The sequence below is a fragment of the Penicillium subrubescens genome (genome assembly GCF_028828155.1).
Source record: "Penicillium subrubescens strain IBT 31985 chromosome Unknown utg000003l_segment0_segment0, whole genome shotgun sequence".
NCBI classification, from domain to species: domain Eukaryota; kingdom Fungi; phylum Ascomycota; class Eurotiomycetes; order Eurotiales; family Aspergillaceae; genus Penicillium; species Penicillium subrubescens.
This window is the reverse complement of record NW_026643153.1, coordinates 58752-130251: the sequence shown is the minus strand read 5'-3', so window position 1 is coordinate 130251 and position 71500 is coordinate 58752. Positions and strand designations below refer to the sequence as shown.

The 71500-nt window shown below is 47.2% G+C and overlaps 7 protein-coding genes across 7 annotated transcripts; 5 read left to right on the top strand and 2 right to left on the bottom strand.

The window, feature by feature from the left end:
* Nucleotides 1–2743: 2743 nt before the first annotated feature.
* On the top strand, nt 2744–3205 carry N7473_004251 (uncharacterized protein; the record flags this gene model as incomplete). The annotated part of the gene is made up of 1 exon (XM_057150191.1): nt 2744–3205. One exon carries the CDS (start codon nt 2744–2746, stop codon nt 3203–3205), a length of 462 nt encoding a protein of 153 aa, XP_057010301.1.
* A 2358-nt stretch (nt 3206–5563) lies between these two features.
* Nucleotides 5564–6648, top strand: N7473_004250 (uncharacterized protein; the record flags this gene model as incomplete). Its single annotated transcript, XM_057150190.1, has 6 exons — nt 5564–5593; nt 5629–5691; nt 5725–5889; nt 5992–6255; nt 6348–6383; nt 6472–6648. 6 exons carry the CDS (start codon nt 5564–5566, stop codon nt 6646–6648), a joined length of 735 nt encoding a protein of 244 aa, XP_057010300.1.
* A 5946-nt stretch (nt 6649–12594) lies between these two features.
* Nucleotides 12595–12720, top strand: N7473_004249 (uncharacterized protein; the record flags this gene model as incomplete). The annotated part of the gene is made up of 1 exon (XM_057150189.1): nt 12595–12720. The coding sequence occupies one exon, from the start codon at nt 12595–12597 to the stop codon at nt 12718–12720; it is 126 nt and encodes a 41-aa protein (XP_057010299.1).
* Nucleotides 12721–17536: 4816 nt separating this feature from the next.
* Nucleotides 17537–17977, top strand: N7473_004248 (uncharacterized protein; the record flags this gene model as incomplete). The annotated part of the gene is made up of 2 exons (XM_057150188.1): nt 17537–17677; nt 17726–17977. The coding sequence occupies 2 exons, from the start codon at nt 17537–17539 to the stop codon at nt 17975–17977; spliced, it is 393 nt and encodes a 130-aa protein (XP_057010298.1).
* An 18887-nt stretch (nt 17978–36864) lies between these two features.
* Nucleotides 36865–40421, bottom strand: N7473_004247 (uncharacterized protein; the record flags this gene model as incomplete). Its single annotated transcript, XM_057150187.1, has 3 exons — nt 36865–38687; nt 38739–39374; nt 39440–40421. The coding sequence occupies 3 exons, from the start codon at nt 40419–40421 to the stop codon at nt 36865–36867; spliced, it is 3441 nt and encodes a 1146-aa protein (XP_057010297.1).
* Nucleotides 40422–58004: 17583 nt separating this feature from the next.
* N7473_004246 (uncharacterized protein) lies at nt 58005–58712 on the top strand (the record flags this gene model as incomplete). Its single annotated transcript, XM_057150186.1, has 4 exons — nt 58005–58086; nt 58145–58295; nt 58354–58625; nt 58696–58712. 4 exons carry the CDS (start codon nt 58005–58007, stop codon nt 58710–58712), a joined length of 522 nt encoding a protein of 173 aa, XP_057010296.1.
* Nucleotides 58713–59740: 1028 nt separating this feature from the next.
* Nucleotides 59741–60658, bottom strand: N7473_004245 (uncharacterized protein; the record flags this gene model as incomplete). The annotated part of the gene is made up of 1 exon (XM_057150185.1): nt 59741–60658. The coding sequence occupies one exon, from the start codon at nt 60656–60658 to the stop codon at nt 59741–59743; it is 918 nt and encodes a 305-aa protein (XP_057010295.1).
* Between the last annotated feature and the right edge of the window lie 10842 nt (nt 60659–71500).

Below are 71500 nucleotides of genomic sequence, written 5' to 3'. Positions count from 1 at the left end.
CCTTGAAGACGTATAGAGAAAGGTGATCGCAAGGTATGCCGCTCTGCGAACGGTTTTTATCCTATATCAAAACTAAATACTCTAAGTGGTGCTGAAGGGCTGGAAAGACAGAATAGAATTCATAGATATACAGGAAGAAATTCCTCCTGTTATTGAGGGTTTGATTCGCGAAAAGTGCAGGCAGTTTCCGCCTTCTAGGACGTTCTACTTTTATCTCACATTTTTATCTAGCCCGACGTCTCGGGTCCTCTTGGTCAGGATCAACTATGCCCAGTACGATAGAATCTCACTAGGAATTTTGTACAACGACTTTATGTCTGCATACTCCGGTCGAGAGCTTGCAGTGTCAGAGGACTTTTCGGATTATATACGCGTTCGATATACCCAAAGTACGCTAGAAGCGTTCGACTACTGGAGAAAAGCCCTCGACAATGCCACTATAACGGTTTTGAGCCAGTCTCAACCAACATTGCAACGAGATATTGTTATCTACGCGGAGGACTTAGCCCGGCTATTACCTCCTAAAGGAATCACGCTCGCCACTTTGCTCACATCTGCATAGGCTTAGACACTCGCAGCATCCACTAGCTAGTCAGACATCGTATTCGGCTACGTGTCCAGTGGCCGCGACGTCCCTATGGATAACGCGGCCCATTTTGTCGGGTTAGCCGTCACCACGGTACCTATGCGCCTTACTTTGCAGCGATCCTGGACAATTTCGGATTTATTAGGGGAAGTGCAGAATAAGCGGATTCTTACCGCTCCATATAAAGTGATCGACTTTAAGGACATTGTCTCGCAAAGTATATCTTGGCCCGCTGGCACACAAATCGGCAGCGTCTTTTCTTATAAAGACTTCGGGGAGGTTCCCGAAATCTCATTAGATGGGGTCCATTGCTTAACAAAATTCCACTTCTAAAAGACTCCGACCGTGCCTTACGCGTTAGTCTCGCCTAAAGACGGGATAATCGGAGTGAGGGTTGCGGGCCGCACCGATTTCCTTTCTCGGGCACAAGCTATACGGCTTTGCGGAATGATCTGCACTACTGCGAAATATTTCTCCCTGTTCCACGAGCGCCACCTCCTATAGGAGCAGTTTTCTAAATCTTGTACCTAGAGAATTCTAGTTGCGGAACGAGTATGTCAAGGTGCTCCTACTTAATCGATCGTGTAGTTTTTCCCCTAACTCCACTCTTTGGACTTTGAAAATTGCCCTAAAACCTTACTTCGCGGTGAAGAATGATAGATCAGTCACACGTGTCCTAGTCATATTTGAAAATTCCTGGGTCCTATTACATACAATGCCTGTCCCTTACAGGAACATTATCCCTTCACTAAGCAATAGTGTCTTCTAGAATACGCCACCTTAATAATTATATCTAATAGGAGGTTTCCAGGCTTGCATAATAGAACTTCATTCACAAGCGTGCATAAGCTATAAGTGTCCTTCTAAGGTAGCTAAAGATATGTGAACACTAAGCGATTTGATAGATCTGGTCGCAGGGACTATCGACGCAGAGAAATCCACTCCCTTACTTAGAAACTTGGAAAAAGCAAAAAAAAAGAAAAGAAAAAAGAAGAAGAAGAAGAAGACACGCACAATGCAATAGGAAGAGCAAAAATGAAGTGCTGAACAATATGCAAGGGCAACGGCCAGCTCAGCCAGCTAAGTGAATAAGCCTGTAGCAAGTATCCATGCAAATAGATCTCTACATCGGTGTATACAGTTCATGCTTTGCGATCAGTCAACCTGTGGCTAAGCCAACCATTAGGTTTGTGCACAGTGACTCCAAGTCCTATCGACTCTACCCCTTTAGCTGCCAAGATATAGTAGTTGCAGAGAACCTTATATATAAAAATTTTCATAGATTGCATTAGGAGGCCTAGCTAAATATGTAAAGCAATTCGACGGAATACTAAACATACTAGACCATCATTTAACCTTGCGCCTAGTGCTTAAAGCTAACGGTTGCGATCTTCTCTCACTTTCAATTGTGTTAACACTCTGTCACACAAAGCAAACTCCAAAGCCGTTACTTCAACTATATTCGACGTAAAGTTACCTCTTAAACAAGAAACTACATCGCCTTACTTAGAGCAAGCATTACAGTCATAGGATAAGGTCAATAAGCTCCAAGCTGGAGGAAAGGTCCTCTTGGATAGCGAGAATCTCGATATTGCGAGCGTGATTGCTGTTGCTAGGTATGTATCTGACCGCCGGATCTTCAGAAAAGTGCTAACAAGGAAAAAAAAAAAAAAGGCACCATTCCCAGGCCACTGTTAGTCCCAATAGTAATATTGCCCGGCGCGTTGAGTCTAGGGTAAATTAGCTACAGGAGTATCTCGCCAATAGCTATCAGGTCTACGGTATGTTAGCATAAAGTTACCTTCAATGTATAGTGAATTGATAGAATTCTTAACAGGAGTTACTACGGGATTTAGTGGTAGCGCCGATTCCCGCACTTTGGACTTTCATAGACTGCAAGCTGCTTTGTTGCAGTTAACTCAGACTAGGGTCTTGTCAGAATCTGACTTAGACCCAGCGAAAGCAAACTATGACATCGGTTTCCACAGTATACCTGTATCGTAGGTACGCGCCATAATCGTGGTACGATGTAATCATCTCCTTCGTGGTCATTCCGGTGTTCGGTTCGAGATCATTGCCTACCTGCTTAGACTACTCGACCTCGGGATAACCCCTGTAGTCCCGTTGCGAGGCTTAATCTCTGCCTCGGGAGATTTGATGCCGTTGGCATACATCGCTGGAATCCTGGAAGGTAACCCCGATATCAAGGTTCACTGGGAAAGAGAAAAGAACGGAAAGACAGTTGTCATTAGCGCTGCGGAAGCTCTGGATGTTGCTAGACTTAAGCCGATTGTTTTGGGACCCAAGGAAGGGTTAGGTCTTCTCAATGGTGCTGCTGCGTCCGCAGCAGTAGCAAGCATAGCCATATATAACACCAACCAGCTGGCTATCCTCTGCCAGTCCATTGTAGGTATATCATACGAGGCGCTCCTAAGGAATACAGAGAACTACTATCACTTTGTTGCCGCCATTCGCCCCCACAGCGGCCAGCTCGAAATTACTCGGAACATTCGTCATTTCGTGCGTGGTTCGTCCCTACTAGAGACGTCCGAGACCAAGAATCGCACCTGTACCGGTTTGTTTCAGGACCGTTACGCGCTCCGAGGTGCATCGCAATAGATAGGCCCGGGGCTAGAGGACCTCCTTCTTAGCATTAAGCAGCTAAGCACGGAATTGAACTCTACCCAGGACAATCCAGTGATTGACACACAATCTGGCGAAGTCTATTCGGGATACAACTTCTAAGCTGCTTTAGTGACAACCGCGATAGAAAAGACACGCCTAGCTCTGCAAATGATAGGAAAGATGCTCTTTAGCGTCTTATCCGAGCTAATTAATCCTGATTTAAATCGCGGGCTGCCTTCCAACTTATTAGCAGACAACCCCAATCTTTCATTCACTATAAAGGGTGTCGACATCAACATAGCTGCCTATATATCCGAACTCGCGTTTCTGGCCAATCCAGTCTCATCGCATATGCAATTAGCAGAGATGAATAACTAGCCTATCAATTCACTTGTATTCATTTCGGCAAGATATACTATACAAGCGGTAGAGGTGCTGTCTCTCATAAGTACAGCTCACCTCTATATTGCCTGCCAAGCGCTGGATCTCCGTATTTTGAACGTCACTTTCTAAGATGCCTTAGACAAAGAGATTCGAATTGCTACTCGGGAAGTTCTCAACAAGCTAGCCGAGGAGCCTCTTGTATCCCTCCAAGCTAAGCTGATCAAGACAGCTCGGGATATATAGGTAAACTCCGTAAGAGAAACCCTTCACTTGCGTGCGCAGCTTATCGCGAACGCCATAGCACCTCCCGCAATAGACATACTTAGCCAGTATAGGCCTTCATCGACGCATCATACGGATTCACTTTCAGCAATCAGTGATATGATGGCGCGTGTTAGGTCTAGTTGTATATCTCTATTCGAGAGCATACGCGAAAACGCCTTTTCTGAACCACAGACCGAGAGATACCTTAGGGATAGGGCCAAACTGCTGTATCAATTTGTCCGAAACGAACTCAAAGTACCCTTCTATAGAGGCCTGGTTGAACATCCTACTGTGAAATCTAGATCCGGACTTAATCGTAAGCGCAAAACTATCGGATCCTGGATTTCTATTATCTACGCGGCAATTCGCAGCGGGCAGATTACGGGTTTATTAATAGAAATAGCGAACTGCTTCGAGTGTCGCAATTATAACAGGCAGAAGAACGGGTTGAACGGAAACTATATCACGTGTGACGTGGATACGGTTATCTAGAATAGAGTAAACCTGATTATATCCCTTAAATTGTCTACAATTTATTCTTTGTTCAGCATAAACTCAATTTTCTATTCCTGCCTCTTTTGCTCTTCTATCCGTCTTACTTCGTATTAGTAGGGCCGACAATTCTGTAATCCTCCCACCTATTAGTTTCTTCCTCCTTTCTAATCAGTACCCACGTTAGCGATGCAACCTTTCCAGTGAGAAGAGAAGTTTGGACACCTCACATTATCCCCTTGCCTTTATATCTTCCCTTCAGTATCCTTGTTCGCTAGGTTTGTGTCAGATATATATCTAGGACAGATGGTGACATTAAGCGGCAACGAATCTCCACTACTATTACTACTAGTTGCATAATAGAACGTATCTAATAGATCTGTAGAAAGTATGTCCATCGCAGCTGTCTGCCCTATCAGATCCATAGAACTACTAGCTAGCTATTCATAAATATAACATGATGCGGCCTAACGGAAAATGTGACAAACCATAGTGTGATCAAGGAGAATGTATACCTCTCTCCCCCTTACTTTGTGGTGCAATAATGCGAACAATACGTATTCTCGAATTTGATTTAGAAAGACTCCGGTGTTTACCGATGCTACCAAAGATATATAACAGACGCCCTCAGTATTCTTTTAACTTTGGAAACGCTCTGAGGAGCACACTGCAAATCTCTCTGTTATCCCAAAAATAGACATACCAGACAACAGAGTCTTCACACTAGCGAGCAGTTTCCCGGAACGTGTGGCAGTTCAGGTATTCTTGATTGCAATCGCCTTCTTGGTTCTCTAGAAACATATCTAGCTTCGCAAACTTCTGAATTCCGTTATCTCAACGCCTATCAATGTACTTCACCCAAACAGATTGTATTGGAAACAAGACTAACGGAGCTAGAAGTAGGTCTACCTTTGCTGGAAATACCCGATCCAGTCATCGGACCGATCGGTGGATATACCTACCTGCCCATTTCGGTTCCCGAATAGGCAAGGCAATATAAAGTTTTCTGAGGGTCGGGCGAGGTCTCGAGAATAGGGGAGTGAATTTGGCTATATCTATCGTATCTGGGCAGGGAGTACTCCTGAGGTATACGTGAATATTCTGATAGTGTATAAAGGAAGGTGCTAACAGATTTCAGGGTACTTACTAAGCATGATCAGATACCCGCTGTCTTCAAAGACTCTTATTTGCACATAAAGTCAACGAATTTTGATGCGGGATAGCTATTCGGCGAACTCGTTGGTAAAGCGTTGGGTCTACTTAATAGCGGGGATTAGAATCGTGTGCGAAATATCTTTGCGCTGCTGTTCTATCAGGCCAAGGTAGTCAACTTCCTGCTAGTAATAGAGCGACGGGTGCAGCAATGCCTTTAGGAGCTACACGAGAATCCTAAGATTCACCGCAACGGTACTCTTATCCTAAAGCCTGCGGAGGACCTTCGCCTCGTGTCATTTTGGGTTCTCTGCGATATCCTATACGGAGCTATAAGTCCGGAGATAGAAGCTCAGTTGCTCGAAATTGTTGAAATCCGGGAGAAGGTGTGGGCGGGTATTACCGCTGGGGGTTTAGCCCGCCTATCAATCGGACGTTTCCTGCTAACTCCAACGAAATATACCCTGAGAACTTTTCGGGCTATATAGGCTGGTTTCAATCGTCAGGCCGCCGACCGAGCTCGTAGCTTGTTCGACGGGCTCCTACCAATCTGCGACTTCTTCTCAGCCGTAGACTCTGGCAAGCTCTCTAAGCATAAGATACTGGATACTATAGATGAGATACTCTTCGCAAACCTTGACGTCACTATCGGCAGTCTGTCGTGGGTGCTCGTTTTTTTAGCTACTTACACTAACGTGCAAACGGATTTGCGACGAGAAATTGTGGAGAATAAGTCTCGAGCTTCTCCGGCTGTCTAGGACGAGTATATCTCTCAATCCTCTACACTACTAATGGCTTGTCTTCTGGAATCTGCTCGGCTATAGCCTATCGCATCTTTCTCTAGGGCACAAAGTCCCCCGTCGGACTGTCAGGTGGACTAGTATATTATTCTAGCCGGAACTAATGTCACAGTTAACATTCATGCTTTGAACAACGACGACCAAGCCTAGGGAGATAATCGCTACTAGTTTAATCCACGACGTTTTTTACAAGCAAAGAATCCGTCCGAGTTCCGTTATCGACTTTGGCGCTTTGGATTTGGCCCCCGGCAATGTCTAGGGAAATATCTCGCCGACCTGTTTCTGAAAACCTTGCTTTCGTATATCCTTGAGAATTACTCGATTCAGATGAAGGACTCGTCCTAGCGGTCGATAGACGATTTTAAGGGTAACTCGAATGCGTGGATCAATCTTGCTGCGGAGGACGTTGTGTAGGTAAAGATCACTAACTCGGAGTAAAGATCGATAACAAATCATTCTGGAGTCGACGATTCTTCTGTAACTAATATCCTAAAACTATGCTTCTTATGGGAATTTTCTATGAAATCAGGAAACAAAAAGAGGATCGAGAACAATAACTCTAGGAAAGATGATGATGAGGTATAAAATAAATAGTACTGAAGAGGAAATCTTACTTCTATTCGATTTTTGTTCTCAAATATTTGATAGCAAAAAAAAAGACAAGTATTATTCTATATCTCTAGTTCTATGATTTGGTGATTCCTAAGGCTTGTTTTAGGCCTGTGAAATCATTTGCTCGATATAATCCTTCCTCAGGAATATTTTGGGGGACGTAGTCCTTCCCTAATAAGAATGCCTCTCTCACTTTGGGAAACTCCTCATATGTTGAAGATTGGCAGTTATGTCCGAGGATCTAGGTGGGTCGAGGAGTTTTGATCAAGTTTGGATTTTTCTTGATTGCTTCCTAGTCAGGACGATGCCACGAATCGTGGTTCTCCTTTCCTCCAGATTAGATGATAGTAGCCCGTTGATATCTGCGCTTGATTATTAGCTATCGAGATCATACAGGAGGAAATGTGCTTGATCAAAGGCAACCCTGAGAGCTAAGTCCCTTACCTTATTTTTTCTGCAATTTTGAGCCCGAGAGGCACGTTGTCCTTTATAGCTAACTCCAAAGTGATAGCTAGTACAGCAGTATCTTCTATGGCCTGGCTGGCCCCCTAACCAGCTATAGGGAGATAAGGATGGGCAGTATCACCGGTCAGAATGATGCGACCTAGCGGCGACAGCCAGGTATCTAAGGGGGGTCTTGTGAGAATGGGAAAATTAATCGCCTTCCTAGCTGGCGTATGCTGTATGATAGGGGCAATCTTGTCCCGGCAAGGCCAATCCTGGATTTTGTCTACCACGTGCTGCACGTTGGCCGGAACTGTCTAGGACTCACGAGCGTCGCCGTCGGGATCAGGGTAAGTGAAGATCCATATAATAGCCTTTCCCCGTTTGACGGTACATATAGTGATCTCGCTGTCTTTGCCTACAAAAGCCGATGCCTAATCACTTTTACTAGCGCCTTTAAGGAGCTAATATACTGCAGGGTCTGAGAGGATCTCGCTAACGTTAAAGTAAGCCCGAAAAGCTGCGTAGCCTAAGGACACAGGTACCGGATCGCCGCCTGTCACAAAACCTCTGGCCTTGCTATAGAGGCCGTCGCTAGCAATAACACAGTCTGCGGCCACTTTACTACCATCGACAATTATACCAGCATTAGAATCCGTCTCCCAATAGTCGGTGACTTTAGCATTAAATCGCACCTCGACTCCAATGTCTCTTGCATACTCGTAAAGTATATTCGCCAGGTCGCACCTGTTCAAAAAGTAGCTATCGCCGCGGCGGAATCTAGTTATTTTATTCGTGACAATAAATTTCCTAGCTTAGTCATAGATATCCATAGCTCGAATATAGCTGATTTGAGCTTCAAGTAGCTTATAGACGCGTCCGTTTCCCCACTTAGCCAAAATCCGAGCGGCATTACTTCCAATACCTATACAGTCTCCTGATATAACATAAGCCTAATATTCTTAGACTAATTATAAGTCGGCTCACCTTAAAGGCGTAGTGCTGAAGCCTTTTCGAATACTGTGACTGAATATCCTTTGCGATGACACTCGATAGCGGCGGCTAATCCTCTAATCCTAAGTCCGATAATAATGATATTGATTCCACTTGATCGCGGCTCCGCAATAGCGGCTGGCCCCTGGTTCGATGGAATTGATGGAATTGTTATAATGAATGGTAGTGAAGAGGTTGAGTTAGCAACGAGGGCGCAATAAAAGGAGTAGAAAGAACCCTAGTATAGTGCGTATGATGTATTCCCTTCATTCCATCGGAACGGAAATTGACAAATTAATACAAGGGTTAACGCTAGAAGCCAAATTTTTATGTTCCAATGTATATAATGAGTAGAGACCTACTCCTTGGCCCTTACTTCAAACAGTACAGAGATACAGACATTTCTTCTAAAAGGTCCTGCGGCGGAGCCAGGTCAACGCGTTATCTTTTTCTCTTATCTTACAGCCGGTGCCTCGTTATCAAAACCCGGATGACATTCTTACAGTCACTAGCGAACTCAAAATTTATAGCTAAGGGTACCTGAGATTACCTATCTTGCGCAATGCGCCGTAGTATTAAACAAATATAACCGTAGACATCAGTGAATCCACGTAGTTAGTCCTTTGAAAGTCACGAATCTCGGGTTTAATATTAAGCTATAGTTTAGAAGCCTGCTAACCCTCTGAGGACTTTGTGCTGATTATACATCTGTCACAGTCTATACCTGTTCTCGTTAACTTAGACTTATTTACAGGGTGCGTAGAATTGCAACATTGAACTGGATTGATCGATAGTATAATCTTACGGATCAACGTATATTCTTCAAACTGATTTTCAGTCGCAATTTTTGAAGGACAAAGGTAGATTTGACAAAAGAATAAGAGTCACCGTCTTGCATATACTATACTGTATAAGCCACGTTTTGGCGTAACTATTACAATACCAACAAAGGCCCTTTTAGCAGCCAACCGAGTCTATTATTCTGAACTCTGAACGCTAAAGTTCCCGAAATATATTTAATAACTCCAATCACACACTTCGTTTACCTATCTAGTCCTGACTACGGTCGGAGTCGAAAACAGATTCCCCTTTGTGCATCTGCGAAATTGTTTCTCGGATCCTACTTTGAAATACCCTAATCCTTATTAGGCTAGCGGTAGAACACTTCTTAATATTAAGAATACTATAGAACCCTTGTTTTTACAGGACGAAGGTACCGCGTAAAATATAGTATTCGTACACAGTACATATTTACTAGCGACCTCCCTCTCCCTCCTACGAAGTTGTGGATCTCCTTAGGCTATATACTTTTCTTCTCGCTGTGATTGAGAATCGCGAAAAGGACCCTCGCGATATAGCACCCAGACTTCCTATTCCAAAGCTACACTTTATTCGTGATACGATACAGAGCTAGTCACTAACCACGTCTTAAATAGCTAATACAGCGGAATACAGCGACTGTACAATCAAGAATATTCGCAGGAACTTACGGCTCTTTGGAAGCGTGCAGGCCCCCTCAAATCGAATTAGCCGGAGACGAAGTATAACGCCGATGCTTGAATCGCTTTGCGAATATCTACTCGAAAAGCCCGGTCTTTACCTTAATAAGATAGTCGTGTTTCTATGGGATGAGTTTCATACCTTAGCAACCACTTCTAGTATCAGGAGGGCCCTCGCTTCTAAAGGTTGGTCCAAAAAGACCGCTCGAGAGAGGGCTAAAGAACAAAGTGCCGATCTGCGAGAGTTATATCTTCACAATTTGTCGGACTTTCAGTTATACCACCTAGTTTACGTCGATGAATCTGGATATAATAAATGAATCAGGTTCAGACGGACAGGCTAGTCACCCCTTAGCGTGGCTCCTGTGTAAGTCTCACAATGTCACCGTAACGAGCGGTATCAGATATTGCCTGTATATACCTAAGATGGAATTGTTCTTTCTCGTGTCTTTCGTAGCGCTACGGACGCCACTTTGTTTGAGGACTTTGTCGATGAGCTTCTTCATCATTGTGGAAGATAGCCAGAGCCGAAATCTGTACTAGTCATGGATAATGCGTCGTTCCACTACACTAAGCGGATCGGGCAGCTATGTGCAGCCGCGGGAGTAAAACTGGTTTATCTGCTACCCTATTCGCCTAACCTAAACCCTATTAACGAGTTCTTCGCCGAACTTAAGGGCTTTATCAGACGCAACTAGAGCTACTTCGAAGAAGATCCCGATCGAGGCTTTGACTCTTTTCTCGAATAGTGTATTGATAAGGTTGGTGCAAAAGAAGCAAGTGCTAGAGGCTATTTTCGCCACGCCGGTGTAACGGTAGAAGAAGGGCTGTAATTTCCGTTATTCCAGGTCAAAAATGAACTTCACTAGGCTTAGTTACTTAGTGAATTTAGGGGATTTCTACTAAAAGAACTAGAAATAGAATAGCTCTTGGCCTGTACAGATTTACCGTCGATGAACGTTCGAGCGGTGGGAGAGAAAAGGCTAAGGGATAAATTCTGTGTTCTGCTGTCTTTGACAAGTTCCAAGATGCTTGCTACTGAACGGTTATCTAATATCTGGTTACAGTCGATTGCAAACTCGGCGTCACTAATCTATATCCGTCACTTAATTGTGGGTCTTACTGCTAAGACTTTAGTCTCAAAAAGAGTGCTGTTTAGTTAGGTATGGTGTGTACTGTTTTTCTCCGCTGGCATAGAACCTCCCTGTTGTGATATAAGGCAGTTGCTGCTCAGGAACGAAGCCGCAACATCGGAAATAATTCCTGTCTATCTATACGAAGACCAAGTTGATTTCCAATCAACTTGGACGTTATATTGTATATATAGCCTCTTATATCCCCTCAGAAATAAGGAGAAGTAAGCTTCCTTTTGCATTACAACAAAAAGTAAATTAAATCGTTAGGCGAACTTATTTCACCCGGTCCTGAGGAAAGTACAAATAGATATTTATAAATAAATTCTTAGGCAAATTAATATTATCGCACCAAGGATATTGATTTAGTGGTATAACATTAACATAAAGATAAGGTTGTTAACCTCCCGTTAAGCCGTAGACCCGCAAGATATCCCAAATACGTTAACCCGTCTTCTCTAACATCCAATTCCTCCATATCCCGAAGGACCTTCTCAATATAATCGCCTGCGCCGCTTAGTTTCATAATAAGCGTAATAGCACGATAGACATCGAGTAGCCGGCGGATAGCGGGTCTATTGTCCGATAAGGGCTAAGGAGCAGCGCGAGAGCGACGGGGAATATATACTATAGTTCATCATACCTCACAGGCAATATCACATCTCGCGAAGAATACATTTAGCACGCAATTAATTTGTAATACCCGTGTAGTCCCTCAGAAGCCTATTTGCCTGGTCTCCGCTCCAGCCTCTCGAGAGACCATATATAACGTGATTATGCTGTGTAACTGCATCTGTGGAGTAGCTATACATTTCGATCCATTAGCTACCACACTGCCAAGGTTGCGAAGCCGTGAAGACCAATCCACTCCACATAATACAGGACGTTGCACAAATTATTTGTGAGCTATCTTCGATTGACTTGTAAGTGCAGGGGATCCATTCTGGGTTAACCAAGATCTTGCGTCCCGTCCCCTACTTAGATAATAGTGGAAGTTCAAGCCCGAGGCAAATTATATCTATGTCTATAAATGCCTAGTGAAGATAAAATGAATTTCAGTGTGGCTGGCTAGAGAACCATAGACACCCGCCCCCCACTCTATACACCGCTAGACTACTGGTTAGCTTCTTTACCAACCTTTTCTTCTATTGGTATTTGTTCTAACTTCTAGCATAAACCGATTCCCTCAGTAAATTGGGATATCATAGTAAGTTCAGTGACACACTAGTCCCAATGTTGAAAAGCCAGCACTATTGTAACCATTAAAGAGTTATAGGAGCTCAATCCTAGTATAGTATCGTGTTAGTAGCGGTATAATCTGTAGTACATATCACGCTTCTATCCTTAAGAGGTTTTGCTTATTGTGGAGCATCACTTCGTATATATTGCGTCCTGCATTCGGCTATAGAACTCGTTATGCAGACATTTACGTATGCTTTTTGAGTGGCAACTGTTCGATTAGTTGTTGCTCGCTACTAGTCTTGTCTAGACTCCGTCAGGAGATATAAATGTTTTTGAGGGAAAGACTATATAAACCCCTTCATCTCCCGACTGTCTCTAGTTCATCATTTTCAATCAATCATCAATTCTAAACAAACATCTTATTCATCATGTCAGGAGCTTCCATCGACGCTGGATACATAGAGTCTTCCAACGGTCAAGGCTATGTCTTCAAAGGAGATCGCTATGTCAGCATTAAGGTCATTCCCGGCACAACCATCGACCAGATCATCTAGGGCCCGAAGGCATACGCGGAGTCTTAGAAGTCGCTAGTCCAAGCCGGATTCACTATAGTTGACGCGGTTATCCCAATTCCCGACAACACAGGCTTAATCTGGGTCTTCAGTAGCGTTAAATACGCTCGTATCAATTTCAAAGATAACAAGGTTACCTTCGGCCCTGTACCTCTCACCGGCAATTAGCCCTCGCTTGATAAGGCTGGATTCCCTACTATCGATGCGATCTTACCCACCCCGGGAGAGCCCAACTATACGTACGTCTTCTACAAGGATCAGTATACGCGCGTCACCCTGACTCCCGGCAAGGCTGAAAGCTCTATTGTTTTTAGCCCTACCCCTATTGCTAAGGGTTAGCCGGCCCTTGTCAGCGCAGGAATTCACCGCCTTAATACGGTGATTCCTGCTCCGGGCTTCCTAAATAATGCGTACTTCTTCCTAGGAGATAAGTACGCTCGTCTTACTATTAAGCCGGGTACGGTCCAGGACAAGGTTGTATTTAGACCTACTTCGGTTGTGAGGCACTAGCCTGCTCTTAAGGGTCTCTAATTACGGTAGTATAGACTACTATATTTGAAGGGGCTGAATATTTGAAGGATAACCGCTGTAACATTCGCTGAGTGGTCTTTCCAAGTTGCAAGGCGGGTTTCGGGGACTTTGAAGCCTGATGTTAAGACGCGGTCAGACGAAGAGTTTAGTGTTAATCCAACTTTGACGCTAGCTATAAGCAAAGAAGTATATAAAAGATTGGAATGAATCATAACGTTTCTATAAAAACAAAGTTCAACAGTTGACCTTGGAAAGGTCTTCGCAGTTATAATGTTCCTGTTATAAGGCTATTCACATATTAATGCCTTAGTCTGCAATTAGTGAGTCGGATCACCATGTCTCGTTCAAGCTAGTTAGATAAGTTAACTAGGCCCTATTACATAACTAATTCTGGCGGATATACAGTATTTCCTTTCTCCGGTATCCACCTACACACTCCTAGTTCTGGTGTTTACCTGTTTTGCATCACTATGGAAAAATTGGAAAAATCTAGTTCTTCGGATCCCCAATACAGTTACCAGACAAAGTATCGTAGTTTAATCAGAGCCAGTTTTAGTATTAAGTTTGATACAGGAATATTGATATTCTAGACTTACTCCTAATATAGACCAGTGTATCCTAGCGGTGGGGTTAGAGAATCATTGAAGAGTATAGGATATTGCACTAGTTTCGGGACGCACTGTACATAGCAACGTACTGTACTATTTGGAGTCGAAGCCATAGTGAGCCCTTAGCCTCCAGACCCTAGGGCAGGCAGGAAGCCTTTCCTACCTCTCCGCCGACCGTCCTCTATCTCTAAATCCGCGCTCCCCCCACACCACCCGAGCCACCTACCCCACAACGCACCACTCAAGAGAAATTTTTTATCTCGACCACCTATTCCACCATCGCGGCCAGAGCTCTATCATTCCAAGGACAAGTGCTTAGCGGCGTCACCCTGCTACAGCTAGCCAAGAATAGCTTTCACTACCAGCCTTTCTCAAGTAGCGGCCTGGCTAGCTGCTTTGCGTATTAGTCAGCCAGACGCCTAGTTAGCCTCCAGCGCGTACCTTCCCAAGAGTTACAGCAACTACACAGAGCAGATTGCATATAGAAAGTCATTTCCAGTGACCTAAAATATCATCTCGACTCCGCCGACTCGCTCTCCTCTTCCACCGACATAACCCCTCTGCCCTACCAGCCAGCCCCTAGCCCCTTTCTTTCCTTGCAGAGCGAACAACCCAAGAAGACGACGACCGACGCTAGTACCCAAACACAATCCAAACCAGCACAAATCGTCCTTTCCACCGCCGAGGAATTATCTAATAGCTCCCGTGCTCGCTCGCTATCTACACCGACCAACCCAGAATCACGTTTACCTCTACCAACCCTCTCGCCTCAGCCTCCCTATCCGTTACCCCCCACAACTACTCTACCCCTAAGCTATCCACCAACCTATATATCGGTCCTCCAGCAGCCCACCACGAATTCACCACAGCCGATTCTTAAGACCCAAGAACCTGTTCCTTCCACTAGACCCATACTCACAATAGAAGATTTTCACCGCCGGTTTCACAACAAACCATCACCGTTCCAGCTTAAGCCCAAGACAAGGAAACGCTCAGCTAGCTATAATCGCAACAAACCCGTGTCTGCAACAAAGTCATTATCCAGATTTCTGACGTCAGCATTGCCCGCATTCTCGCGCTTCCTTGCAGAGATACAATCAAATTCGAACAATACCACAAGGTTATAGCAGGCCCCAACAAGGCTCCAAGATCGTTTAAGAAGTGGTACACGATATATATACGTATATTGATATATAGTTGTTGTATACTGAATATAGCTTAGCGAGGGGTTAGCGTAAATAAAATACACACACACATTAGTGCGGGTCTCTAGGTCGACTGAAGCGCCTCTAGTATCGCCCGGAGTATCCCTTAGATCGATGTCAGGGATATACAAGAGCTTACATTGCACTTCCATCAGCTCCAGGAACATATAAGCCAGTCCTAGGAGCTTTTTTGCTCCTAGAACCTCTAGGACAGTTCCTAGAGGCAGGCGCAGGTCCCTCGGGGATCGAGCGTGAGTGTCTCTAAGATCGGACGATTTCCTTGTCTCCTTTTCTTGCGGTCTCTAGAGCCCTTATTTTAACAGAAGCAACTGCTATAAGGCAAAGACAGTTAGGATATACTGTCAATTCGGAGCAATACTAATTTGAGATTCACTTTCCTGTCTGACCTATCTCTAAAACACGAGGAAATATCAATGCATATCGGGGATAGAGATAGGAGGAATGACATCACTAAACCTTATTAGTGGTGATCAGTGGGGCATAGTGGCGATTCGGGACTCCTAACCAAAAATAGACTAGATACCCTCAAAATGCAAGGGTATAATACTGAACAAAGCGACTGCGCGGTATACTATGTCGGCCAATTCTACAGGACTGCTCCGGTAGAGATCATATCAGGCTAACGCAGGCCTCCTCAAAAACCGCTAGTTCGGAAAACAACCGGCTCGACAGAGCTGAGCGTTGAAGTCGGCATATCAAAAGATAAGGCACATGATCTGCTATAGCTAAGATACTGCCTGTAGCTTAAATTATGTATTAGTGAGAACGATACTGTAGTTAACAGTAGCATGATTGACTTTAGTTAACTCAATTTTTTTGTGGGCGACAGGACGTGGGAAAGATGAGGAGATACGCTGATCTACTAGATAAGATATACCGCCGATCAGAAAACTATATAGCTTCGCTAGAATTTCCACAATGCCGAAAACTGCGATCTAAATAACAGGCAATCACGAGCTATACGCGTACATTAGTTAATGTTCTCAGTTGATGTAGGACAGTGACTCCCACAAGAATAACGACTGGCACAAATATACTGCACTCACTGCCGCTACGTATACACGAGAGCTACTCCTAGTATTGCGGTCGCAACGTGTAGGCGCCTTGCCTCTATGCGTCGAGAGAGTAGCTAAAGAGCTTCAACAAGGCTAGTACCCTGCATTCTGAATTTGTAACTTCATATGATGTTGTCGTGACTTAGTATAATGATTATATCTATAGTATAATATGTCTTTCGGCGCTTATTTTTATGTATTCGGGACCTCTGCTAACAATGTGTAGTTAGTCAGGTGTTGACTAGACTTACTAACACACAAAGGTAGTATACAGCCCGGTCTATTATCAAAAACACCATTACTAACCTTGAATAGGAGTGCATTACTAACACCGAATAGGAGTGCATTACTAACCTTGAATAGGAGTGTTTTAACGACGGCGGAATATTTAGACCAGAAATCGATCTCGGGAAGCTGGAAGGCGTAATAGAGGCAGGGTTTAAGTCATTTCTGACCGAGACGAAGTTCAATGTCTCCAAGGAACGAGAACCGAGCTCCTCTAGCAGATAGTGGAATAGACTGTCTCGCTGTGTCAGAAAAGTATTTTCTGGTTGAACGGAATAGCTAGGACCGGAAAATCCACAATATCTCGGACCGTAGCGAAATTGCTCCAGGACACTGACTAGCTAGATACAAGTTTCTTTTTTAAAAGGGGCGAGGGCCAGGCTGAAATCGAGATAGAGTCTCGGTCTATCTCAAACGGCAAATCAACAAGAAGGACATTTTGCAATAATCAGTATGATACTCTAAGTACTAGTGCGGCCTTCTGTTGTGTATAGCATATAGTGACTATAGAACTTAACGGGTGCCTTAAATTACCAGGACCCGACCCTTCTACAAGATTCCATGAAAAGTACTGTCATCCATACATAGGGTTAAATTGTCAGGAACATGTCGTCAGTGGCTAGCAATTGCCATATATACTTCATTTGACACCCATATACGTAGGTTATTTTGACTGAATCTCTGCTTCAGCAACTTATTCCGCTAAGGATAGTATAGTTGTTTCTTTTATTACTCCGTAAACTCGTCTACGACATATAGCATAATAACTAGAACAAAGCATATCAGAGCCGGGATAGATATAAACACACTGCAACTCTTTTCGTACTAGGATATCTCGCACGCACATTAACTAGGCAACCCTGTTGCTTGTTATAATTTCCAGAGCTCTCTCTTCCTCCCACATAAACCCTACAGCATTATCACTAGATCTGCATCAAGCTAGAGCACGCAGAGCAATAATACTAAACATACCCACCTTATTCTAAGCGACCGTCTTAGTCCCATTACAGGCCAACTAATACAGCTCCTGGATAGGTCCAGTAGCACCGTAAGGAAAATTCTGCTCGATATTGAGCCGCACGATCTAAAACCAATGCGCAACCTGCGCGGCAGAGGGCAACTAGCGAAAGTCCTGCAGGATAAGCCCGTTCCGCAGCAGAACGCGGAGATAGTAGTCGATAGTCTTCCTGTTGCCGCAGGCGAGCCGGTCGACCTTGTCGGGGATATAAGACTGGTACGTGGCGAGGTTGTTCGTTTTGTATAGTTGGTCGGAGATGAGCAGGATACTACTAGGGGCGAGGCGCTGGACGACCTGGGCTACGGATTGTTCGAACACTTCTGGGAGGAAATAAGTATAGACACCGCGGACGACGACGAGATCGTAGGGGACTTCCGGGTCAGGAAGCAGATCAATATCCTAGCCGTTGCAGAGGTAGAGGTGGACGCAGGCGGCCAGATCGGCGGGGATAGTGTCGGCGAAGTAGTCCAGCTGGCGCTGGCTGATGTTGATGGCGTCGATACGCGGGCAGTCTAGGAATGTCCTCGCCAGATGCTCGGTGATCGAGCCCCAGCCACAGCCCAGATCCAGGATACGCTTGAATTAGGTCTGTCGATCCGCCGCTGATTGCGACAGTCCCGCTAGCTCCAGCTACCGGTTAAAATGTCGGATCTCAGAAGGCCTAATCGGTCCGGGACTGGCGCTAGCGGTCAGTTCTGTTGCATTAAACAGGCCGAATTAGAAGCCGAAGCCCTTGCTTCCTAGCGCTTTCTCCCACAACTCCGGCGGGTCGTCGTAAGTCCTCACCACCTTGTCCTGATATAGGTCTGAGCGGTGGCTTCTGATCACCTGAATTTTGCGGGCAGTCATAGTGGATGGATATAGGGATTTCGGCTTTAGGGCTAGAGAAATTGTCAATTCGTATTGCTCCTTGTTAGTAATAAAAGAAGATAATGAGGAGGATAGTCATATCGCTTTCCGTAGAGAGACCACTGCATAAAATGTCCTTCGATAAATAGATAAAATAGCTCTAAGTGACAAACCTCCTCTCTACACCGCTAGTTACCCTTTTCTGATCTATAACATTCAAGTCAATCCCGATCTGCGGAAGAAAAGGGCGGATTTATGTATGTCCAGCTGCGCCGGGCGTGGTGATATCCTCCGCGTGATTCCGATGAAGATCGGGGATAATCTGAAATGCTCGCGAGAGATAGCTATTGCAGATGGAGAGTGGAGACCTGACCTTCACGAAGCAATGGATGATCATTCTGCCAGCTAGCTAGCGACGCATCTTGGGTTGTCCCCGACTCTCTTGAGAAATCGGAGCGCCGGCCTTGCATTTTTCTATTTTATGCACTTTTTCTTTCTTGGTTTGGATTAATGACTGGATATCTTAAAAGAAACTTTAAAGTCTCTATAGTCGAATTATGTTGTGGTTTTGTCTTGTCTGCGTGGTATATCCCTATTACTCTACTGTAAGACTAAAGGATATCGGGAGATTTCTGGAGAAATCAGCTTGGAATCTATATCAAAACTCGTCCTACTCAACATCCAATTGTCTCCTTAATAAAGAATCCAGAAGACAGCTGTAAACGGACGTACAAGCGAAGATACTCCGGTTAGTGTATATTCAATAGCGTTACGGCCGTTAGTTCTTCAAACACCTACGCTTAAAATAGAAATCCATTCCTAGCACTCTTATATTACAATATCTACCTTAAACCCTAACCGGTTGATCTAATCCTTCTAAGGAATATAGGGAAGAAGTATACGAATCCCCGATCTAACCTAACCGTCTATAGACTTCAACCCGATTATATCCTCTATACTCTCGTCTCTAGCCCTTAGAAGCGGGATCCTATGATAAGTCTCTAACGACCGCTAGCCGACTATTTTCTGCGCTAGGGGTGTTATACCCTCAATAATCTCTCGGGGCATATAATGATGCGACTCTATAGGGGTCATCGCCGCGGGATGTATAGAGATAAATAAGCCGCGCCGATACTCCGTGGAGCGATTCTCGCCCGCGCTATAATAAAGCCCGCCTACAAACACTATCGCCTCGCCGGGCCGGAGCAGCATAGGGACCGCCTAGTCAGGCTCGGGACGCTGCGCAGCCTTATCCCAGAGATAACTGCGCGGCACGACGCGGGTGGCGCTGTTATCGTCGCGGAACTCGGTCAGGGCCACAATAATATTCACTATTAACTCGGGGTTAGTCGACAGGTAACGCCGCAGTTTACTGACGTAGTACAGCCGGTCGTCCTTGTGGATACCCTACGCCTGCTCGCCTAGCTCTAGATGCAGCACAGACCCGCGGTTTATCCAGTAGTCACCGAACTCGCCGCGGAATATGCCCTCGAACACACCGTGTATCTAACCGTGGTTAAGGATCTTTTGGCGGAAGGTCGGCGAGGTTAAGACTAGGTTAGCGACTTGTTTAGTCTTGGAGCCTATAAGCCGTTAGTAGATCGAGCTACTGGCGTTAGGGCCAGCGCGGAACTAGTCGATGCTCGGCTCGACTTCTGCCTGGAATCGGCGGACCACGTCCCTATCCAGGAACCCTTACACTTGTATAACGCCGTCTTGTTTGAGGAGGCGGACGGCTTCGTCCGGCGAGGTTATCAAGTCAATTGTCTGCTAAGTGCATTGGTGGATATCGGAGGAATTAGTTATAGTGTTTTTTTTTTTTTGTTTCTAGTTTTGCGGAGACTATAGTAAGAAGAAGAGAGACGCTTTAATTTGAATATCAACCCGGATAGTAGAACGGAAGTTGAGCCTTCTATTTCTTTTTTAGTTTAATCTGTTCTCTACACACCTGATCTACTTTCGTGTCTAGAATCAGAGTGATATCTACTTAGCTTCTCCCGCTCCCGCCCCTAGCCCTATACTCCGGCTAAACTCACCGCTATTTAACGGTCTAATCCTGAATACTAAAGTATGTGAGCTATCTTCTATAGTCGGACCTATCTAATATGTCTAGGAAATACAGATTTTGGACGTGGCTATTCTATTAGCTAGCCTCCTCTATAGATCTGCGACCGGGAATTTCCGGTAGTATAGCAATCTAAAAGGAGAAAAAGAAAGAGTTTATAATATCCTAACACAATTCTAACCGAGAATTAAAAGAGAATTAGATATAAAAGGGGTACGTCTGCTAATATATCTATACTGTTCTGAGCAGATCTCTGTGACTTTTTTTACTAGGAACGCTCTAGAAGAGAACGATCCTACGAGGCAAAACTAGAAGGTCCCACTCTAAGACTAGATCGTTGTTTTTCCGTAGCCAAAAGCCTATCATCAATAAGGTTTACGGTAGGGGTAATCGCAGTAGTTTATGTAGCCGGGGATGCAACCCTTACGGCACCTACGGTGAGTCCCCTACCAATAGTTATTTAAGGCGGATATCTACTAGCCGAAATGACCCCAACACTTTTGTTTGATAAAGCACGAATAACGATATAGAAACGACTCCGGCTTAGGTAGGAGGACTGTTCAACCTCCGTGACCTAGGAGGCTACTAGACAACTAGTGACGCAAGTGTGCGGCGCAAGTTCATCTACCAGTGCGGGAATCTCCACTACATCAACACCACCGGGTAGGAGATACTACAGGAGATAGGAGTGTCGGTGATTATCGACTTCACTAGCGCCGGTGAATCCAGGATATTCTCGGGCGCCGCTGTAGAGCCCGAGGTCCTAGACTAGGTGCAAGTGATTCGTATCCCGTTCAGTAACAGGCCGCTGTATCTTAACAGAGAGACCGAGAAATACAAGAGCTACCGTGATGCAGGCAATCTCGTCTGTTCTCTCTTCCTCTACCTTGCTCGTGTATAGATACGAAAAAAATCCGTGATCTGACTGTCTTCCTTCCAGGCGATTGCGGAACAGTACCTCAAGACCCTGCAAATTAAGCCCGGCGTTATTCGACAAGTGCTACTCTGCATTCTTGCCTATCAGCAGTCGACGATCCTGATCTACTGCGTGCTCGGAAAGGACCGTATAGGGATCATCAGTGCGCTCTTGCTGTCCCTCGCCGGCGTGCCGGATCATGTTGTTGCCACCGAGTATAGTTACAGTGGGCCGTGTTTGGAGCATCTACGGCTAAGAATTATCTAGTTAGCGCTGGCAACCGACCCTGATGTAAGGGATATTGTAGGGCTAGCGACGTTTTCAATTCAGTGCAAGTAAGATGCTCCCTTATAAAGAGGAAGCTTGCGGGATAGAAAACTGACCGGCCTTAAGCGGGGAGATCATAGGATCGACATTGGATTTGGTTAAAGAGCACTTCGGGGGTGTCTATGAATATGTCAGGGACTATTGCTATCTGTCGGCTAAGACCATTGATAAGATCAAGGCAGCGCTTCTGACGTATCCCGAGCGCTGAATGTCCGACTCTAGAAGGTAGTATTAGCTATCGGGGAGTTTCATAAATCGTTTGAGTCTGATTAAAGAGCTTCTAGCGCATCTAATAAATAGAAAAGGGGGGGAAAAGATCTAACATAACTTATACCAATCGTTGAATTGCTCACTACGACACCCTCGAGTCTCAATAATTTCGGTGACTTCCGCCTAATAAGCTTTAGTTCGGCGGAAAACCTAAGACTGTTCGTATTAGATTAGATCTAGAGGTAATCAATGAATCAATCAATCTATCCTAGGATAACTAGTAGTTACTCCGGGTACTTTACCTAGAGTTCCAGGACTAATATAGCACCTAGGAGGGGTGGTATATATTCGTAGAGACAGACTTTGGTACTCCTGGGAAGCTAACCCGCGATCCTGAGAGGTTATAAAGAGGACACGCCTATATATAACCTTCACGTTTACCTTTACCCTATAACTAATCAGCCCTATCTAGCAGAACAGCAGCTTTGTACCTGGAATATAAAATCTTTTGTAGTATTTAAGGTAAGGAGATTAAGTTTAAAATGTGCAACGGCTATTTTCTGCTTGAGTACTGAGTTCACGAAGCTAAACGACTAATAGTTTTCTCAGTTTACCTAACGCTATGTCCGATGCGGTTCTGACTGGCTTAACTGGATCAACTAGAGTTAGTTCTATTGTTGTCGACGTAGATAACGAGCAAAAGCCAGAGGAAGATAACTCGGAAGCCGATACAGTTCGCATAAGTACTCCAGATTACGAAAGATAGGCCAGCGAAAATTGTCGCACTAAATCACAGAATTTGTTCCTTGCGGAATCTACTCCGGCTTCAACATTTCTGAAGTACCGCAGCTGCTAGCAATTTGACTATACTCAAATTGCTCAATCAGGTTCTCCTATAGCGGGAGAAGAGTTAAACGAGACAGGAGATTTCAAGAAGGGTACGTGAACGATTTCTAGGTCATCACTGAGAGGGATCCTTACCAACACAATGTTATTCTAAGTACGCAGAAGATTTAGATTTGAAATTGACTTCAGATGCATTATGTACTGTACAGCGTATATCCAAGCTGGCCGCTTTTCACCGAGTCTATCTGTCAATATGACCAAATCGGCCATAGAGGCCAACATAAAATCCTCGTATTCAAACATCCTAGCTAAGCGCAAAATACGGTGTGAGTAACGTACCAATGTTCGGAAACGACGATCAATGCGTCTAAAGCTAAAAGAGAGAATGGGGTGACGGGAATGGCAGATTCAATCCTCAAACCATTTATCTGTGTGTTGCAACGGATGACTTCATTTTGTTCTTGGGAATACTGTTGTTATATCAGCAAATCCCGGCTCCCGGCAGAGGGGTATTTTTCCGAAAAAAAATGACAGATTTGTAGCGCCTGTTTAAAGTATGTGTGTGCGTGTGTGTGTCTGGATACGTTCATTTTCAGCGTTCGTACCGGGTCACCATATTATCTCACTTATTGTCTCTCGGCTAGACTTTCATGACCTGGGCTCACTGGGCATATTATGTCGAGATCTCTATTGCAGACTGCAGCCCTATATCCTCAAGTGGAACATTCAGCGCCAGAACTGTAGTCTCCTGCACCTCGCAGCTAGAGACAACGACTATGCTCGGGCGGAGCTCATGCTCCTTCATGGCGCCGATGCCAACACATTATTATATGGGAAGACTCCTTTAATAAGAGCTATTCAATATGGGGCGTTAGATGTTCTTGAACTCTTGCTCAGTCATAAGAAGATTGATCTTCGCATGCAAAATCGGGAGAAAGAAAGTGCCTTGACATACGCCATGAAATACAGACGCTGTGGAGACAGAAAGGTGATCCAGCCCGAGAGGCACATTACAGTTCGCGACGAATACCGCTCCGCACGAATCGAATCGAATCGAACTTTTGCCTGATTCGATTCGATTCGAATTATTATTGAACAGATCTGTTGAGATAAGTGTGTTGTCTGATTCTTGTTAATTGACGTATTTACAGAAGAGGGGTAGCCCATCCTTATATATCCGATCGTAATCCCCGCCATAAGCTTCAGCCGCTGTGATATTCAACACTCCCACTCGATAGCAACCGTCACCAAGGGAGCCAATGACCATTCATCACGGTTGCGGCGGGCCCCATTAAAACCTTGAAAACCCCCTTTGAAGGGAAAAGAAGGAAAGGGTACCCTTGCATCTTAGTCTCTGCTCAAGGCCAGTAAGGTGTGGTCATCACTCAATACCAAGTCCTCTCCGAAACCATTCAAATCGTTGTCGTGCAAGAGGCTTGGTGAACCCATCGGCAATTTGCTCGGTAGTTGGAACATACTGCAGTTCTACCGTTCCAGTGTCTTGCACCTCTCCTTGCCACTTGCGTTGGATTTCTATATGTTTTGTGCGAGAGTGGTACTGCGGGTTCGAGGACAGGGCGATAGCTCCTTGATTGTCGCCACAAATAATCGTTGCGGCTTTCCCTTGGCTTATGTTTAATTCATTAAGAAGTCTTCTCAACCAGACTGCTTCTTTAGTCGCTTGTGTCTGCCCTAGAAATTCAGCTTCACAGGTTGAGAGGGCAACAACGCTCTGGCGCTTCGATTGCCAACTAATTGCTCCACTCCCGATATTGAAAAGATATCCAGCCGTTGATCGTCTTGTGTTATGACATCCACCCCAGTCTGCATCCGTGAAGCCCTTTAGCATCTGAAGATGGCCCCTGTATGTAAGTCTGAGGCTTTTTGTGCTTTTGAGGTACCGCAGGATGCGTCGAGCGAGCTTTATGTGTTAGGGTCCAGGATTGGCTAGGTATCTGCTCGCTATAGAGACCGCATACGCGATGTCCCCCCTAGTCCCAAGCATAATGTACATCAGAGATCCGACAATACGCTGGTATTTGGTCCGCTAATCTGGAGGGTATTTGTATCCTGGACTATTCTCTGGAAGTGGCGAGGTTTCTATCGGTGTGCTGACGGGAGCGTAGTTGCTGATTCCGAACTAACGAGAGACCTTGTCGATATACGCTTCTTAGCTTAGGTACAGGACCCTGTTTTGACGGTCTCGCTGGATGGACATCCCGAGATAGTAGCTGCAAGGTCCTAAGTCTGTCATTTGAAAGCGGTTTCTGAGGCTCCGCTTGATCTTCTTTATCTCCGCAATGCTCGGCCCTATAAGCAGGAGGTCATCAACGTACACCGCGATATACATATTGCTCCGGACGAAGATACCTAGATCTGCGTTGATTGGCTCGAAGCCAAGATTGCGTAGGAAGTTTGTAAGAGTCTGGTACTAAATACAAGGAGCTTGCTTTAAGCTATAGAGTGCCTTTCGAAGTTTGCAGACCCTTAATGTGCTGTCGGTCATGTGGTGAGGCTGTTCGACGTAGATCTCGTGATCTATGTCCCCGTATAGGAATGCTGTTTTGATATCTATTTGCTCGATCTCTAGACCTAAGGCCGCTCCGATTGCGAATAGGGCTTTGTAGCTCATTGGCTTGACAACCGAGGCAAAGGTTTCGTCATAGTCGATACCCTCTTCTTGTGTAAAGCCTCTCACTACCCATCGGCTTTTGTGACGGATGACTTCTCCATGCGGTCCTCGTTTGAGTTTGAAGACCTATTTTCCGCTGAGAATCCGACGATCTTTTGGAGGATCAACAAGCTCCTACGTTTTGTTCTGGTTAAGCGAGTTCACTTCGTCAAGCATTGCCTTTTCCCATTCGAGCCAGCTTGCATCGTTCTTCACTTGGTGCAGAGTCTTTGGCTCAAAGGGTTCGGTTTCCTCTGCAGCTAACGTCAAGAATGTTGGGATAACCTTCTCTCTAGGTATACTTATTAACGCAAGGTCTTCTTCGCTATCACTAAAAGTGTCTAGTGTGACCTGTGGAGCGCGAATTTGGAGTTCAGGGTAGTGTGCTAGTGCTTCTTGTCGCACTTTATGAACTAGGCGGTCAAGCTGGAGTTCTGGATATCGTTGCCATTCTCCTAAAACTAGACCTTATTGAGCGTCGTCTTGTTGCTGGCCGCCTCCGGGTGGTGAGTTATTCCTCTGGATGATGTCTTGTAAATCATCTACAAATAATCCAAAGGTATTATCACTCCGTGTAGGCGACAAGGTCCTGTCTCCCTGTATAGCAACAGATAGCTGCGAGTCATCGTTACTCGATTGAAACGACGCTGATATCTGCGAGTCCTCGTTACTCGACTAGGTTAGCACTCGTGAGTCATCGTTACTCGATCGAGGCAGTATATACGAGATATCGTTCCTCGACTTAGGTAGGGCTTGCTCTAGTGGTGCCGTCGACAATTGGCGCCTAGAGGCGGGCACGGATACTTGCTGTATACCTACCGACGGTTGATTTATTAGTCCCACTATCTTACTCCCCCCTGCGGCAGCAGCCGTTGCCTTAGGTAAGCCGTCTCGTCTGGCTCCTATATCTTCTATAGTCTGTGTGGAAGGAGCTATAAGGACTTCGTGAAATTCAGCGTTCGGGGTCCCAATAATTCTTCCGTCTTCCAGCAGAATACGGTAGTTGGTATTTCCCTCATAGCCTAGTAGAATACATAGCCTGGTCCTTGGCTCTGTGAGCTTCTTCCTCTGCTTAGGTGGGATTAAGTATTCCCCTTTAGATCCGATCACTCTGAGTCGTGATAAGTCAGGTTTGTCGCCGTACCAAGCTTGATACGGAGTCATATTGAGCTTTGATGACAGCGACCGGTTAGAGAGGAAGGCTGCGGTTCGAGCAATTTCTGGCCAGAATTTAGGTGGTAGTCTCGCATATGCTAGCGTGGGCCTAACCCGATCATAAATTGTCTTATAGGCTCTCTCGGCAACCCTATTCTGCTAGTGCTAGTCAACGCCTGTGACCTCGGTATAGATTGCCCGTAAGAACAGCATAAACTTCATCTCCTCTCCTACTTGCTCAGGAATCCGGTCGAGGCGTATTCGTCTACATTTTCGTTCAGGGCGTTCGTTGTGGTCAAGAAAGAACCGTAACGATTCCACAACAAATTCTTGTCGTCGTGGTATAGGGATAATCTCGATCTACCCCGTGAAATCGTCGACGATAGTAAGCTAATAGCGACTTCTATCAAGACCCTCGTCAAATAGTCCTGCAGCATCAATATAGAGGAGTTCCATTGAATATTCCCCTCTTCCGCTCCGTCCTAACCGGTTGTAGGGCTTTTCAATCATTCGTCCCTGGAGGCATAGGTTACATAGCTAACGTGGTTCCATATCTCGGATGCCGTTAGCCTGCTTCTTAAGCCGTTGTAGGTTCGCATCGCTCAGGTAAGCCAGCCGGTTATACCACAGAGCTATTTGTGGACTGACATAGTAGGAAGGAAAGGTGAGATTCGTCTATAAATCGAGTGTATAGACCCTATAATACTAGCTAGCAGTGTATAGGTTCTTTCCGTTTGACTTATTGCGAATACTAGCGTTTTGACTTAAGAATTCGACTTTTGCTCCTCGGTTGAGAAGCTGGAGCACCGATATAAGGTTTGCGTGTGCAGATAGGACGTAGAGGACATTATCAAGCATAAGCTATTTCCTTCTGCCTCGTACATTACATAGAATATTGACTGTTCCCACTCCCGAGGGAGTCGTAGAGGTATCGACGCTTCTTAGTGGTGGTCCATGGTACTTGTCTATCTTTACAAATCTCGAGGCGTTATTGCAGACGTGCTGAGCACATCCACTATCAACGATCTACGCGTCACGGATCGACAAGGTTTTGGTAGCTATTATTGTGGGGATGTGGTCGAATAAGGCGAAGTTGCCTTCAACATCCTTTCCGAATGCTTAATTAATATCTTCTCCGGGGACTTTTGTCGCTATAAAGGTGGGCTTCTTTGGATCCCTTGGGCTACCGACATTATCATCTTCGTCATCCGTGGAGGGCCGCCGCTTCGACGGTTTGCGTGCGCCTGTATATGAATTGCCTGGCTTTAACTTGTAGCTCTTTCCGTCTTTCTTCTGATCCTTCGGTCTTAGATTCTTGCTGAAGCACTCAGAGTCCACGTGATAGGGTCTGCGGTATAAGGAGTAATATAGGACGTTATCGATCTCGATTCGGTATATCGTTCCGTCGGATAACGGTATGACTTTCTTATCACCTGGCCCTCGGATTATAGCGAGAGCAGGAAGTACTTACGCCTCGGTTAGTTGTTTGCTTAATTGCCCCTTCCTATGTTCTTCCTCAATTGCCTTGTTCTCGATATAGTCGAACGTGGGCGCCGCTTTCGTGATATTACTATTAGTATCTCTTTCATTAACAAGATCCATTTACCGAAATATATAATCACGGAAGCTTTTATACTCGGGACCTAATGCGTGTACGAAAAAGAATGTTCGCTTAATCTCGGAGGTCACGTAGTTAGGGTTAAGGAGAAGTTTCTCGGCATAGATCTTCCTGATCTCGGCTCTGAGGGCTTAGGCGCTTCTACATTTCTCTCTTATAAGGGCTATATACCGTCGCTGGAGGTTAACGTACGTGCTAGTGCCTTCTGGTTTGAAGTTGTCTTTAACTGCCTTTAAGAGTGTCTAGACTCGAGAGATCTTAAATACGTTAATCCTTTGTGCTGTATTGTGTATTATCTTTGCCGTGATCATCGCAGAGTAGAACTTTTAGCGATAGGTCTATTGCTGTGCTTCATCGTCTTCTATCGGTGGAGTCGTTCTATCGTCGGCAACGGCGGATATCCGAATGAACTTATTAACCTTCTGATTCCACTTAAACCAGTCACTAGCATTATCTAGTATTAGGATGCTATTGTAGAATGTATTTAATCCAAACTGCTCAAATTTTGCGATGTTAGTTATGGCGTAGATAGAGGATCCTCTAAGCTAAGGAATTCTGGACTTAGTCCGTCGTTAACCGGGCTGGAAGTAACTATAGGTCGCGGTCTAAGGGGCTTAGGGAACGCACTTCTAAACTAAAGAGTTCTAGGCTTAATGCGGCACTAAGCAGGCTCGAGACGATAGAAGGACTTCGGTCAGATAGATCTAGCGTAGGCGAGTGGGATAGAGGAACGTAGTCTTTGTCTAGTACGCTGTCCAACTTTAAGTGGTTTTTATATAACTTAAAGAATTAAGGAAAACGAGAACAGTCGATCGAGAGTCGTGACTGGCTGTCCAAAAAACTTTGACACCTATTTAGCTGAAGGTTGTACCGTTTTATCCTGTCGATAAGTGCAGGAAGTCGGTCGTCCTCTTCACGCCTTAACGTAGAGTCCTTATTTCGAGAAGTAACGCGAGAAGCGGCGATTGAATTAGCAACAATCGACGCACGGTATCCCCGTTCCTTAAGCGTTAGACGGGGGCGCGGCAGTACGTAATTAAATTGATTTCTTCATCCGTCCACCGATAGTATTATAGCTTTGGCCTTGTCATCCTTCTTCTTGCTTTAATAGTGTTGAAAGGAGGGTGATATATATAGCCAGGATCCAACCTGTCCCGCTTGTGATGTTATCTTAGTTAGATTTCGGTCATCAAATCGTATAGGACGGCGGCGTGATATCCTGTGACAGTCTCTGTGATAGTGTAACAAGTCTCTATGACAGTGTAACAGGTCTCTATGACAGTGTAACAAGCCTCTGTGACAGTGTAACAAGTCTCTGTGATAGTGTAACAAGCCTCTGTGACAGTGTAACAAGTCTCTGTGATAGTGTAACAGTGATAGTGATAGTGATCTTGTGATAGTGATACGTATCGGGACTCGGGAGGAGGTCAGTTCTCTTCATTCCCCCAGAGGTTTTGAACTCTGGACTTCGACCGTTTTTCACCATATTACTGAATCAATATGGTCAGATCCTTGAGTTAATGAAGATTTCACTTCATGGGGAAGCTTAGCTGTAGAATGGCAGTCAAAGGGTTGTCTGTTTTGAATCTCTGCTGCCTAACCGCGCGTCCGAGGGTTACGCCCTCGGGCTCATAACCTGTTGAGATAAGTGTGTTGTCTGATTCTTGTTAATTGACGTATTTACAGAAGAGGGGTAGCCCATCCTTATATATCCGATCGTAATCCCCGCCATAAGCTTCAGCCGCTGTGATATTCAACAAGATCGATTCGTACGAATTCGAATTCACGGCCGATTCGAATTCGATTCGAAGTTCGCGAACTTTTGGGACCAAAGCCTCATTGGGAAGGCGGTAAATGAGGACTGGCAGTGTCTGCAGTTCCACGCCATGCCATCAATCGACGCCACATAAAGTGTAATAAATGGCTATTATTGAGTTAACTAGTTAAATAATCAACAGATACAGAAATAGATAAGCTAGGGTTTGTCTATTACATAAAAATTAAACAATTTGACCTCGAATGAAGAGAGTTATAGGGCAGTATCAATAGACGCGAGTGTTTGGCAATAACCTCCATGCAAATAATATATAATTTTTAGTTCTAATTTAGTCAATAAGACCATAACCTTATTTCTTGTCCGTTTTGCTTCAAATTAAATTATCCCATAGATCGCATTGAGATACACGTAACCTATTAATATAGAGGGAAGATATCCATAGTTGCACATTTTATTCAATGTAGAGCAAATAGACAGTCTAATCGGGCTAGCGGAGATTCCACTAGGACGCGTGGAGACGCGTATATGCTTTTATCCAGAACAACATCCGAATCGTAGTCAAACGCTACTGAAAACCATCACTTCTGGGTGCTCTAAAGTAAGCGATCAATCAAGACATAATCTTAATATACTAATATCATATAAAGATGACTTCTCCACTTCCTATGATATTCGGCTGTCCTAATACTAGGAAGAATAAACGCGATTATACGGCGCTTAATAAATATAGCCTCCTCGCAGAGGATATATCACTCCCACCCCCTCAAAGGAAGAGAGCGGCCCAACGCGCCCCCAAGTCACCGACTCCTCCGATTTCAACTTCTCCTACGGCTCCTAGCAATGTTTCCAGGAGTTTATCGAACCTTGATACGGAGATATACCCTTCGCAATCAATATCTCAGGTCGAATACGAGGTTGAGAGGGTTGAAATCAAGCAGAATAATAAGACTAAGTCGAAGGAGCGGAGCTAGGTATAGAAATACTACAGTACAACACCTGAACCTAGCACTTGGAGATTAGGAAATAAGGAGCGGCTCGAACTTAAACACCTGTGCATTGTATCGCCATCTACCTGTCGATTCTTTCGATTTGCATCTAAACTACGATCTTCAACTACAGCGTTGAAACAGTATCTGCAGCAAGCACACAAGCTCTTTTAGGACGGTCATTCAGAAGGCCAAGGACCACTAAGCTCATAGATTTCTAAGGAAAAAAAGCTCCCCTTCGAAGAGGCACTCCTAAATTAGATTATATCGACCTGCCAGCCGTTTACATATATCGAACACCCTTTATTTAAGGCTATGTTAAGGTCCGCAGGCTTTCAGGACTCCTTACCGAGTGCGGATACAGTGTCCCGCCGATTAGGTCTTCGGCTTGATGCTCTTGACAGTGAGCTTCGAATTTTAATATCTTTAGCTTCGTCAATCGCGCTATCTCTTGATGGTTGGACAAGTCAGAACTCGTTACCAATGCTAGCAATTAATGCCCACTGGATGTCCCCTGATTTTCAGCAATATCGAGCCTGTATTAAGTTCGTTGAAATCGAAGGCAACCACTCTGGAGAGAAGCTTGCTGATATCGTCGCGACGGTTCTCGACAGGTTTCATATATCTGATAAAGTGATGACAATTACAGCCGACAACGCATCTAATAATAACACCCTACACCAGTGCCTCTACCAAAAGCTGTCTTAGCGGTATGATAAGTACCTGGCTGAGACTATCATCCGAGAAGGGATAATGAAGTTTACCTAGAACTCCCAAATCCGCTGCTTTGCTTATATCTTGAATTTGGTTATGAAATCTATACTGAGGTCTCTACGCGCGAGTTCGTATAAGGAAGCCTGTGGTCTTCTTGATGATGTTGCTAAGGGAAGCTGGAAGACTATTAATGCTCCTACTTCGCCTATTGCAAAGCTTCGACTACTTGTCCTTTGGATTGCGCGATCTCCCTAGCGAATACAGAAGTGGGATAATCGGCCTGGCTGTACAAAAGCTATTAATTACGATGTTGACACTCGATAGAACTCTACCTTTGTTATGATTGAGAGAGCCGAAGAGTGTCGCCGGTAGCTCGAAGATACGGTCAACGACGAGCCAGATATTGAAGCCTTGCGTCTCACACATGACGACTGGAGACAACTCTCAGATATCAAAAAAATCCTGACTCCCTTCAACGAATATACTGAGTACGTCTCTCGAGACAGTCCTTCAATTCATATAGCGGCGCGTATATTTGAAGAGCTCCGTTCTATACTCCTCGCTATTAAGGAACGACGAGGCGAGTGGCAGAAAACCTCGGCAGCAATAACTATTTCTGTTTCCGACGGAATCTCACTCCTAGAGAGGTACCACGACTGTGTTAAAGACAACGACATATACTATATCGCAAGTATTCTGGATCCTCGAATCAAGACTAAGTGGCTCAAAACGCTACCAGATAGAGACAAGATTATCGACCGAATCAGGGCGTTCCTGAAGAAAGCATATCACACCCCAGAACAGCCTGCATCGACTGCTCCAAGCACTAATTACAAGAGCTTCGAATATCGATTTTTGGAGGCCTTTCAGCCAACGCAGTGTAACGTCGCTGAGTCAGATATCGACCAGTATTTCGATACTCCTACAATCAGCACTAGTTTCGAAACAAGCTAGAGCTAGACTGAATTTATACGGGACTGGTGGAAGGCCAACAGGCTTGAATTTACTTGTATGGCCAAGGCAGTACAAGATCACCTTGCTATACCAGCAGCGGAGGTAGATATAGAGAGATTATTCAATGGCGGGAGAGATGTACTGGGAATTCGACGTTTCTCTATGAAAGGCAAGACTCTTGGGACCTTAATAAGGCTGAAAGATGCTGTACGTTGGAAGTCTGAATAGTTACGCAGTTATGGTTTCTTTTGGAATACATGCGGTTGATATTATGCATTTGCTAAAGTCTTTTTGTCGGGGCCGGACACCTCAAAAACTCCTCTCCAAGGCGTGCTTCTGCTAAGAAAGCTAGAAATTAGTTCGCGAACCTGTTCGAAATTCGCGAATTTTGACGAATCGAATCGCGTACAGATTCGAAGTTCGAAAACCAAGGTTCGAATTCGATTCGATTCGTCGAAATTCGCGAATTTCGAACAGTTCGAAAATTCGTGCGGAGCGGTAGCGACGAACGCGATCAAGGACTGCTTCCCGTGGCCACTTCCAAAACTCAGAGCAGATGTCTGCGGAGGCTATGGATTATATGCAACAATCTGAGAGCGAAAGTCGGCCGAGGTTATTAGTCAAAGTGCATAGTACGGCGAGGCCAGATTTGAACGTTGGATCAACTTGATTGTGAGGGCATTAGGAGGTCAATAAACCGTGAACGCCAACGTTGAAAGTTACAAATAATACGCTGATAGACACGCCACACACTGTATAATGAAGATTTTCACAATGTATTTAACACACTCATGAGAGTCAGGTTACCATCTAGCAACAAATCGACCGCCATAAGTTCTCCCAAAAGGCCTTTGTCCTCTCCCACATCGCAGCCCAAAAGACAACGCGTTAAAGCAAATGCGGATGATGAAATGCAGGAGGAATCAAGTGATCGGGCTTCTGGAAAAGGCGCTTCGGTTAGCGAAAACTAGGTCTAAGAGCCACGCAAGCATAGAATTAATAATGCTGATCAGAGTGACTACAGGGTCCCACAACCTCAGCAAGTCTGTCTACAGAGTTTGAATATATTCTGAATCATCACATCTCCCTCGCGGCTCCCACCGTCAGCCTTCTCGACTGGTATCTCCGCTTATGGAATTGTTATATTGTGGATTCTGCACTGAAGATACGGCTCGAGGAAGAGCAGGATCAGCTTCAGCGGTCAATTGTATAGCTGACCGCTGAATGCGATATATTACTCCAGTGTTGCAATGATCAGGCTCTAGAGCTAATCAGCCGCCGGAAAGCTGCGGCTGCCCTCAATGATAGGATCGTCGAGGCTTTGAAGGCAAGCGAGAAACGGGGTCGTAGGATGATCGAGTTGAACTAGTCTTGGAAACATAATGCAATGGGATACCAGCCGAGTTGGGTGTCTCATTTCTGTTAAACATGTACGTAGTATGTTCGCTATCTTTGTTTCATGATGCAGTCTACTGTGATGTTGGCAGCATCACCATACCTGGTTTTGTGCGCAAGGTCTCACCTACCAAGTCGAGGCCAACAGAATGGAGCTCTACCCTCATCCTCTGTCCCTTTAATTACATCTGAATTCCAGCATTTATAGCCCTGGAACGGCAGTCAGGGTAGTATTGCTTTGGCTTGGAGGAGATTTGCCGCGATTTGGGTCATTGCGAGAACTATGATACTTTGTACCCTGCAGTATAGCTGACCACACTCGGCTTCATCTCGGGGAGGCTATACAGATGAATACCAGTCTTCTTTAGTCTTATTAGCAATAATAAGGATGGCTCATTTGTTCTGCGCTTGTCCACGGAGCACAAATTGATGCCTTGCATAGAAGAAAAGCAAGAATGCTCAAAACCCCTTGAAACACGATCATCTCATCAATTTCCACCAATACCTCCAACCATCTAATAGTAATTAGACTACCGCCATCGGCTTGCTAGCACTTCTTTATTCACTAAGCTTTGACTCGAGGCCATCAGAGTAGCGATTCCATTCTTTGAGTATTTCACTCAAACGGAGTCGAGAACACTCCAGCGCCTGGTCCAAGAAATGCAAGCGAGCGAGCTGGTTATCATGGCTTGACTGCATTTCGTTCTTCTCGTTCATCAGCTTTTGTTGAGTCTCCCTCAGGCCGTCATTTGCTTTAGCCAACTTCTTCCCCTCCATATGCTTTGCCATGCATGACTCCCACAGGCGCCGGTACAGTCCGACGATTCTTGCGGCTTGGAACGCAAGCTTCGGGTCCCCACGTTCGAGCCGCGCAAGAGCCTCCATGGCTGGTGCAAATGGCTGGTCCCCCCAGGATGGTCTCTCAGGGTCCTCGGACTGTTGATCACGAGTGAGCTAATCCTTATACATGTTTGTGCTGGTCCTACTCACAATTGCTGGGCCTGGTGGTGGATCGACTTCACTCTGCAGGTCCTGCTCCATGTGGGGAATAGGTTAGCCGGCTGGAGGAGAGCCACTTGTGGGCTGAATCTCCGGCAGCTCTTCGGCAGGATGAATATTGGAGGTGTCCATACTGAATCTTGTGTATCGTGTCTGATCGAGTATGGTGCTTGCGATGCTCATGATGCTGTAGAATTTATATCTTTTTGATGCATATCCCAATGAACCAAGATAAACAACTTGAATACGGTGATTGCGGTGTTCGAACGTTGAATCACCGGACCAGAGCCCCAGAGAAACCATTTTCCCTCTTAGACGATGCAGCTACTAAACGGTTAGTTGATTCAACGTTTCCCGGTTCAAGCCTCTTAGAATGCGGATTGCTTGCAGTATTTAAACGGTACGTCATTGTCTAATCTGGTCGTAGCTACGTTCAGGGCCTTATCTTGCTGGCTTGCCTTCATATCTCCCAACCTTCCCAGGGTCCCGACATTTGTTCCTGCGGAGGCTTTTAAATCTTTCCATCAGCTAAATGAACCTACAACTTGACAAAACATGCTTGTGGATGCAAAGAGGTGGAAACTACAGCAGTGGTAAGTCATTATGATCTCCTCTGCTCAGATGGTTGGTTGAAGCAAATAACTGAATAAGCTACACAGAGTGGCACCTTCCTGGCACTCCACGTGACTCCTTCTAATTGGCTTGGAAAATGGTTTCCAAGCCAATTATAGGCAATCTCCAGTAGACTGGCGTTATGTTCAAAACACTTTCTGGTCCGACATGGAATCTTCTTCTTATGCGCCTGTCCAGCAAGATCAAGTTCATAGGATGGACTGGTTTCAATATGGGTCTGACCTCGAGTCTGAGGTCGAGTTCATCGCGAGGAATCCCACTGTCGAACCATACAGTGTTGCCAAGTCGATGATAACTGAAAACACGGCTGCCAGAACACCTAATGGCGGTTGGAGGAAGACGTCCTGGCCAGACTTTGAGGAGTTCACACGCCTCGTCTGCGGCGACCGCGAACACTCCAGCCACACCCGCGGCGGCATACCACGGCCATTCCCCCGGCGGCAATTCAAATGCACCGTTGCAAGGTGCAGTAGTCGCTTTCGATATCTCAAAGGCCTACAGCGTCATCTGTCCAGCCACCTGTCTGAGAGGTCATACGTCTGCTGGGTTCCGGAGTGCCAGTGCCGCTTCACCCGTAGCGACAACCTCAAAGCCCATTATGCAACGCATGGTAGACCGGGAGGTCGCAATCGCTACATGGCTACTCTAGATCGGACTAGCTCAGCCTACGATCCTTGTTTTCGTGGACGGCTAACGTCCGATGGGTGGCCAGTCAGGGAGGGAAACGCAGGCTCGTCCGATATGTAAATTAGAACTGGCTCAAAGAGCGCGGTGACCACAAAAGAGAGTTAGAGAAATGGCGGGAAATTTGTGGAGACAACGCGCTCCATCCGCGACGCGTACAGTCTTTCGCCTTGACCAATATACACCGAGAAACTCTTTCCTGGCCCCACCGCCAAGGCCTTAGCGTAGATCATTTATTCAGCTGCCTGCGTTAACTAAATTGAGGGATGTACATACGTTGTATATTACAGTCCCTAGGGACGTAATATTACACTATCCGTACCTTATCGTGGACTTGTGTCAATCTAGTTACGCGAGAGCCATTGCCGCCTTGTTTCCTGAGTCACCAGTTTTCCTCAGCCCGCACGATTATACAACATGAATACGCTTTACTTATTGCACAACTGCGACCGTTACTCGGAAATGCAAGATCCTCGCCAAACTCCCATAGCCCGTCATTTTCTGGAAAGATTGGAAAAATTAGGATGTTATAGTAGTTATTTTAAGAGACTTTCAACACAGTCAGTAGAGAATAAAGATAATTTTTGTAGACAGGCGCAATTCCCTATCTTGAATCTACAATGCTCAACCCGTTCAATCTCTCCACGACCCACCTTGTTCTACTGTCATGTGGGCCTAGGGCCTTCTCATAGCCTGCCAGTGCTCGCTGGTACATTTCCTCCGCCTCCTTCAACTTCCCCTGGTCAGAGTAGAGACTCCCAAGGTTGTTGACTGTATTGAGAGTGGACGTATGATCTGGGCCGAGGGCCTTCTCGTAGCCTACCAGTGCTCGCCGGTACAGCTCCTCTGCCTCCTTCAACTTCCCTTGGTCAGAGTAGAGCAGACCAAGGTTGTTGACCGTATTGAGAGTGAACATATGATATGGGCCGAGGGCCTTCTTGTAGCCTGCCAGTGCTCGCTGGTACATCTCTTCTGCCTCCTTCAGCTTCCCCTGATATTTATAGAGATTCCCAAGGTTGTTGACTGTGTCGAGAGTGGACGAATGATCTGGACCGAGGGCCTTCTCCTTGCCAACCAGTGCTCGCTGGTACATCTCCTCTGCCTTTTTCAACTTGCCCTGGCCAGAGTAGAGACTCCCAAGGTTGTTGACTGTATTGAGAGTGGACGTATGATCTGGACCGAAGGCCTTCTCATAGCCTGCCAGTGCTCGCCGGTACATCTCTGCTGCCTCCTTCAACTTGCCCTGGCCAGAGTAGAGATTCCCAATGTTGTTGACTATATCGAGAGTGGACGAATGATCTGGACCAAGGGCCTTCTCATAGCCTACCAATGCTCGCTGGTACAGCTCCTCTGCCTCCTTCGACTTCCCCTGGTCAGAGTAGAGAAGACCAAGGTTGTTGACTGTATTGAGAGTGGATGTATGATCTGAACCGAGGGCCTTCTCCTTGCCTACCAGTGCTCGCTGGTACATCTCCTCCGCCTCCTTCAACTTCCCCTGGCCAGAGTAGAGACTCCCAATGTTGTCAACTATATCGAGAGTGGACGAATTATCTGGGCCGAGGACCTTCTCGTAGCCTGCCAGTGCTCGCTGGTACATCTCCTCTGCCTCCTCCAACTTCCCCTGGTCAGAGTAGAGACTCCCAAGGTTGTTGACTGTATTGAGAGTGGACGTATGATCTGAACCGAGGGCCTTCTCCTTGCCTGCCAGTGCTTGCTGGTACATCTCCTCTGCTTCTTGCAGCTTCCCTTGATTAGAGTAGAGGTCTCCTAGTCCATGAAATGCTCCCGATACCGCGATATTAGTGTCTGAACAACCCTTATGACGTACATAGTTCGCGTGTGGAAGAAGTCTTTGCTGAAGCTCGGAATAATTTCTGGTACTTGCGCTAGGGACAATGTACCCAACAGATACCACTGCCAGTTCATTGAGCTGAATTGGATTCACAGTTTTGTCTGTGCTAGCAAGGTGAATGCACCAGTCTTGCACCACCGGGTGCATAGCGTAGCCCCCTTCTTGTTCCTTAGCCTCGAGTAGAGAGAACCCGATAAGAGCCTTGACACCGATTTTGAACTCGATTCCGCTTGATGTAGTCTTTTCCAGCCAATTTGGGAGATTCGAGCTATAACGGCTAGTTCTAATTAGTTCAAACCAGATATCTCGATTATTGAAACAAGCAAGAAACAGCAGGAGTACCGCTGCATTCGCGTCTCGCCTCTGAATTTCTCGATATGAGATCATCCATGTTTGCAGCATATTGCCTTGCTGGTACTGGCGTTCAGGATTAGATTGTAGCTGTAGGTCGGTCCAAGATGCTTTGTAAAACTCTAAGTACTCAGGAATGCTTGTTCCAGTCTCACGCATAAACGCCCCGGCGATGACGATTGCCAATGGAAGTCCATCTAGACGGCACGCTAGCGCAATGGTATCTATATATATTAGTATCATACATAAGACTTCAATATTGGGTCCCTGAATACCTGGATCGCTCTGAAGCTCCTTAGCTGTATTCTTCAATAATAGACGGCTGCTTTGCAAGAGCAGTTGAACCGCATGCTTCAAGTCAAGTGTATGGATGGGAAATGACTTTCCCAGCTCTGTCAACCCTTGCAGCCGAGAGGTTATAAGAATAGAGCCATGATCGGCTCCAGGGAAGAATTCAGCAATATCATATGCATCGCTAATAGGGCCACTGAAAGGGGAGTATTGGTCGATGTTGTCGAAAATGATCAGCCAGCGTGAGTTTCCCTCTATTGCTAGCCACTTTAACACATCTCTAGCTTGTTGCTCCACCTCCTCGTCATTCATTGCCACATCAGCATGTGACTGTCCTGGCAACCGGGGCAAGATAGAGCTCAAAGATTGTATTAGCGTGTCTCGGTCTTTACCACTCAGCCAGAAGATGGCAGTGAAATCACCTTTGTGGTCTCGTGCGAAACGAATCGCTAATTGTGTTTTTCCCATCCCCCCAAGCCCATGAATAACTGCAACCTTTCGGGATTGGGAATGCCCGGGCTGTAAATACTGCCAGAGTTGTTCTAGCTCGCCTTGCCGTCCCACGAAGTTTTCAATTACTGGCACAGCCGTTAGGTCTAAAGGGACATCAAACTGGTATACTATGTAAAAAAATATTTAGCAATCGATTCAAATTACCCGAGGAATACTATTGACATGTTCTCACCAGAGTCTGCGAGTGTGTCTCTTGCAGTTGGTGTGCAGTTGATCTGATCGATTGCAACCACCGAGAGAAGCTCTTTCGCGTAGGCCGCCGCCACCGCAGCCGCATACCCTTGCCATTCCTTATTCTTGTGGGTGTCGGCGTAGTCGCAGATGCCCCGGATGACCAGACACGGAAAGTCATTCATAAGTCCCGCCGCTTCCATCTCCACGCAATATATACCCAAGTCCCGAGCCAGCTGATCTCGCCGCCTGCCATCCTTCACAACCTGATTTGCAGATCCGACGGGTCCGTAGTGAATGACTGGGTCTTGGTGCTCTCGTGGGGTTCGTGGAAGTAGTTTAGATCGATCGCAATCCACACACGTATCGGATGCGATATGATCATACTCTGCTTGGAATAGACAGTCCTCTTGCGTCGGTCGTGCGAATTTGGTAGCTTTGTGGGGCGCCATTTTGGCTTGTAGGTTGGAAACAAATTCGACGATCCGGCTATCTTCCGTGAGGTGATGTGCTTGGAGAGTCGCGAGAGCGGTCAGCAGAACCTTAGGAGGTCGATTGAGCATTCCGGTGCGCTTGAATTGGCCGCCGCTTAGCGCTTTACCCAAATCATACTGGATCACGCCTCCAGAAGTGTCTGTTGGCTGGCTCACAACAATATCCCCAAGTCGAATGTCTGCATTGCTGCTTGGTACTCCGCCGCCGATACCAACCATAAAACCGAATCGGATGGCGTGAAAACTAGACAGCAACTGCATCCCAACCGTTGCAGCTGATGTAGTGCCACATGCGCCAGTCGGTAAGCTAGCAATAACGATATTGTGTTCCCCGATGCTTCCAAAGATGTATGTATTTTGGTCCATCGGCAGGCGAGGCAAAGGCGGGTGTATTTTGTCTAACATCAGCTTTGCAGCCGCCGTCTCCACGGGCAAGGCACATGTCCACCCGATTGTATAATCGTCGTGGGATCGGGTCCTGGCATCCATAGCGGACAGACACTACCCCGATCGGATTGGGCGTTATGATTTCTGACCTGTTAATTTGTTGGTAACATGAGTGAAAGAACAATATGTTTAAGCGGAGGTTGTGGGGACGATGTCTTGAGTTTGTCACCTGAAGGCGGGGTTGAGCTGAGGCTACACATCCGGGTTGCCAGTACAGTGCACGTGGCCTTGGTATTATACACTGCGTACTAAAGAACTACAGTGCCTCCAAGAAAGTTTGAACACCCCCATTTTAATAATTAATTAATGACATAATATTCTGCCAGCAGAATACCCGAACATACTCTAATATACGTAGCCCCTTAGTAAGTAGTGTACCACCCTCCTGCTTCTAAAATAGCTTGAACACGTCTGGGCATACTGTCACAGAGGTTGCGCAATATCTGCGGATCTATCGCTGACCACGCCTGCTGGGCACACCCAATTAGATACCACCGTGTCTCCTCGTTATTAGGCATTGTGTATAGCTCTGGGAACAGCTTCAATACCTTATCTTTAAGTAGCGACCAGAGGTGTTCAATCGCATTAAGATCAGGCGAATATGGAGGCCATTCCATCACTTCAAAGCGTTGCTCGCGTAGCCAGTCTCGTACAATATTCGCAGTATGCGTGCTAGCACCGTCGTGCATAAAAGTTGCTTCGTGTGGATTAGAAATTAAGATTGGAAGATATCGTTGATAGGTTTCGAGTATCCGAATAGCATTAATTCCACCTCGAGGAGATTCTGAGTGCCCAAAAAGAGGTATAAGGCCTGTTCGGCGCGTATCCCCTGAGAATGAAGCCCAAAACATCTGTCGAAGCTGCTTTCCTAGCGGAATTGGCTTAACCTCGCCTTTACGAGCTTGATCTTTCGGTCGGCAAAAGCTCCACTCGTCTCGTTCACCCGAACCACGCTCAATTGAGGTCTCATCAGACCAATATACTCGTGCAAAATCCTCAGCAGTATAATGTCGGTAGCGTTCTGCCCATATAAGCCGCTCACGCGCGTAGTGTTCAGTAAGCATTAGTCGATGGATTTTACGCCATTTCCGAAGACCGAAGTCTTTAAGAATCTTTCGAAGCGTTTCGCGGCAGATTCGGTAGTCTACTAATGATAGTAGCTCATCGTGTGAAACTGAGGGTTTCTCCTGAATATAGTCGTATAACGTCTGCCGTTCGTCTTCGCTAAGCGTTCGTGGGCGTCCAGAACGCTTTTTTGTAGTGTTCTCGAAGCCTCGTGTACCTTGACGCCGGCAAGTTGTTATAATTGTTGAACGAGGTATATATAGAAACTCTTGGTGGATTTGACCGTAAGACCAACGCCCAGAGAGGCGTAATGAACAGATTCGTGAGCGCATAGAGGGAGAAAGCTCTGTGCCACTACCCATATTAACGGTTAGTGGTATATAGAAAGACTTCGGGGATAGACACTTACGTTAGTTATCGTTACCCCCTACTGCACGCGTTGTTTTGTTGATGTTGATATTGATGTTTATGTTGATGTTGATGTTGATATTCGGCCTAATTTTACCTAGTTCCAATTGGTGCTGGTTGCTAGAGCATTAAGGGGCGGAAGAGGAAAGCGGTGGTGGTAGGCGGTGGTAGGGTGTGTTCAAACTTTCTTGGAGGCACTGTAAGAGTAGCTTCCATCCACCTAAACGTGGTACTGTCTGGCTGGCATTACAGTATACATTATAGACCTTCCTCCAGTTTATTCTTACAATACCTGTGGGCTCAGAACGTAGTTTCCCTACTGCCAAGGCGAAAAGCAATTTCACGACTGATTATGCGCAAAGTATACCAAATAATTTATATTTTGTATTTTCTAGTTTTTATTGAAAGGATGGTTTAGAAAAGGCGAGCGCAGCTTTGGGATTGCTGAGTAGTGGCCGCAATTGTGTGATCAGCAAAGCTGCACCTATCGTGCGGCTAAAACGGAGAGCATACTCACGGGGGAAGTCTGAAACAAGGCTCGCAGTACCAATCTTCGGGGTTTTACAGTATGGAATTCCATGAGGTTTTCGGACGTATGTTGTAATATTACGTACCATGGTACTGTAACTTACCAAGTCGATTTTACTGCTCCCCCTCATTTTGAAGCGGCCCGCTCAATAAATGGTCTGCGCTAAGGTCTCGGCGGTGGGGATAGAAAAGAGTGTGTGAGTGTGTACGGAGATCCATCCAAAAAGTATTGCGCAGCGCACGTACCACCATTATATTACCACTAACGATATACCAAGCGAATACACACAATCCTTCTTCCCATAAGCTGATTTTATCTTCATTACCTACTACTACTACTACCTACCTACCACAGTCTACTACTATCATCACTATGGCAAAACAGTCAACGCAAGCTGATCGTGTGACAGTCGTCGCATTAAGGGCGTATACGACGAAAACGTCTAGTGAGATCGCGAAGATAGTAGGTCTATCTATTGCCACTGTTAATCACATATACGCGCGTGCGATCGAGCGTGGTTTCGATCCGATTCATACAAAGATCACCGATGAATACGTGCAAGATAGCCCTCGCACTGGTCGACCTACTAAGCAAGATCCTGAGACAGTTAATACTATCCTGTCAAAGGTGCGCCTTGATCGTTACGGTCGCGAGAAAACGTGCGCTGATATTGCTGGTGAGCTTAGCCAGGAAGGGAAAGAGATATTATCCTCTACTGTCTGGACTATCCTAAGGAAGGCTGGTTTACGGAAAACGAAGGTTTACGGAAAACGAAGCCGACGAGGAAGCCTGGACTGACGAAGAAGATGCGCGCTGAGCGTTTAGCCTGGTGTCTAGCCCACGAGCACTGGACCCTTGAAGATTGGAAGAATGTAATATTCTCTGATGAGACCTCAGTGATTCTTCTACACCGCCATGGTGGTTATCGTGTGTGGCGTTCTAAGGATGGAGCTTTTCTACGCTCTTGTATCCGTGAATGATGGAAGGGTTCGTCTGAATTTATGTTTTGGGGCTGCTTTTCTTATGATAAGAAGGGTCCTTCTCACTGTTGGTGCCCTGAAACTACGATTGAAAACGCAAAGCAGAGGAAGAGATTGAAGCTCTTAACCAAGAGATTGAACCTATCCTTCGCGAGCAGTGGGAGCTTGAGACTGGTATACGACGTATTAATCTTCGTCGGCAGCTAGCTGGTAAAACGCCTATATGGAAATTTAATAAGCAAAACGGCAAGCTTTCACGAGGAGCTAAGGGCGGAATCGACTGGTATCGCTATCAAAAGATGATTCTTATACCAAAGCTTCTTCCTTTTACTAAGGAATGCGCTATTGAGCGACCGAAGACGATTGTGCAAGAAGATAAAGCTCCAGCGTATAACCATTATATTCAATAACACCAACGCTCTTGAGCAGATTCTTCATTAATATGGATTCTTTGGAGCAGGTCTTGGCTTCTTCGAGTAACTCGAATACTAGTCTCTGACACCGCGAAGAGGTGCCTGCATGTCGGCAGAGGATCAGGACGAGGACCGCGGCGCCACGGGTCGCCTAAACGAGCACAAAATTGATAACACAGGGCTCAGGGCTGCATGGAAGCCCAAGATTATACAATCACAGGGCTCAAGGCTGTGAGGGAGAACTTGGTGTGGCAGCGGTCTCCTGCGGAGACTCTTGATTTTGCAGTTGTCCCTGCGGAGGCTCTTGGTTTCGCAGATGTCCCTGCGGAGCACATTTCAGCAACGCAGGGCTCATTGCTGCGAGGGAGAACTTGTTAACGCAGCACTCTCCTGCGGAGAACAGTTGGTAACGCAGAGCTCATCCTGCGGAGAACAGTTGATACCGCAGAGCTTATCCTGCGGAGAACAGTTGGTATCGCAGAGCTCATCCTGCGAAGCACAGTTGGTAACGCAGAGCTTATCTTGCAAAAAGCGCCATTTTTACTTCACTGGGCTCGCACCAGCAAAAGCCAAGTCCTCAAGCCAAGGCCCGCAAGCAGACAACAAGACCATGCCATCGTGGAGGATGAGGATCCAAGTCCTGATTTTCCAGACCGGTCATGCAGCCTCCTTTTATGCCTTTTCGTCTCCGGCTGACCGTAGCTGCCAGGTATGCAAATCTCTTGGAAAAAATGATGTATTGTGCTTTAGTCACAGCATTTTTGCTGTCACTGCCGTTGACTCAACAGCCGTTGAAGCATGCTTTTAGAGTTTGTGGCCAGTCTCACGAAGCGCTCCACCCCGAACCGTGGATTGAAGAGATTCAGACGGGCCGCCCCCTTGGATCCGTATCTTGTAAAATTTCCTTTCGTATTGACATTGTTTACAGTGATGCCCGTTGAATAATGAGGATTTTGTTTGAAAATGCCGAGCGAGATGGAGACTCAGGTGTTACATAGGCCGGCCTGGACAACGGGGGACTTGTGGGCGAATGGGGCTCGACGCTTTCCCTCTGCGCCAACGTTAGAAGTCTACACTTCGTCTTCTGTCTCTCACATAACCAGATGCAGGGCAGAAAGTCGAGTACAATTTATTTACGACAAGAATGTCCTCAACGTTCACGATGGACGCACCGCAGTAATTGACCATCGCCATTCAAAGGTGAGACCTACTTGTTGTTCACAAAAATTCCCCGGGTATCTGATCTATGGTACGCCAGGCGATCTGCAAATATCGATCCGCACAGTAGTTCTGCTCCAGGACTGAACAGATAGGGTCACGTGCCTTTCCTAATAGTATGGCATCCCCAGTTTGTCAATTAAGTTAGGTGGATGAAAAAATTTGCTTCCAAGGGCCTTGCTAGACTAAATAACTTCTGTTGAGGTATCATTAACTTACTTGCGATGATTTCGCGGTGAAGACGCGAGGGTGTTCGACTTACAGCGAGTACAACGGTGCTGGGCTCGGCTGTTCTCATCCAAAGTTATGTTCAAGGTATTGTCGTATATCGGGGAAAGATTCTTTTGATGGATCATGGCAAGACATCTATTGCCAGAACTTCCGAGGAAGCAATAACTCTAACAGTATGAGTTGCGCATGCCATTCATGGGGAACTGCTATAGAAACGCTAACATTTCACTGTCAATCAATTTTTCACCCTTAGTCTTTAGGCAATGAGTGAAAGAATGGGCTTGCTGGAGGATATGCGTTGCGAAGATGCTTACTGTTACGTTTCAGAAGGAAAAGGAAGTTTCTCACTGCGTCGGAAATGTTCAAGAGGACTGGAATTTATCTAGCTGAGTTCGTCTTGGAAAGCCACTCCCTTTCCCCTACTTCGCTCAGACAGAAGCGGCTGTAGAGAGATGACCACTTGTTTAAGATCCTCTATCTCACTCTTCAGAATTTTGATTTCTGCCGCCAGCTCACGCTTGAGCAGTCGCCTAGCAGCCTTCCTTTCCCACTCTCTGCCTCCTTCTATCCGCTTTACTCTTTCGGATGAAGTTGTAAAGGGATCTTGCTTCACTTGCTCCAACGGTCTAGACAAGATTGATCAGTTTTGAGGAACAGAAATATACGGAGACTCGTCTCGTGTACTGACCGTCTGTTCGCGTATGTTGTAGATTCGTTCAGTCTGTCTGGTGATGAATCGACCAACTCCGTTTCTCGATCGGATTGATGTGTAAATTTGCCGCGACTATAGCTTTCAGGCTCTATTGTTGTTGACCCAGTTAACATGGATTCGCACCTAGCCGCATTGTTATAGCGAGAGCGGTTTTTTGCTTTGGCTTTATCTTCCAGCGCTTTGGCTAGCTTAGCAGTATAATAGCCTGGTCGAAGGGGAGGGTTTTTGGTAACGCAATTTGCTATTCTGAAGAAAACTGACTGAATGAGATGGTAGCAGTGATTGTTTGTAATAAGTATTTGCAAAAAGAGAACGTTACGATCAGAGGCTAGGTTGTGCAGGGGCTTCGCGGAACATTTAACGATCTATAGAACTATGTTTTCGTGCTATGGAGTCTTTCACGCCGGACGGCTGAAAATACTCACCGCAGGAAATAGAAAATTCGATAACGGGTGGGTGCATCTTAGCAAAAAAGGTGAACCACGGGTACAGGCGAGGTGTGACTAGGTGGGTTGATTTTCTTCAACACTATTTGAACATCCGTTTAAACATTTCAACTTGGGTTGAATATTTTAATACTACAGGAGCACCAGCGATTCTGAGAGGGCATCTACGTACAAGATGGATTATGCAGAGACGCAGTTGAGTGACCTGAAAATAGAGCCCTATTCTCATTCTAGGAATATCACAACCTGGCCCTACGCTATGATATAGCAACCGTACATTAAGTGTGAAGTTATGAGAGACCCTACAATTAGGAGTCGTGATTATAGGATCGTCGCAGCTTGAGGTATGCATTACCAACATCCGAACGAACGAACGAACGAACAGGCTAGGTTTTTGTATAGATGCTGATCGTATACGCCTCGAGGTTCGCCGTGAATTTGCTGTGGATCACTCGAGGCGTGTACACAGTGCACGCTACATCAAGTTCTAAGACATCAAAATCAAGAAGTCATTGGCAACATCGCTAGGGACTGTCGATTTTCTGATGCTACGACTGACTTTATGTGATGTTGCGAGAAAATCCAGATAGCACCGACCGTGACAGACTTCCCAGCTCGATCAGGAGTGGTGTTAGGCTGCTTTTGAAGTCGGGAACAAGATAGGCATACCTCGAGGTCGTTGGCGCGGCACTCCAAAGTTCACGCGAACCAGAGCCAGTAATCGATGTGCAGCTGTCCCTATAGGCCGGCAGTCACCCTAGAGGAAGACAGATCAACACTGCTAGTTCATACCCGCTGCCTCTCGGGCTTTCGGATAGACTCACCCGATACGTTACGGCATCGATGCTAATCAATAGTGCTCTATCGTGTAGCTTGCCAGCTCGACTATTACCTGTCAGGATATAATATTGGGATAAGGATGCAAAAGAACTGCAGTCTCCCAACGATGAGAGAACAGCTGTCCCTGCTTCTTTTGTCAAGAAACATTGGAAACCAAGCGGGCAAGAGTGGTCCTGCGACGTAGACGGTACTGGGAGTTGGGTCATCTAAGGCGCGTGGAGGATGGCTAAAGCATAATGTCGGACAAGTTCACCTATGAGAGCTCACTCGATGTAGCCGAACTAACGAAGCTCCGGACGTCCTGCTTCGCTTAACGAGAAGAACGGCGGAACCTAACCCAACACGAGAAGACGCAGAGACAGCTCGAGTGATAGAACGTACGGATACCACGGATAGCCTCAGAATCAAGGTCTTGATCATCGACTTGTGTAATCAGTATCACCGCACTATATGCGAGCGCTCTCTACCCAAGGGCATTCCGATGTGGGAGTCGAATATATAGTATCGGAGGTAGACTGGGACATGAGATGAAATGACCAGCAATAATACCGGACCCTATACATGTAATGTTAGCATAGAATGTACTAGGGCTCACATTAATGATCGTACCGCAAATCTTCTGCTAAAAGATTTCATGCCGTACCTTCCTGTCAGATCCTTATCTATTGAGCAGCGCAGAACGAAGGCGCTTTCTACATAGTCTATCGAGAGTGGTTTCCACCTTCTCATACGATCCAGGCGATACTCGATCAGACGGCACTCCATAGAAAGCTCGATCTTCGTTCAACGCAATCATGGCATAATATGTCGAAGTGTGAGACAGACCCGTAAAGAGGCACATTCGGTGTAAACTGCTGGCGGCAGCCACAGGGAACCAGCTCGTTGGGAAGCGCTATACCCAAAGGTCAGCGGGGATTCTTGAAATGATTGATGACTTACCTGTTTTATCGTGGAGGAGCGCCATCTCAGCGTTTGCACAATCGCTATCATGAAGCACAACATGGTAGTCCGGGCCGCTGGAGCCGAGCGTGCGAAAGGATTCCGTCTCATTATCTTCCCAGCTGACCAGAATGCCCCCGGGGTATAGCTTCAACTGGATGCTGTGCGGTAGGTATCGCAGTCGTCGCCCAATCTGCCGTATGAATTTCATTTCTGCGGGTCGAGCCGTCGGATGCGCCTTGAAGATGGATGCAATTGATCGAACCAAGAGCTCTTCTACTATATGGCAACAAAAAAAACGGGGCGTTGGTATCGGCAAGGTTGGTTGGAGACCAGGGCCGGCAAAGTGACCGGTGGTGCATACAAGCAAAGTCCAACCATCGGCAATGTATCTTGAGCGTACCCTGTCCCTTGGCAAAGTATACGTCGACTTTGCCGGCTGAACCACGGACGTAGACTACCTGAATATGGTCGGTGAACCTTAGCAGAGCAAAACAGGCTCGCAGCGATCGATCCACGGCTCTTGCGAATGTGGTGTCCGGAACGCTGCAGGGTTTTGCCTCCCTGAACTGCTTTTGCTGCTCCTCTTCGACGGTTCGGATGGGGCAGTGGGCACGCAGCATCTGCCACAGCGTGTCCGGTAGGCGGGCCGGGCGCTTGCCAAGGCTATCACGGATGGTGTTCGTGGTCTGTCTGCATCAGCTATCAAAATGTGACACGGTGTGAACCACAAGCACATACCTGGTCATTGCTCCTCTCGCTGTAAAAGAATTCTTTATCCGCTGACTCGCGCAGCAGGTATTGCCAGATCTGACGCCGCGCCGATGGCTCTAAACGAGGGCCTATCATTTCGGCCTCTGCGGAATGCGCATGCTTCCACAACAGATCGACAAGGAGAGGCAGGACGGTATCTTTCTGCTTGCCTAGAGCTTCCTCCCATATCTGTCGCACTTGACGAGCCGCAGCGCGCCAGAATTTGGTCTGTGACGATCGCGGCAGGTGGCCAAAGAGGCAAAATTGTATGCGAAGAGGAATGCGCCGCCCGCACGGAAATCGGTCAAGGTGATCCCATTGTGACAGAGCTGACCTCGCAGCTGGGGATCAAGGATCAAGTCGCCATGTGCAGTTGTGATGAGACTGGAAGGGTAGGTTAGCCCGCGAATGTCGATCGTCGCCAAGCGGAGCCAATTCAAAAACGCGTCTGGCGCCACCGGTCGGCTGGACTTGGCCCGCGTCGCGCCGATCACCACTGCCACATCTCTCCCCACATGGTAACGTAGGCTTGCCATGTCCAGGGCGGGGTCGGTCCACTCGATCGAGTTGGTTTTTTGAGAGGGTGCGACCGTACAAGATACCGAAGCGGTGTCTGCGTGCATGTCAAACCTCCAATTGCAACCACTCGCGGCGATACTTACGGTGTAGCGATCTCTCGAGAGAATCAGGGCAGCCAGCTTGAGACCGTCGCCGTGACGGCCAACCAGATGCTCGTGGGCGGCGTGCGCATCTTTGGTTGAGAATCCCATGGTCAGAGCGTCGATAGGTAGTTTGCACGTATGCATTTGCGATCGTGATGCAGCCGGTCTTTTTGTCGTACCGAATGAAACCCAACGCGCGTCGATTCTCACGCTCCCCTCGCTGGTCGGCAAGGTGTGGCTCGGGAACAACAATTGAGAAAAGATCGCCATGGTCTTCCAAGAATGGCAGGAAGCTCTGGCGGTCCACATTGAATCTTTCGATGATGGCATCCTTCCTGTGTTTATTAGCTTTTGTCTCGCGGAAGAGACTGGCACGTACCAATTCTGATATAATTCCCGAAAAGCATACGCTGGCGTCTAGTCTTTGACGTAGCCGGGGGAGATGCCGAGAGGCACCACACGTCGGGGGGCTCGGTATGTAAGAAGAGTGGCTTTCTGACTCTGGAGCAGCTCGCGTTGAAGCTGCTCGTTTGCCTGAGCCATCAGACCATCATCTTCGCTCGTGTCGGTGTCATGATTGCTTGTCATACTTGGAATATGCGGTAGGCAAATCGAGATGAGTTGGTTTTAGGAAGAGAAATGATTGTAGAAGGGTAACCCTATTTATAAGCTGGTTTATCACATTGGACCACGAAGCCCGTTACAAATGTTGAACAACGGTAATTGCTCTATCATACATGAACAGTCTTATGATGAGGAGCATGTGCCTCACTTCCTTGAGTTGTACATATAGTTGCCGAGAGAACGTTTCACCCTCCCAATGGTTTGGATTTGCCACTCACCGTTGGCAGCGTTGGCTCTTGGTTTGCAGGTGATGCAATAGGCGTTCGTCCACTGTTTTTCTGGTGTCCGCACAATATCGAGTCAACATGCGTTCAAAAATCGCTCAGTGTTTACCTTTTGCACTTTATAAGGAAGGAGCTTGTTGGCTCCATACAGAATGACCTACACACTGTATACGAAAGGTAATGTAAAAATTGGGGGTGTTGTAGAACTGCATTATCGGCAATGGCTCCAGAACTAGATGCTTTTTCGAAGACTAGAGTATATCGTGGCAAATAGTAGGCCGGTTGACCCCAGGAACGCAGAATGGAGGCCAGGATTCATCACGCATCCTTCTAGGGGTCTCATTTATCCTTAGGAAATCTGGTCCTTCCCTCAGTTCTGTTATATATGTGGGTAGCTCGATCGCAAATGGGATTCGCGAATAATGTCCAGCCTTCTCCAAATCTGGCTCAGAAACGGGAACCAAAGATAAGAACCTATCACTACTACCCATTCCCCGCCGGGTGAATTCAGTTTTCGTTAGCTGAAGGGTACGCCACCATAATGCTGCATAGCAAGTCCCCGCGTGCGACAATCCTTCTGAACAAAGTACCTTGCTTCAACGAGCATAAAATAACCAAAAATACAATTCCCAGTGACAATGGGCCTTTCATTGGTCTACCAGAAAGGCCATTTGTTATCTGTCAAGTTCTGTACGAATACATCTGGATTCAGGCATGTTGCCGTGGGAAGTGTTGTGTGCAAAGGGCATGCTGGGTCTGCGAAATGCGTGGGCAGCTCCGTGCGCGGTCGTAAAGATAATCGGAAGAGGCCCCGCTGCTTATTCCTAGGCCCGGAGATGATATCCAGAATTTGTCTGCGCACCCAGTAGAGATCCTCCCTGCCATATGCGGTCGAAGACAGATGGAAGCGATACTCCTCAATTGTCTGATCCGTTATCTGATCTAGTTCGGTGAGGCATATCTCCACCCAATGTAGTAGTCTGGCTGGGATGAAGGCTGACATGTAGACCATTACGTCTTCAAATTGAGTTGTAGCGGAAAGGAGATCTGGGCCAGGCCAGTTGAACCCCGATTGAAGATTCTCGGGATCAGGAAAAGAGGACACTCCATTGAAGGTGGTAGTGAGCCACTAGAATCAATGGGTTGGCCTTCGAGAAATGAATTTAGCCGGAGATCATCATATTCTGTGGCCAGGAGGGGTGGCGTTGCTGGGATGTCGGATGAGGTGGACCAAAACTCGCGAAGGTCAATACAGTCTGTGTGTGTGTGTGTGAATTCATTTACCCTGACCCCTCGAAACGATATGCAGGATACAACCACTATATATCTCCGTGTATGTACATGTAGATGTGTTCCACTTCCTGAAAACGAACTTAGAGCCTCGTCAAGGCCTATCGTGGCCTAATTGCCGTTCCCATTATTAGGCTGCCCTCGTGGCGCGCGACTGCAAAACCGTTGTGACGCCTCGGCGAAGTCCAACACGGCCTGGACCGTCCTCGCCCTTGAGACGGTGTCTGGTTTACCTTTCTCACCTTGTTTGGAGCCTCCCAGCAGACTCGACACGCTATTGAACGCGTCTCCAGCTTCTCTCCTTAACTCTCTCCGGAGATCCCTCAAGTTTGGACAGTCCACCAACACATGGGTGACAGTTTCTTGTGCGCCGCACACGCACTGGTCGTTGTCACTGTATCCAACGTTCTTGCGGTAGGTGGATAACCAGTTGTGGCCCGTGCGTAGTTGCGTCAACAGGTACGCACGGTTCCTGGGCAGGTTCCCATATAGCCTCCTGGTGTATCTTGCTGGCAGGGTGTTGTCGACCTTTCGTAAATGTCCACCCTTGGTGGATGATTTCCACTCTCGTTCCCACTGAGCGTAGATGTTCCGACGAATGTATGCCCTCTCCCTGCTGAGGAGCGGGCGGAAAGGATGTGTTTTGCCTGGACTGGCGGCGTTCTTGGCTAGACGATCTGCGGCATCGTTTCCTGGGTTGTCGCAATGCCCTGGCATCCACTGGAGGCGCAGCGCGATTCCCACTGCTAGAACCTCCGCGGCCGCCTGTAGGATCGCGTGGACGATTCGTTGGCCGGACTTGTGTCTCGCGCTCTGAACCGCCTGCAGGGCTGACCGGCTGTCACACAGGATCGTCGCGGTCTGCTGTCCGTCTGCTGATCGTACTTGCTGGTGTGCGATCTTGAATACCGTGCTGACCGCGTAGAAGATGCCGATGAGCTCTGCTACGTGGACGGACCAGTGGTCCATTGATCCCACCTGGACCTGTTGCGACTCGGTGATCTCTAGGTTGTTGTCGAGAGCCACGACTGCGGCGCCTAGGTGGCCATCGCGTCCCGAGGCATCCGAGTAGACGACGATATCGGTAGTGGACCGTATGGTCTCGGCCCGGTCCCTTGCCGCTTCTCGGTCGGATCCGATCTCAATGTCCGTGAAGGGCTCGGTTCGCCACGGTGGCAGCGGCCGTGGATCGATTGTCTCTAGGCCGTTTAACCTACCTGGGTCCATGGTCTTCAGCGATTCTGCTAGTGGAAAGCGAGCGTACGACCCGATATTGTCCCTGCGTTTCTGAGCTCGTGATAGTGCACTCCAGATGGGATGTTCTCGAGGGAGGGTGTGGAGGTTTGCGATCGTGTTTTGGGCTCGGTGGCGGAGACGAAGGTGGGTAGGGAGGATATGTGCTTCCACTTCAAGGGTTGCGGTGGCCACCGTCCTGAACGCCGACAGAATCCGTATAAGCGTCGTCCGTTGGACTGTATTCAGGTGTCGTAGGTGAGTCTTGTCTCGTAATGGGTCGTGCCAGACGGTCGACGCATAGTCCACTACTGGCGTGACGCAAGCCCGGTAAAGCTGTCGCATCTGTTCCGGGCGTAGGTGCCGCAGTCCGGCCAAAGCGATGCTGACCTTGGTTGCGCGCTTGATTGCTTGCTGGACGTGTTCTTTCCATCGTAGTTCCTGGTCGAAGATTACTCCCAGTAGCTTGGCTGTGGGTGATGGTTCGATTGCTTTCCCGTCCACAACCACCTGGCCCTGGAGTTGTTCGCTCCTTCGCCTGGTGAGGTGGATAAGCTCGGTTTTCTCAGCTGTGAAGCTAGACCCGGTCCGCCGGGCCCACGCTTCAATGCGCGGGATGTCCTCGGACTGTATCTTGGTTAAGTTCTCCTTAGCCGAGCGACCCACACGCCAGCGGAAGTAGTCGTCAATGAAGGCGGACGCGCCACCGTGGAAGGTGATGGGTTGGTCGACTAGGTCAGCGTTGAAGAATATAAACAGAATCGGGGAGAGAGGTGATCCTTGTGCGAGCCCTGCGTTCGCTAGGAGTGCAACCTCTGTACGATAATCGTCGAATCCTATGCTCGCATAGCGGTCGCTCATGAAGCTCGCGATCCATTTTCTCACGACCGTGGGAACCCTCCTGGCCCGTAGGCAGGCGTCTAGGCTAGCCTTGTTGACTCCGTTGAAGGCTCCCCTTAGGTCGAATGAAACAAGAGTTACCACTTTATGTTTATACCATGCTCGGTCAATTGCGTTGGACAGGAGCAGCAGAGCCTGTTCAGTGGTTCTTCCCGGTCGCCCGCCAAACTGGGTGCCCGGGAGTAGGCCGTTCTTTTCCGCGAGGTACGAGAGTCGACGGGCTACTACTGCCTCGAGCAGCTTGCCTAGTGTGTTAAGGAGTGAGATCGGGCGGTAGGCTTCGGGGACCGAGTAATTCGGCTTCCCGGGTTTCCTTAGCACCACGATCTTCGCTTTCCGCCATTGTTTCGGGTGGTAGCCTAGCCTGATGGATGCGGTGAAAATCTTGGTGATGATGCCCTTTAGGTGGTTCCATAATCGTTTCCACACAAGCATTGGTAGGTTGTCATCTCCTGGTGCGGTGGTTCCTTTAGCGGCTTTGAGAGATCGTTGGATCTCTAGCTCAGTGATCGGTTCCCACGGGAGTTCCAATGGCGCTGAGGTTGGTAGACTGTCGCCAGGCGTATTCATTTCAGGGAAGAAGGAATCCAGAAAGGCCTGCGCCTTCTCTTCGTTTCCAACAAGTTCGCGAGTGCCAACCTGTAGCGGTGGGATACACCCCCAGTCTTCTCGGGGTCTCATGTAGGTGGCCGCCTTCCACAGTTTCCCTTCACCTGCCTCGTCTAGGAATTGTCTCCAGTGTGATGCTTTCGCTGTCTCGATTGCCCGAGTCCAGGCCCGTCGTTTTTCTTGCATCTCTCGGAAAAGGGTTATTGAGGAGGGGTGTTCTCGTCCTAGCTCGGCACAGGACGCTTGCCATTTTCGGCGTAGCTGGTTAACCTTGGTTTGTTGAATTTTAAGGATCGGGGTGAACCACCGTTTGGAGTATGGCGTTGGGCGTGCATTAGGCGTGTACCGATCTATGGCTGCCGTTGTTGTTTCAATGAGTTTCTGCACTGTCTCGTCTAGTGCCGGTCGTGTTTTAATCTCCTTCCACGGACCGATCTGGCGCACCACTTCCTCGCCAATCTTGTTCCATCCCGCACGGTCAAAAGCCTTCTTTGGTTTAGTGGTAGGCTTGCACTGAGCTTGGAGGTTCCATTCCGAGTACGTCGCTCGGTGGTCTGACCCGTAATTCTCGTGGTAAAGGTGGCATTTGATGAGTAGGTCTGGTCGGTTTGTCACCGTCTGGTCAATAGTGGAGTTCCTCCCTGGGTCGTTCAAGGCCCAGTATGTCGCCGTTCCCCGGGGGAGGCAGCTATGTAGACCATGAGCCTGGAAGAAGGTGATCAGGTCACTTGCTTCTTCGATGAGCCGCGGTTGGATGTGGTTGCCGCCCCACGTCGGGTGATGGCGATTGAAGTCTCCCGCCAGGATGACACTTGTGGTCCTTCGACCATCCCGCAGAGCGGCTGAGATCGTATTTTGGATGGCGTTGAGTGCTGGTTCCGCCGATGTGTCATTCGGGGTGCACAATGGAACGGATGGGATATACACAGAAAATAACAGGAGCTGAGAGTCCGCTGTCCAGATCTTGACGGCAGCAATGTCTGGATGATCGCAATGGATCTGCCTGTGAGAGGATGTTGATACTCTTTTGTTAACGTAAATTAGACTCCGGAACCGATATGTGTCGGTTTCAACAGTCGGTCTGTATAGCCGCCAGGCGCTGTGGTTGACATGTGTTTGATAGGTAGTGACTGAGGGTTCTTGGATCAGAAGTACATCCAAGTTTTGGTTTTGATGGTCGTTGATGAGTGCTTCCATCCTAGGTCCCGATTTCCCAATGTTCAACTGTAGTATGCGTAGGTTTGTCTCTAACATTGAGGGGGTTGGGAGTGGCGGGGGTAGGACACTCTCGATCACCAGTTGGGTGTTCGCCGCTGCAATCGAGGCATCGGGCTCTCACCCCGGGGGGGCATCGTTGCCGCTCATGTTGACCCGCGCAGTGTCCACACCGTGGTGTTTCCTTGTACGACCATGCTAGGTGTCCGAAACGTTGGCACCGGAAGCATCTCTTCTTCTTGATCTCGCGGCGTTCCACGCTGCCGATGTACCGTTGGCCAACAACGAGCCCGTTGTTGAGCATGTGTTCAGCTCCTTCTGCAGAGTCGAACCAGATACCGAGTGATGCAAACTTCCCTAATACCTTGTCTTTCCTCTTCAGCCATGCAATCTCTTCGATTCGGAAGCCCCTCTCCACCAAGTCGTTTTCTTCTATGATTTTCTCAATAGCCTCCGTGTTCGCGTTTTCTAAGTCGAAGTCCTCTGTCGGGGTGCGGTGCACGACAACACCGAATCGTGGCTTGACCACCTTCGTGCCATTACCTAGCTCGCTTAGCCATTCGGTGTTGTTGCGGGCTACCTCGGCCGACTCTGGATCCTTAAAGCGGATTATGTAACCGGTCTTGGTAGTCCCGATGCCGGCCACCTGGGCGTCTTGCGTAGACGGGGCGTTCAATAGGGCAGTACGGATATGGGTATTGGCGGCGTCGGTGGGGAGGTATCGGCCGAAGGTGTTTCCGTCGGTAGTGTCATTGTCTCTTGGATCCACGAACGATCTCTGGGTGCTTATTCGGATGCAATTCTGTTCTTTCTCGGGCGGGTGGTGGCTCGGTTGGGGGGAGCTATTGCTGCCGCTAGCCGCCACAGCCGCCCACGACCTGGTTGGGGCTGCTGGAGTCAGGACTTCAATTCGTTCTCGTAGAGCTCTGATTTCTTCGTGAAGCTTTTCATTCTGATCTCGGAGGACATTCTGGTCGTGCTTGACCTCTAGGATCTCGGCTTTGGTGGATTCGATAACCGTGGTCTGGTGGGTGATGACTTCCTTTAGGCTGTTGATGAGCTGCCGGATCTCCTTGGTCGTTACCCGTCCGTTATTGTCTTCGAAGGTCCCAAACTCAGGGTTTGAGTAAGCAACGGTGGTGGCTTCATTTCTATTGCGAGGGCTTCTTCTCTTTCGAGGCACGATCGGTTCGAAGTCCTCCCGGGTGAAAAGTTGTGCTCCTCTTTGGGTGTTTGTGGGGAGGGCTCGGGCCCTCCCGCGGGTGGGTCCGCCATCGGTCCGGGGTTAGTTCCCGCTCGGCACACAACAACGTTTTGTATCGCAATAGTATCAATTATCGGAGCAAGCTAAGATCCTCGGTTCTTGAAGGTACTGCCGTCTCCTGATCGCGTCGCCTTACCTACCCGCGGTTCTTGGAGTACTGCTATGTCTCAGCTACAGCAATATTCAAATTCGGCTTCCGTCGGTTGCTAGGTTCTCGAGGCCGTCACTATACTGCCATCTCTAGCATTACAGGAGGGATCGAAATCAGTTTCACCACTTGCACACAGAGATTCTATCTCAAACCCTCTTTCGAAACACGCTATACCCATTGCGGTCGATTTACCCCTGACTCTGTTTCTTGGCAGTATTCCAGTACAGTTGTAAATACAGCAAAAACGGCTTCCGTATTAGACTTGTATGGCTTTCGGGCTTCTAGAATGTTGATCATATATCACAAGGTTTATTTGAGGGAGGGAGTCTTGGCGCCATGTTGAGCAGAGAGCTCTAGATAGGGTTGAGCGTTGGCAGGGGCAGTGATCGGCCACTAAGAAAGGATGCCGGGGTGGTGGGGGGGGGGCGCGACTCCATCTGCTGACCCTTGCTCACCCCTCTGCTCAGTGAGCAGGTGAAATGATTTTGGGTAAAAAGTCCGGGGGATGCTAGGTATTAGGAAATGCACGTGACTTAGCAATCTCACAGTCCTGGGAGCTTGGGGGGCCATCTCGATACTGCGGACCTCATGAATGTGATTGCAGGTTGGAAAATCATGCGTTAGTTCGGGATCCTGTACTTTTTATTCGTGCCATTTAAAACGGGGAAAAGGTGATGGGATGAGGCTCGTTATCGTGTGTTGCACTTGATCTGAGTGTTCGGGCTCGGGCCGAGTAAGTTCCTGGAAGGTGCTAATCTCACCGACTGAATGTTCTATGTGGGTTGCTGCCAATCGATTCCCGTCTCTTAGCGCCGCGAAAGTCACCTGATGATGAACCTAAGGTACCCCTTCAGATGAGTAGCAGACAACAAGCCTTCTCATGAATTATACTCCGTACTCGAGGCACGTTTATTCGACTATGGCATCGATGTCATTCCGCGGCAAAAACGAAGGACTCCAGATCGGAGATAACACCGGCTCGGTCCTCCACTGGCCTCTAGGTAAGTCAGCGGAGCGGGACAAGCTCGCGACTGTGACTAATCGCCGTATCCTACCCAGTGCGACCGGAAACTCCACCGAGCCCTCTATCAACTATTCCGTTCCATCGCGATCCGGACTTTGTCAGTCGCGACATCCTACTTCATCGGATCCATGAGAAAAGCTCAGTGCCAGGGTCGAGAATCGCGCTGGTTGGCCTGGGAGGTGTCGGGTGAGTGGAAAACGACTGGTTAGTATGTGATTTATTACTCATTGCTTACAACGGCAAGAAAATCTCAACTTGCCATCGAATACGGCTACCGGGTTCGGTTCGAGTCACCAGCAACATGGGTCTTCTGGGTTCATGCGAGCAACGAAGCCCGGTTCGAGCAAGGTTTCAGGGATATCGCAAACCAGGTTAAAATTCTAGGTCGTCAGGATCCTAAAGTTAACATATTCGCACTGGTTGAGAACTGGCTCCGGGATGACAATAGAGGAAAATGGCTATTAATCCTTGATAATGTCGATGACGATCAACTTCTTTACCCATTTTCAGTGGCAAGTAAGGAAGATCCGATAAACAGCCGAACAGACGCCTTGACAAAACCACTGTGGGAATATATTCCTAAAAGCCGAAATGGATCTGTGATTATCACGAGTCGGACCAAAGAGGTGGCGTTGAAGATAGTCGACCATAAGGACCTTATCGAGGTTGAACCTATGGAACAGTCTGAAGCGCTAGAACTTCTCCAAAAAAACCTCGATCAACCAGGGGAAAGCCAAGAGGCTCAACAGTTAGTGAACGCGTTGGAGCTCATGCCGTTAGCGATTGTACAGGCCGCTAGCTATATACGAAATCGGGCACCTCGCTGTTCGGTATCAAAATACCTAAAAGATTTCCAGGGCAGTGACCGTAAAGCAACAGCGTTATTGATACAAGAGGCAGATCACTCCTCCCGAGATTGGGAAGCAAAAAACTCGATTCTGGTGACGTGGCAATTATCATTCGATTATATACGCCAAACCAAGCCATCTGCAGCGGGATTGCTTTCTCTTATGAGCTTTTTTGATCGGCAAGGGATACCAGAGAACCTTATCCGGCATCGACCTAAGGCTGGCTATATCTCTGATCCAGAGCTCTCTGACGACCCTAGCGATGGCGGGATATCTGAATATGATGCTGACCCTGAATTTGAAGATAATATCGGAATGCTGAGAAACTATTCATTTATATCTATCAGCAAGAATAGCACTTCATTCAGGATGAGCAGGCTAGTGCAATTAACTACGCGCGCGTGGTTGAAATCCTATGGAGAAATAGACCAGTGGAGGGAGAGGTTTATCAGCAATTTGTACCAGGAGTTCCCTATTGGTCGATATGAAAATTGGGGGAAATGCCGGTCGCTCTTTCCTCACGTTCGTTTAGCTGTGTCCCAACAGCCGAAATCACCAGACTCTCTATTGAAATGGGCCACACTACTTTATAGAGGTGCATGGTATGCGTCGCAAGCCGGCAGCGTGGCGGATACAAGAGAAATGGCAGCAAAATCAAGAGACCAAAGAGTGATTTTACTTGGTCAAAAGCATGAAGAGACCCTTGATAGCATAGCCATGTTGGCAATAGCATACAGACTTGAGGGCCAGTGGGAGGAGGCCGAGCAACTTGAGGTGCAGGTTTTAGAGACTCGCAAGATGAAGCTCGGCGCGGACCATCCTGATACGCTGACAAGCATAGCCAATCTGGCGTCGACATACCGGAACCAGGGCCGATGGGAAGAGGCGGAACGGCTCGAGGTGCAGGTCTTGGAGACTCGCAAGATGAAGCTCGGCGCGGACCATCCTGATACGCTGACAAGCATAGCCAATCTGGCGTCGACATACCGGAACCAGGGCCGATGGGAAGAGGCGGAACGGCTCGAGGTGCAGGTCTTGGAGACTCGCAAGATGAAGCTCGGCGCGGACCATCCTGATACGCTGACAAGCATAGCCAATCTGGCGTCCACATACCGGAACCAGGGCCGATGGGAAGAGGCGGAGCGGCTCGAGGTGCAGGTCTTGGAGACTCGCAAGATGAAGCTCGGCGCGGACCATCCTGATACGCTGACAAGCATAGCCAATCTGGCGTCGACATACCGGAACCAGGGCCGATGGGAAGAGGCGGAACGGCTCGAGGTGCAGGTCTTGGAGACTCGCAAGATGAAGCTCGGCGCGGACCATCCTGATACGCTGACAAGCATAGCCAATCTGGCGTCGACATACCGGAACCAGGGCCGATGGGAAGAGGCGGAACGGCTCGAGGTGCAGGTCTTGGAGACTCGCAAGATGAAGCTCGGCGCGGACCATCCTGATACGCTGACAAGCATAGCCAATCTGGCGTCCACATACCGGAACCAGGGCCGATGGGAAGAGGCGGAGCGGCTCGAGGTGCAGGTCTTGGAGACTCGCAAGATGAAGCTCGGCGCGGACCATCCTGATACGCTGACAAGCATAGCCAATCTGGCGTCGACATACCGGAACCAGGGCCGATGGGAAGAGGCGGAACGGCTCGAGGTGCAGGTCTTGGAGACTCGCAAGATGAAGCTCGGCGCGGACCATCCTGATACGCTGACAAGCATGGCCAATCTGGCGTCGACATACCGGAACCAGGGCCGATGGGAAGAGGCCGATCAGCTTGAGGTGCAGGTTTTGGAGACTCGCAGGCAGACGCCAGGGCTAGAGGATCTCCATACTCTAGGCTTCTCCTCAGAGGCTGCCGTACGCAATAGACATGTGGGTTTGGTGGACTCTGATTCCTCCATTGAGAATGACTCAGTGTTTTCTGCTCCAGTCTCTATGCCTAGCACCAGATCATTGGACTCCACAAGAGGAGAGATGAATTCGCTGTTGATCCAAGAAGTTGCAAACTTGTTGAATGAAGATGGAGTCATGTTTTCCTTACTTTTGATCGGCGTATCAAAAGACTCGGTCGGATTTGAGAGGATGCGAAACAATTTTCGGAGATTATTGAAACACTTTGCGAATAACCTCAAGGCAGAGATCCTCAGCGAATCGCACCAAGACCTAAGGAGATTCATAAGCTCATATGCGGCCATGATCACCCGCGAGCTCTTTGCTATGGTACCTATCGACGAGCAGCCAAACATCAAACCTCACGATTTAGAGACAGATAATGGAATCGCCTCTGTTGAAAAACGCCTAGCTGACGAGAGGAAAGTGGAGTCTTATCTTCAAAGTCTACACAGAAGTGGCGCTGCTCCTCAAACAAGTGAAGTAATCCAGATACTTGATCCTGATGATGAGGAAAGTGACCAAGACTCCGTGGCAGAGGAAGCTGGTGAGGATGACCCGTATGAGGGAAATTTGCAAAACTTGGATCAAATGAAGCATTTTATTTTGGAAAGTACCGCCTACCAAATACTTCATCGTGGGCTCCGGGATTTTATTGAACCCTCGCTGAACTCCAGGTTTCGGGATCTGGTGAGCAGGTGGTCAAATCCAGAACATAAGAACCATGCCGATGCTGCTCGGTATAAACTACGGAATCTTGCTACAGAGTTGCAGCACGTGAGCCCCTTCGGGATTCAATTTGAACGTGACGAAATTAGTTCTCGATTTTTCAGGTTCATGAGCCACTGTCAGCATTTAATTGAGCGCTGGACTGGAGAGCCTTGGGATTGGTGGCCATTACCTCGCTGTCCGAGACCACTAGCCGAATCAGAGACACGGTTACGGTGGCAGTGTGTGAGTTAACAAATCATAGACAACCTTGCACAGCATAGATCCAGCCCTAATTCGTGATCCAGGTATGTGGTGAAGAGCGATGGGCAGAGGTACCAAACGCCCTTGTCAAACGCCTCCAGTCCATAATCAGAAGCCTTCCCGTGGATACCTTAGCGACCCAAATTACGCAGCCTCCTCCAGAGGCACATATTATATCTGACCCGAACCCTCGCAGCGCCCTAAACACTAGTCTAAACTCCAGCCAGATCTCCTATCAAGATCACAGAGGCCAGCAGCCGAGCGGTGCACCCTCTAACTCTTCACTTCATCGTCCACCGTCAGGACTCAAGGCCGATATGAGCACCACTCAGCACCGCGTCCTCTTTCTCGCTAAGCAAGGTGGAGATTATAGACTCGCACAAATATGCGTTAGCAATATGACCTGTCATACCTTCTTCAGCACCATGAAAATGGAGTATTTCCGCCTCCGAGGTGTCTTACGAGGCTGGTTTAGCGTTTGGAGGTACTCTCATTGTGACTTTTACAAAGTAAGTGTTTTTATTTTGTACCTTAGGATGGGTTTTAAGTATAAAGCTTGCAGTTCGTCAAGTTCGATGACCACGAGTTCGCGCTCAGAAGCAAAGATTCATTCCCCGACCATGCGAATACCGATTACGAGTATCAACCAAGACCAATGGACAACATTCCGCCAATCTCAGAGCACGAGTTCACGAAACGTTTCTACGCCTGTCACAATCCACGACCACTACTTCACTTGCACCATGAATGTAGAAGGCTGGGGGCACATTCCTCTGACATCCTGAAGTTCCTCCCAAAGAAAAAAACTGAACTCGAAGAAGCAGGCAACAAGCGAGAAGATTTCTGGGGGATCTATGCGCGCGAAATCATAAGCCTACGTTGGATCATTTTCTACAATTTTGTCTGTGTTTCACCACTGCTAGTATTCTTCTTGGCATGGATTGTACCCCAGGGACTTGGCACAGACTTACAAAACCCATCTATTCCGCTTTCCATCATGATTTCAATGCTTTCTCTGTTTTGGAGCGTGTTTCTCAGCAGTCTGCAATTTGGACGGTCTCATTGAATTGATTTTATTGTTCATGATGAGTTTAGCTGACATATAATATTGACTAATTCATTCGGAAGAGCCCTGCTAATCTCAAGAATAATATAATTGGCAAAGTCAGTAAACCCTGCCTAACCTGAAACACATTGCGTCTAGTGACCACACTTTTTCTTTAATTGTTTTCAAATTCTACGGGGAAATCACTGCATCTGCGACAACCAGGTGGATATAGCCTCGTATATTCTCCTGCCCGACAAGCGCTGTTCTAAAGTCTGCTAAACATAACGATTTTTTCAAGCAATTTCTGGATATTCTGTAATTTCCTAGAATAATCTCTGTATCGTAGATTGACTCAGTGCAATTTAAGCGCAAGCCGTAGCCTTTTTATCGTGACAAACGCCCCTTGCAAAAGGCTAATGGCAAGGATGACGGAAGTGGTTCAACCGGGGGGAAATGCGAGGCGGCAGTATCTTTGGCAGGGCCATTTCATGTAATTTATAAAACCTTATATCACGTGATATAATTTCAATACATTTCGATTCTCGAAGCAAGGCTAAGTCAGATAAAGATTAGCGTGCTTTGGAATAGGGTTCGAGAAAGAGTCTCTGTGTGTAAGTGGTGAAACTGATTTCGATCCATCCTGTATCAATTCCACAGATTTACGGTTCTGCTCTGGCCGTGATCTGTCTGGTATGGCTCTCTTGTGCATATGGGACCCTTCTTGTGGCATGGTGCTGGGGGAAAGGGAAATACATCCTCTGGCCCTGTCTTCTCTCTCATGTCCCCGAGGCATGGCGCCAGACAGGGTATTTCATTGGGTGTGTGTGCCTTAGATGGATTGACATTAATGGCACGGTCCAAGGCTTGTTTGTGGCTGTGCTGTTGGCTACAAACATTCTGCTGTTGGTCTTTGGTGCTGACTCTTGGCACACCATCATGAGGAGAGCTGGGCCGCTCGCTGTACTCCACCTGGTCCCATTATGCTTTGGAATGCATTTCGGTCTACCGGCGGAAATTCTCCGTATTGAGAGAAACACATTTGCCTGTTTTCATCGTTGGATCGGCTTTCTTTCAATAGTTCACTCGATCCTCCACGCATGTTTCATATTCGAATCCCCCGAAACTATGACAATGACACGACCGAGCCAAGTTGTGGCGATACTTGTGAGTGATTGTCTAGTAATTCAGAGGCCCCGCTTACTAACCTCAAGTAGGCTACGGTAAGCTTCATCCTAGCCGGAATCGTCACCTCCAGGTTTATCCGAGGGCATCATCCGCAGTTTGCCTTGAAATGTCACTACCTTTTGATATGCTTCATAGTCGCTGGAACGGGTCATCACCTTATACAGAAAAATTCACCTTACCGTTGGACACTGCTTAGGGCCATTTGTTGGTGGTTAGTTTGCACAGCGTTTCTCGGTCTACGAGCACTGGTTGCATATCTACCCTAGAAATCCCCAAGCACGACAGTCCGCCTCTCCGCGGCGGACGGCATTCTTTGGATAGATTTATCAATAAAATCGAATCGACAATTCAGTCCCGGTCAATACATTTACTTATAGTTTCCACGGGCCGGATAGCGAGCGCTCAGCCAGCATATCCTGTGTTATGTCTCTGTTTGCGAATTCGAAGGTCCAAAAGAAAAGTGGAACATACACATAGTCGTTCGACCCCAACGCAAGCTCAACCGAGCCCTTTACCATCTTTACCGGCTGCAGCAGACACAAAAGGCTTTTCGGAGGCAGCCCGTCGCGGTCTTTAGGCCGTACGGGCGCTCACTCGAGCTATCCTGTTATAGAACAATTATCTTCGCCTTGGAAGACATTGGTCTTTTCCGAGCACTCCCCTACATTAAGATACTTCTTCGCGCAAGTTGCCAAAGAAGAGCTATAGTGCGTCGGGTTGAAGTTCTTTGGAAACGTGAGAGGCCATTTCGTAAGTCAGGCGAAGTTGACGAGAGTTTTATGGGAGAACTCACGATTTGAATAGATAACCCCGAATAGTATAAGCAGTGGAGGCAGCGGATATTTGATACCGACCGGGATCATTTTGATATAAGTAGGCCGAGACAGACCTTAGGGTCACTACTAACGAAGGCTCACGAAGATTCTGCAATTTCGAATTTTTTGCGAAAAGCCCAGCTCCGAGAGCCCGTCTAGTCAAGGTCGACGAATAGGAAAACGATTATGGTTATATACTAGTGCAGTAGACTTTAAGATAGAAATGAGGCGGTATATTGACCAGCAGCGTGGAAAGATAGCAGTCATAGGTGTGTAACTCGCTATACGCTTTGCGATTTACTCGGTTTTTTAACCATTGAATAGTCTGCGCTGGTCCGGATACCAATGCGGCTGTTCGAAATACAGTTCAAGTGCACTTTCAGGGATCTGCACGGATTTTTGATCTGGACATAGGACCGAATCATAGCTAGTCGAAGGAAGAACATGCTAGGAGAAGCAAGTCGTCGGGTCATCGTCATAGAGAATCTGCTTAATCTGAGTTAAAGGTAGTGTATGGCTAAGGAAGGGGAGGGGGTCATTGTTCGCAAAAGTTCGACATAGTCTTTTTGTTTCTATCCGAATCATTCCATTACTTAAAGTTCAGATATACTCTGCTTTATTTGTTGGCGAAGTCTCCAATAAAGTAAAATATGCAATTATTAATCTTCTCGTATCATGATGTATATAATAGAGAAGTGAGTTACTTGAGTTAGATGGCCATTCTTTGGCCACGCAAAATAGCCTAAAACAGTACTAAAGATACAGTTCCTCCGACAATTTATCTACAGTAGATTTCGAAAACAGTTTACCCCCACCGGACACACGTTTACTCTCCCAGAGACCCACTTTGGCGCCTAGTCCGGCTCGCCCGGGTTCTAGATTCTCCCGTAGCCAATGATATGGCGTCATATCTCGGGAAAGAGGCTTCATCTAGCCAGAATTAGCTTAGCGCAATCTTACTGAGGCGCTGGGAAAGAAAGCGTGTGTGTCCCCGGGGTAATCTGTTTTCGAAATCCTCTGTAGAACTAGTTGAGTTGGATAGAAGAATGATACTTATCCAAATGACATACTTCTCAACAGGTGACATTCAGAGAAAACTTTCAATAGAACGTGACAAATACAGATAAATCAGGATCACCTTTGTTTTCACCCATTTTGAGCCTCCCCCAAACAATGCCTCTTTTTAATTACCCTGTAGTGGAAACCAATTTCTCCTAGCCAGTATGTGGACCATTGAGTCTGCTATGGCTAATAAAATCATTGCTCAAGACATTCGCGACGCCATTTCATCGAACACCACCCTCGAATATGAAACGAGACTGAACACGAGAATCAAATGCATGATATGAAGACTTGGGTTCGAGTTTGGCGTAGCAATAATTCTCTCGAAAGGTTCCAAGAGGTAGACAGCAGCGCCCAACGTGTTACTGAGCACGAAACGCCCAAAAGCGGTGGCCAAAGACGAGCTCTCGGTGACGGGCTCTGCAAGCGCGTGCATTGTTGGAACTAATGCAAATAGAACGACGCAGACCATGTGAAACAGCAATCGATTTAGGGGGATTTCGGTGGCCATCTCCTCCGTGGCTGCGTACTCTGGCAAATTCCCGAGGGCCATTATAGTGAAAATAATCATATATCCCAACTGCAGAAGAGGCTGTGCGGGCAATAAAATCACAATGGTGGGAAGAGCTGCTGTCCAGACGAGAAATAATAGGCCACACCATGTGATGTTCTTTTGTTCTTGAGCTGTACGGACGTCAAAGAGGTTAAACGCTCGGTGGCAGAAAACACACAAGCTCCAGAGCATAACACCGCTGCCAAATGCAATCATTGATAGCGCCATTGGGATGGATCTTGACTGGTAGGAAAGCGAAAAATAATGAATTGACACAGGAATATAGAAAAATAGCCCAAAGTGAAAATGCTCAGCATACAAGCTAAAGCAGAATCAAAGAGGTTCTGTACGTCGAAAGTCTTCATAGTGGCAGGGATAATGACAGGAAGGACGGGCCTTTGATAGAAATTGGGTTAAATCGCACTGATTTATAGAAGAAATTGGTGGACCTCTAGGACACCGACACGTGAAAAGATAACACTGCGGACCGCAACTTTTGAATCCACATCAACGTTGGATTGGTGAAATAAGCAATCTCTTTGAGATGCGTTAAACAGTTTCATCACCTTCACTGTTGCTCAACTACACGAGATATTGCTGTATGGTGCCTCTTCTGAGCGACACACTATGTATTCAGGGCCATCCATAGCACATTTGTTATGTCTGGAATCCGTAAGCCTGATTCCCCCCAGTTTATCAACCCGACACGATGGAAGATATTGAAGAAATCGTGCGGAGAATAGGACAGCAACAGACGGAGAACATATACTACCGTGAATGCTACGCGCTCCTCAAACATCTTCAAGATGCCGCGCAACATACGGTCAACAACTTAAAAGAACTCTACAACAGCCATCATCACTCTTCGTCAAATGTTCATGAACGCCTGGCAGATCTGAGGAACATAGTTTGTGTTTTAGTACGAGATGCCTGTCAAGCCCAACTAGAATATAAAGATCTTTGCCAAAAGCGTCCATCTCTTTCCGCCTGTGATGCATTCGGATCAATGGCAAAAATGTGTGATCTGTCTGAATCTCAAACTAGGAGATCAGGACACGGCCGAGACCGCCGACAGAAAGTTGCAAACAGCTAGCGCGGTTGGACTTTATTTACGCTGCTCTGTACATTTTTCTCCTGCGCCATTGCCTCAAAAGAGCAAGCAATCATGTAATGCTCGCGCTCGGTGGTACTGATCATTGGAATCGCAGGCCGCCGTTTCTTGTTTGAGAATAAATTCAATTACAAAGTGCAGATAAGCAACCTTTCTATGATATAGAAAAAGAACAGGTCCCATAAATGGTGTTATCTAAGGGCATTCGACGCTCAAATACAACAACAGTATAGCTGGATCAACCAAATGATAAGAGCCCCAAGAGAGAAAGCAGTGGCTAGCCATGTAGCCACATAATTCTGTGTTCCAATAGACATCTGTATACCAATATCCGCCACCGTCCTCTTAGCACACGCGACGATAAGAGCATAAAGAATGGACGAGCCCACTGTGGCGGCTAAGATAAATAACGAAGAAACCTGAGACAATTAGTAAAGGTCAAACAAGTCATTAGAGTGACACCTACGAAGCTAATGACGGCAAGAAGTCTTCCCCCTTTCAAAGAATAAGCTTTCCGACAAGCGGCGAGGGCCGTGAGTGCGTTTGTGACAAGTGCTGTAATATACAGCCAAACGATCGTTCGGGCGAGTCGATGGTAGCCTGAAACCAGTCCCCAGTCGACCGTGGGCATGAGTCTGCGTACATCCGTCATAAGAGGACCAAAAATAGTTGAAAAGTCGAACGTGAAAGCTGTGCTTGGATGTGAACATTGTATTTTGGACCCTTCTCGCTTCATGCAATAGCTCCAAAGGCCCACGGAGTAGGATTGGAACAACTGAGAGGACAACTTCTGAGCTTCTTCGTTCATCTTGTCATCTGCATCCTGTATGGCAGCAGTCGTGGTCGTGGATACACCTTCGGCGGCGGCAGCTGCATTATTGGCCACGCTGCCCATGACATTGTTGTGACAGATAACCTCGTCTGGGATTTCGGCTTTTGATCTCACATCAATATCGTGTCGGACGAAGTCTGTGGCGCGTTTCAATTGTGGAAATCCGGTCGTATTCACCTGGGCTAGTCAGCCTATTATAATCTTTGGCAGGAGGAAGTTGGCTTGCCTTCAAAAAGTATAGGGATTCCGGGGCAGATGGAGATGTGCACGCGATAAAGACGACAATTAGGCATATCAGAGAAGCAGTCGACAGGGCCAGTGCTAGGGATGAGATCGCTTGGTCCAGTCTTTGACCAGGGAGCTTCATCGTTTACAGATCTCCCAGACTACCGTCGCAGCACTTTGTCACGTCAGGCTTTGCTAGTTGTTCTGGTATCTCCGGGGCTTAACGTAGATATCATCTCAAACTGGGATGGATACGCAGACGATATTTAGATATTTATAGTCCGATGTGCTGGTTACATTTTGTTCAGCTCGCAGTAAATTTAGGCACTTGGCTTCCTCAGTAAAAGGAGCACGGCGTTTGCTGAGTATACAATACAGACCAAGAGCCGGTTCTTGAAAAGCAAGAATATGACTGGTGGAAATTGGCTATCGGACCCTCGTCAATTTGAGAATAAGATCGAGTTATAGATTGCTGTAGAAAGCAGGACTGTCTCATGTTCTGGAAATAGCTTCGTTTGACTTTGTCTACAACTGTGGAGCAATCAAAAGAGCCGTATCTGCTTAGACCGACTCGGAGACCGCATCTCATTATTGATCTAAAGTGGATGGAATGGAGCGAAGTTGTCTCACAACACAGGCTTGCTGGATTTCAGTTGATTGAAAATCTTGCATTGTAGCTGCTCGGACAATTCTCAGCCAACTGATGCTCGATGTCGCAGACGCTTCCCGAGAGCCGATCCCTTGTCTTGAATCAGTGCCCCGGTAGAGGATGAAGCTGATTGTAAATCAACCTAACGTGTGGTGTGAGCCTATTCTTTGGGATAAGAGTGCATTCTTCATTGAATACTGAGGTAGTGAGGTTGGATAGGAGAGAGAAGGAAGAAGTGCTGGAGGTACGATGCTTGCCCTCATACACTTCAATCTCCGCCAACCAGATCGCTCAAAGCTAACTAGCCTATCTAGAAGCGGTTCCCCAGTGTCACATAACGTTCCTATAGATACTCGAGAATTGATTCTGGTGATGCGGCTTGGTTCCGGATCTGCACAGGTCTCAAAATCACATCAGGATAAAATGACTGCTAAGGTGACAGGCGGGCTATCGCACCTGAATGATCTCAATCGTAATGTATACCATGTATCACACCCTAGGTGATGATATACTTCGCGAAAATTACCACTCCCCAACCTACTCTATAGTGAATGAGATTAGGTGGGGCTTAATAGTGAGGTGAAAAATGGTAGGCACAAAGTCAAGCTGCGAGGTGTGGTATTAGCCTTGTTCCTTGTATGTTTTGTATGGTAAGACGGGTCAAAGTCAGAATACTTGCCTACATTGTAAATGTGTAAAGGCACTCTCAGGAGCAAATCCTGCATACTGAATCGATGACTTCACTCCATACCGGCATGTCCCAAAGTCAAAAAGCATGGGTAAATCCACGCACCCGGAATTCCGGTATCGGCGATTGGACGCCTGGTGCGCCTATCAGCAGCAAGGTTACCGACGCCGGATTAGGGATAACACCACTGCCGAGTGGAATCGTAGGGGGCGCCTGTTTTTTGAGATCCTACGTATGGTAATTTTCCACACTTCTACAAAAAACACAAAAGTGGTAAGACTCTCCAAAATTTAAATACTTTAGTACGGCCTAAACACGAGCGCATCGCAAGAAAGCCTTGGTGCACCATGGCACTTCCTACCCGCCTGTGACCACTCCAAGGCAGGCCACGGAAATATTAAGCGTAGAAGTCCCTATGCAAGTCACTCTCCAGTATAGTTGAAGCAAATCGTCACGCTTTATCCTACCATTCTAACCAAACAGATTAGACAATCCGCCAAAGAACGCCAAATAGGATAGTATGCGGTCATCCCCACACAGAATGCTCAAGCAACGTTGCACTGCCCATGGAAACTGATAAAGAAGCTCCCAGTTGCCAATGGCAAGCCAGTACACAATCCAGTCAAGGCTTCGTTCGCAGTATTCTGTGAAACCGTCTATTGGGAGAACGAACACATGTCCATGAATTATCGCTTAACACTTTTTCATTCCCGAGTTTGAATCATCTCTTTCGGAAGATGTTGGAGGAGACTGCAATAAATAATCGCTGTTTATATGATGCAGGATGTGAAGCACCAGTCGTTGCATGTGCACATAGGTGCCGGTTGGGGGATTTTCGGACCATGCAGAAGATATATATCGGAACAACAATAATACCGCCATACGTCTCAAACCCGAGTGTGGTTTGTGTGATATGGAATCGCTAAAATGTGACCTGACTGCATCTGTGTTGTTAAGGTCATCTACTTTCAAATGCGAATCTGACGACGAGTCTGCGTAGAGAACCATCGATAAGAATCGCAAGGAGCTTTGGTGGACCGTTTGAACCGGTCGCCTCAGAGCTAGTTGCCTCCCCGTTCTGAGAAAGCGTGACCGGCTAATTGGTCGACTTTTGCGAGGATATAGCCAAGTAGCACCAGGAACTCGTCTTTGAAGAGACGTATTCCCATTCCACATGCTGGTATGATTCGGGGTCAGCTTAAATTTATCGGGGATCGAAACTCGAAAGGGTGCTTGGGCTGTCGGTTGGGTAGGGCATAGGACATGCAGAGAATGTGGGTCTTCCGCCATCCTCCACATCACGTATACAAGGAATCTCAAGAAAGTAATTTCATCACAACCAGACTGCATTGAGAAAAACGGGGCCCAGTCTATAGTGTTAGGGTTGATATAGGTCGAGTTGCGGATAGACGACGTGGTGCAAGATTTTCAAATATGCGAAAAACGTGGCGGTGTGAAGTGAGATGCAAGCCTTTTTTAAGGACGCGGACGAACCTAACCGTCTACCGCC